At 34.1% G+C, this 72,089-nt stretch overlaps 5 protein-coding genes across 5 annotated transcripts; all 5 read right to left on the bottom strand.

Annotated features, from left to right (window-relative positions):
• Window positions 1-21,276: 21,276 nt before the first annotated feature.
• LOC111391141 (vacuolar-processing enzyme-like) lies at window positions 21,277-26,775 on the bottom strand. Its single transcript, XM_023016290.1, has 9 exons — window positions 26,560-26,775; window positions 25,022-25,186; window positions 24,777-24,933; window positions 24,575-24,660; window positions 24,281-24,480; window positions 23,992-24,040; window positions 23,413-23,622; window positions 22,140-22,346; window positions 21,277-21,777 (listed from the first exon to the last, which is right to left on the bottom strand). Exons 1-9 carry the CDS (start codon window positions 26,773-26,775, stop codon window positions 21,595-21,597), a joined length of 1,473 nt encoding a protein of 490 aa, XP_022872058.1. The 3' UTR covers window positions 21,277-21,594.
• A 3,732-nt stretch (window positions 26,776-30,507) lies between these two features.
• LOC111391129 lies at window positions 30,508-31,761 on the bottom strand. Its single transcript, XM_023016276.1, has 2 exons — window positions 31,543-31,761; window positions 30,508-30,726 (listed from the first exon to the last, which is right to left on the bottom strand). The coding sequence occupies exons 1-2, from the start codon at window positions 31,759-31,761 to the stop codon at window positions 30,508-30,510; spliced, it is 438 nt and encodes a 145-aa protein (XP_022872044.1).
• Window positions 31,762-42,903: 11,142 nt separating this feature from the next.
• On the bottom strand, window positions 42,904-43,816 carry LOC111391128 (zinc finger BED domain-containing protein DAYSLEEPER-like). Its single transcript, XM_023016275.1, has 3 exons — window positions 43,210-43,816; window positions 43,068-43,135; window positions 42,904-42,981 (listed from the first exon to the last, which is right to left on the bottom strand). The coding sequence occupies exons 1-3, from the start codon at window positions 43,814-43,816 to the stop codon at window positions 42,949-42,951; spliced, it is 708 nt and encodes a 235-aa protein (XP_022872043.1). The 3' UTR covers window positions 42,904-42,948.
• Window positions 43,817-44,597: 781 nt separating this feature from the next.
• LOC111391127 (zinc finger BED domain-containing protein DAYSLEEPER-like) lies at window positions 44,598-45,326 on the bottom strand. The gene has a single exon (XM_023016274.1). It carries the CDS (start codon window positions 45,324-45,326, stop codon window positions 44,598-44,600), a length of 729 nt encoding a protein of 242 aa, XP_022872042.1.
• Window positions 45,327-58,143: 12,817 nt separating this feature from the next.
• Window positions 58,144-61,298, bottom strand: LOC111391150 (probable protein phosphatase 2C 72). The gene is made up of 5 exons (XM_023016298.1): window positions 61,072-61,298; window positions 59,565-59,894; window positions 59,224-59,338; window positions 58,798-59,021; window positions 58,144-58,609 (listed from the first exon to the last, which is right to left on the bottom strand). Exons 1-5 carry the CDS (start codon window positions 61,240-61,242, stop codon window positions 58,418-58,420), a joined length of 1,032 nt encoding a protein of 343 aa, XP_022872066.1. The 5' UTR covers window positions 61,243-61,298; the 3' UTR covers window positions 58,144-58,417.
• Window positions 61,299-72,089: the final 10,791 nt, after the last annotated feature.

Here is a 72,089-nt window from a genome sequence, read left to right as displayed (position 1 = left end):
TTTACCTCGCAGTTACTCGACTTGATATCTCATATGCTGTCAACCTTGTTAGCTGCTTTATGCATTCTCCACAATACCATTAATTGAATTTTGCCCTATCTCAAGTGGAAGAGATATATGGATGCGTGAAAATGGTCATTCTCTTATTACTACTTATACAGACACGGATAGGGTTGGTAGTACTGTCGATAGAAGAACTACACAGGATAATGCACTTTTACTGGGGAAAATAGGAGTAAGAAACATAATGAGATAGATCCCTACTCCAACTGTAATTCCTTGGTGGTCAAGGAAATTGTCACTTGAAACAGACTCAAAAGGATGTTGGTAGATGATAGAATCTCCGTCAACATCATTTTTTGAGCACTTACCAAAAGATGCATGATAAGTGTATTTTACACTAATTCAGGTCTGTGTACTTCATAAATTATGAATAAATTGAGTACATATCTATCTAATTTATTATAAGCCCTTGTTTGAGCTCTATTTTCTAAAAATTTATTTTTTCAAAACTCATTTTTAACCACACACTCTCTAATAAAATAATATTACATGCAAACCAAAATCTTATCCTTAATTTTCAACCACACATTCTCCATCAATCTACTATTTCAAAATACATTAGTTTCCCTAAATGGGGCTCAAACTTTCCCAATTTTCGATTACACCATAGTTAAATACCTTAAATCTCTATGAATTCATGTAACGATAGTATTAATTAAAAAATGTATCTCTACATTTTTATACTAGTTCTCGAATTTAACTATGTGATCTAAACCAATAACTCACCTCTGAACTCATTATAGATTGAAAAGATTATTGAATTATTGGCCAAATAATTCAAAGCATTAAGTAATCCTTAAATAACGCAAATGCATAAAAATTAAACAACTAGAATTTTGAAAATTAAATTAAAGGATCACACATAGATTACATTTTTTTGCCATAACTATAAATTTAGCTGCCCATACTAATGAAAGAAAAAATGAAAGTTTAGAGTTTGAAAATTTAAAACCTAGATAAACTTAAAGAATGAATTTTAATTTCTCTATTATAATTCTGGATGATAGACAGTCAGAACTTCCTATAATCAATTTGTAACTGTTCTGACTGCAACGAGTAGATTGTCAATATGCTCAAGCAGTTTTTACTTAGCCCCAAGCTCCATTTTTAATTTAATACATTTTTTAACCACATATTTTTTAGTAAAATAATATTACAAGTAAACTCAATACTTTTCATTCTTTTAAACCATAAATTCTCAATAAAATTAATATTCCAAAATATATTTTCCCTAAAATTTCACTAAAATAGAGCCAAAAGGAAGGGCTTAGTCTGGAAATTAAATAGTAGATCAAGACTTGAACACCATATATAATGTGGTAAACTCCGAAGAAAACAAATCCACGAACCCCCTGCAAGGGTAAATTAATCCAGTAATTAATTAATCAAAAGTATAATAATCTTTGTTTTGTAATCTCACAAATTTAACAAAGAACAATTAAAAGAAATTAAGAACAACTTCATTTCATCTTTTTCTTCTGATTTGTTGATGAAGTGAAATCAAACTCATTGATTTTGACTTTATCACAACTTTCCTACTATACTCGATCGCAGTCACCACTTGAATTTAAGATTACTATTCTTAACTTCATGCCAAGTAACTTGATTAATTGTATGGGATTGAACATTTAGCATAAGTTGATCTATGTTCTCCAAATACTTGAAGAAAACGTTGGCCTTGAATATATTTGGTTAAGCATGACATCTGTATGAACTCTTTCAAGAATGGTAGAGCCGTTCGTTGCTTGTTAACGATGAAACTGTTTGCTGCTAGAAAACGACAAAATTCCTTGCTGTAGGATAACGGGGAAACAGCTAGCCACAGGTTCACTAAACGAAATTAGGTTTCTTAAATCTTTACTTTGAATTAATCAATGAAGCATCACATCCTCTGTGATTTCTTGAATTTGTCAGAGCCACAGCTTGTAACAACAATGACTGAAAAATTATTCAAATTTTTCTTGATTAATTATCTTACTTATAGGTAAAACAATTATCAAAGATGGGAATAAAATCTTATCAAATAATATGCAACAAACCCAGTAACAATATTAGCATAAAAGATCAGTCCAAAAAGACTTTCTAGAGTTTTAGTAGGCTATTATAAGGAAAGATAATTTTAATTTAACTTATCCTTATATTATCCTTCTAAATAAATTTGAAAATATCTAACAATCTTATCATAAAAGATATGCAAAAAAAAAAATAAAAAAAAAATCCTATATTTGTAGAACTCCAACACAAGAAAATATAACTTTAATTTAATAATTCCTTATATATAATTTTTTTTATCTAAACAGATCTAAAAATGTTGGGATGATATAAATTTTATTCTGTACGAGCTGTATATGTATTACAAAGAACCAAATCGTGTTATAGAAAAAGAAAAAAATAAAATTCATAGCTCAAATATTTTGGATGGATATGCTTTTCATTCCATTTAGTTTGGATTGGCTAAGAAAAAAAACTCTAACCTTATTCTCACGATTTGAAAAAAAAAATTATTTTCAAAGTATGCCAATTAAAAATTACAAGTTTATTAAGAAAGCCAATAAATAAAGTTTTTAAAAATATGACATATTTTTTCAACAATCTCCTCTAATGACGAAAATTGGTGAAATCCAAAATTTGAGGACTCAATTGTAACTTTTCAATTGTTGCTTCAAATCACAAAATATTAATTAAACAGTACTAGGAGTCAAAGGATGCCATTTGAATTAAAAAAATGAGTGAAATATGATCTAAATATTTTCATAAATTAATTTTCCACTGTACAAGTATGTTTCCAAGTTTTTAGCTGGAGATTGAGACCCATTTTTAACATTGTAAAATTTCGAATTGGAAAACTCTATCCAAAGTAAAGTTATAGCCTTTGAACTATCTTTTCAACGCATTTTGAATCGCTTTTATCGGATATTAGGAAAAAATGTTATCATAAAAATTCTGAATGATGTGTAGCGTAACCGAAGCTGACTCGAGCGCCTAAGTGTTATCCCTTAGGGCCTAGGCACCATATTGCTGATTTTTTTTCTGAAGGTTAGTGCCCAGTCGCAACGCCTAGGCACAATGCTGTGTATAATTAAGGTTTTTAAGTTTAATTCATCTCTTAAAAGTCAAATTTCAATTCAACTCTTCTAAGGACTTCAAAAAGACATAAATACCAATCTAGATGTTTTCAGGCACAATTCAATCTGACGACAAAAACAAAAACAATTAAGAGATCAAGAAGAACATTAAGAAAAGGGATTATTCATGTTTAAAAAAAGTTTTTACTCTTCTTCTTCTTTATGTTATTAATCATGATTTGTAGAATTCTTTTCTCTAACATAAACTAAAATTCTTCATCTAGGGTTTGATGTAACCAAAGCTTGAGAATATGGTTTGATTTATTTTAGTTATTTTTATGAGATTTTTCAAGTCCGTTTATTTGTGTTATTGGTTTAATGCTTTTCCATTATTTGTGCACTAATTGAATGATTTGGTGCAAGTCAATCTCAGCATTCGAGAGAGGGAATTTTAGGTGTGATCTTAGAATAACACAATCTAGGAAATTATAGATTTCAAGAGAAAGTATAATTGCTTGAAGCATGTTCCACTTAAGAACCTCAAACTTGATAATTTTTAGATTTTAATTCGGAATAAAGATATTGGAATTGAATTATAGGAATAGTTTTTATTCGACACTCGAGAGAGTTATAATCATAGAAAGTTGGTTAGAGATAACTAGGTTTTTGAAATCATATTTGATAGTTAAGTAAAATCTAGGTTTTCTTATCTTGATTATTCTTTTAACTTGCATTCAATTGTTGAGTTTGTCACCAGATTCATCTCATTAACTTATTTAAAACCATTGATTTCAAATTTCATTCATTTAGATAAAATAATAACTACCCAATTATAGTAATTAGAAAAAAAACTAAATTATAATAACTGTGTGTTCAACACTCTAACTCCATTATTATATTACAAAACTTAATATTGTATACTTATAGTATAAATCACATTATAGAAAATGCGTGGCAAGTTTTTGGTGCCATTGTCGGGGATTGTTTTATTTGATTTTTACTAATATTATTTTCAAGTAGTTTTTGTTTTAATTTATATTTTTTCATGTTTAAATAGTTTGCTTGATCGTTGTTTTAGATTTATGCAAAATTGAGGAGAGTTGGACTGTTACTCATTGATCCTGAACCAGAACGAACTTTCAAAATTTTAAGGGATTTCAGAAGAAGCGAAATCGAAGCAATGGTAGAACAAGCAAAACAGGTAGCAAATCAAAACCATCAACGATGGGCTATAAGAGACTATGTCAGGCCAGTTGTCAATGACAACTACTCTAATATTGCATGCCAAATTGTGGCTACAAATAATTTTGAACTGAAATTAGGATTGATACATATGGTGCTACAAAATCAGTTTGGGGATTCTCCAACAGATGATCCAAATGCTCATCTTGGTTCTTTTCTTGAGATTTGTGATACCGTGAAGATGAAAGACGTTACTGAAAATGCCATCAAACTCCGTCTATTCTCCTTAAAGGAGAAAGCCAAAATATGGTTCCAATTATTTCCATATGGATCTATCAAAATGTGGGAGGAATTAGCTCAAAATTTTCTCGTTAAATTCTTTTCTCCTTCCAATGTAGCTCAATTACAAAGCGAATTTGGTTTTAGACAAGCAAACTTCGAACCACTCTATGAAGCTTGGGAGAGATTCAAAGATCTACTTAAAAGATGTCATCAGCATGGTTATCAGAACTGGATGCAAATAGACATCTTTTATAGTAGGTTGAATGGTCGGACATGAACAGTAGTAGATATTGTAGTAGAGGTACTTTGATGTGCAAGACTATAGATGCTGCCTATTAACTACTCGATGAAAGAGCCACCAACAGTTATCAATGGCCAAGTGAGCGTTCAAATGCAAAAAAAGTTGCTAGTCGTTATGAGGTGGATTCCATTACAGTCCTTATAGCTCAAATATCATTACTCACAAATTAAATAGCTACATTGACATCAAAATAAACTTAGAAGAAAGCAAATTCTATCATGGCTGCTTCCACTTCATATCATGAGTTCGAGTCAGAGAATGAGCAAATCTAATATGTGAATGGCAGAAACTTCAATCAAAGAGGAAACTACTCAGCAAACCATTACCATCTAGGACTACGAAACCATGAGAATCTCTCTTATGGTAACAATGAGAACGTGTTGCAGCTAGCACCTGGGTTTAATAATCAAGCTTCTGAAGAAAAGCCATTATTGAAGAATATATTGGGGACTTTTATTTCGGAGACAAAGGTGAGATTGAATAAGAATGAGTCCAAACTTGACAATAGTGAGACTCATATGACCCACATGGGAACCATAATGAAGAATTTAGAAGTACCAATTAGTCAACTCACAACTGCAATAACATCCTAATAGAAGGGAAAAATTTCGAGTAAAACAGAGGTGATCCCAAAGAAGCACTGCAATACCATCAATTTTAGGAGTGAAAAAGAGCTTGAAGAGAGCAAGCCTACATAGGATACGGTTTCTACATCTTCAAATCATTTTGAAGAAAAACTATTTAAAGTGCAGAAAATTGAGGCAGATGTAACAAAGAATAAATATCAGTCTAATTCAATCTCATCCCAAAATAATCCTTCCGTTTTAAAGCCACAATTGCCTTATCCACAGAGATTTTTGAAGAAGAAATTTGATGAGCAGTTTGTTGAATTCTTAGAAATCTTTAAGAAAATCTACATCAATATTGTTTTCACTGAAGCTTTGGCACTATAATGGTAAAAATTAATTTACTAGTCCAAGTGGCCCAAACCATAGAACAGGGTCCATAGACAATTCAACCGCGCCATCATCGACCTAACTCATTATAACACTCGACTCGAATACACAATCCAAGACACACAAGTCAATTCGAAATCTCCAATAATCTATCTTCCAAATAGATCACATTACGACTTATCTAGATCTGGTGAGAATTGTCTGCAAACAGATCTGATATGTTATTGAACAGATCGAATTAGATTTGGTTCAAACCAACCACGAAATCTTGGATAATCCCCTCCAATCCCTCCTAGACGGTTATCACATTCCTATAAATTCAGCAGTCAGTCAAGCATTCAGGTATTCGAATCCGCTAGACTCTAATTCATTTCTTCTTTCTTCCCTTTGGCATTTATCAAACTTTCAACAAGATTTACTGACTTGATCATCGGAGGGGCTTCGATCAGCACTACATCGGCGTCCTCTTAAGATCTTTTTACGGTCAACATTTTTAGAAGTAGAAAATATTTCTTTTGAAATTTTCTAATTTTTTTCAAGTTCCTTAAAAATGGGTTCAAAAAAATAGGGACGATTTTCGGGGAGAACCAAAAGGAAGGAAATGAAATCTTATTCAAAGAGAATGATATCAAATATCTGGAGTTTCTTTTCGTATATTGTATGGATGATCCGATCCGCAAGGACCATGATTGAGAATTGTTTGATTTCATTTGTTCTACTTTTTTGAGTTCCGCAGGATTGCTGGTGGCCTACCTGATCTGATTTCTTGCTTGTAGAATCTACCGTCTACAATTTAGCTCCCACCGTAGAGCCCTACCAATCATTCTTACAAATGGGGCTCTCACCATTACTATTCACCAATCATCCTCGTCATGTCAGGAACTTTTGAAACCCATCGTACAGAGGGCTTCGCTGATCATACTACGGAAGAATTAGCTCGTTAGGAAGCAGAACGAATGATTAGCAACAATGCAACAAGGAGACGGCTCAGGTCATGCTACCGCTTTGCCTACTACTCCAACGTTGGCTCGTCATGTCCATCCAACAACCACCCATCCGATCTAGCCGATTGTTGTACAGCAGAGTACTATCCATCATGCCTCTACACACCCTCAACCTAGCACTCTGTCTGGTGAAGTCACTGCACAGCTAGCCCAACTCATCGAGTTGGTAAAACAGAATTCACAAAAGCTGGAAAGGCTAGAAGCAGAGAATGCTGCCATCAGTGTAGAAAATCGAGACCTTCAACAAAGAGTGGAATCCTTGGTATCTGATTCAACCTTGCCATGCCTATCACGACCGACTCCTTCACTTAACCAAAATGGACTTAAGACCATTGGTTTGAATGTCCAGTTTGCCACACCATTTAACGGAGGATCAGAAGATGCGCAACCACAACCTACTAGGGGACATGACCTAAAATTCGTATGAAAATGAGCAACGATCGAAGCTATAGTTCGAACAAAGAAAATACTATCTAAGGCTAAAGGAAAATGGGCAAACGAGTTGCCTGATGTCCTTTGGTCCTATCGCACCACTGTTCGAACACCCACTGGTGAAACGCCCTTCTCGTTGGCTTACGGCTTGGAAGCGGTCATACCAGTAAAAATAGGCACTCCAACATTTCGGTATGAATGGACAACTGATGAGCAGAATCAAGTCGAATTGTGCCATGAGTTAGATATGGTAGATGAATGAAGAGAAAGAGCTTTGGTTCGTACGGCTGCATATCATTGAAAAATCGCCCAACATTTCAACAGGCAGGTAAGAAATAGAACCTTCAAAGAAGGAAAGTGGGTGCTACGAAGAATATTTCAAAACACCAAGGAAGCTGGTGCGGGAAAACTTGCAGCAAATTGGGAAGGACCATACCTGATTACTAAGATCGTCAGGTAAGGAGCCTATAAGCTACGCACCTAAGACGGTAGAGTTATCACCAACAACTGGAACATTATTTCTAAGTCTTCTAAGCTCTTCTTTTTTATTTATTTTTATTTTCATTTGAAATTCTTACTGACTTTAGCATCGGAGAGTCGATGGCAGTAATGCCATCGGCGGTCCTAACCTTCTCTACTTGAGGGAGAATCGACGAGAAAATGTCATGCTGGGACACCATCTACCCTGCCAAATATTATTTCTAGGTATTTTCAACTCTTTCTTTTTACTTGATATTTTTATCTCCATTCAAAATTCATACTGACTTAAGTATCGGAGAGCCGATGACATTTCTCTTTGCTCTGAGGAGATTCACCAAAGGGAGAAATGTATCAGATGGCAGACTTTTCTCATCACCAATGATTTGGGAATCCTTGAATTTGGGGAAGAAAATCCCATGCAGGTATCAAAAGCTATTTTGAAGTCAAGAGAGATAAACATATAAATTCCATCAAGTCATTTGAATGAAAAAGATCATGCGGTTGCCTTCTTGTCGTCCAGACGAAGAAGAACACACGATTATTGGACAAGGGTAACATTACCCTAACCATGAGGCCGATCCAAACGATGATTCAACTGACTCCAGAGAAGCTAATAACATTACCTACTAAATCAGACAGCCTGGTCTGATCGAGTCCCTTGTAAAAGTACTTTAATGAGTCTACTTTATCTTTTATGATGAGAAAGCAAGTCCAATTTCTGTTCCAATATTATGGTCACGCTTCTACTACAAATAAAATTCTACGTTCGATTAGGCACATAACACCAATAAGTCTACATATTATATTGTTTGGAAAGATATGAGTTCACATATTATATAGTTTGGAAAGATATGAGTTCAAACATGACTTATACAAATACTAATACATAAGCCTGAAAGAAAATGTTGGCTGAAAAACATACTTGGAAAATGTGCTTCCAAAGGCACCTAGACCTGCCCATCATTGGTATTCCCTATTCCATCGCCGAATGAAGCCCGAACTTCGGGCTGCTCCTCTAATTTATTCAACATACCAAGCAACTGGCACAACTCTGCATAATCGACAATGTCTTTATCTACATCCTAGCTAATGTGCCTACCTTTTTTGTAATCATTCATAAGAAAGGCCCAGGTGGCTATCTCGACTTCCAACTGGCAGTTCTCCAAACGGTCTTCTAGAGAAGTGATCTGATCCCCTGATGACTTCTTTGAGTTTGCAAGTTCCTCCTCCAATGCAAGCTTCTCGCCAACCACCTCGGCTAGCTCATCTAGCGCCTTCCTGGTAGCTAGTCATCATCTTGCTTCTCTACCCTCAAGCTTTCATTTCCAAAATGCAATGAAGTATTCGCATCCTGCAATGAGCGCACCTTCCTAGCCAGCCTTACGCCTTCGTTCTTCTGAAAAATAGCCCCTTGCAGTACCTAGAATCAATGGAATAAATTCGTGTCAACCAATTGGGTTATCCATAAAGAAATATATAAAATTATTATACCTGGAAAGCCTGAGTCATTGTGTTTTCAACTGCCTTAACTGGACCAAGTTGTTCATGTCGCACTCGATCTTCGGGGAATAAAAGTCCCTCGTTAAGTACCACCACCTCAGGATTAGAAAATACAGATGAGTCTGATGAAAAGTTAAGCACGATCGAGTCCTCGTCTGTCGACAATTGCCCCAGTCGATCGCATTTTATGATCGACGGGGAGGGAGCATTAGGCAGCTCCGTCTGGCTGGAAAGACCATGAGACGAAACTGGGGTGTCAGCTTGTACCGTATGAGGAGGAACCTTTTTAGACTTCTCATACGCCTTTCTCCTTTCCAAAGCATCAAGCGAAGATCCTACCTCTCTTGACATAATTCTATCTGCAATCTCACGTTCGGTTGAGTTAAGTGGACCAGTCATAGGAAGGTTACTGTCAAGAATTTCCATACCTCTCTTTGCCATTATAGTAGGGATCTTATATCTTGGAAAATCGGAAGGAATACCTCTTGGTTCGGTCGAAATGTGCTCCCACAAGTTGCTTGAAGAAAGGACTTCTGGAGACAAAAGGAGTTGGCAATCCCTCCGATCCTTGGGTAATGCTAAGATCTTGGAAATACGCTCCTTTACGGACAATCCTTTGACTGGCCGGGTATTGATACGAAGACTTGCAAGAAAATGAAATAAGTACCTCAAATCAGTAAAATGTATTGGAAGTAAACGATTTGCAAAACTTACCGCGAGACCATGCCGAAGGGAAATGGTAACTCTCCGATCGAACTAAGTAGCCTGATGCGAGGAAATAAGACCCTTTCCAACCCTTTTCCCCAGAAGAAAGGCCAACTATCAATCGATCAACATTTTTCCTTGCATTTAAGGAAAAGCAGACCTTCTCACCATTATGTTCCCTGATAAAGTAGTCATGCAGTAGCTTTGGCATGCCGAACGAGATATCATGCTGCTCGGTTAAGACCTGAAGTGCTAAAAGCAATCTCCAAGAGTTAGGCATAAGTTGGCTGGGTGCAATCTCGAAACACTCTAATACCATCTAACCGCATGGGGAATCAAAAATCGAAAGCCATCTTTAAATGGCAACTCATAGAAAAGCACCCAACCTGGGACATTCCATGAAACATTTTTGTACAATCGTGGTAGATGAAGTTTAACTGATGTAGGAATGTCATAGGCATCTCGGATTCTTATCAAGTCATTTTCCTTCAGCTTGTTCGGTATGTTCTTATTGACATGGTATCACTATCACTTGGATAGCTCTACCCATATGAATCATGTCTAGGCTGGTCATCGTCACGACTTGGATCGAACGAACCACTACTGATACCAACGTTCTCTAGATCAATCTCATAAGATGAAAGAATCCCCGAATTGCCTACAAACCCCGCCAATTTTGGCCTGTCTGGACAATCATATACTTCTGATGTCGAATCAGGATCAATTAGGACAGACATAAAGCATTGGGTCGAACTTTTCTTTGGTGTCAAGGTAACAACTATTAACCCACATAATCATCCAGCCACGAGTTTTCACCATGCTTCTCAGATTTATTTATATTACTAGTCGGCCATTCTTCGGCCAAAATTTAGTACAGAGCATCAAAAAAATCACTCCAATCCATTGTTCATCAAAAATAACTATTCACTAGCATATTCACTTTGCAACGAATCAAACTTCAGAAACATCAAATCAAAACATACTCAACCACCAAAGAACTTGGAAAAATGATTGAAGAACACCCACAAAACATTCAAAAACAAAACAAGAACTTGAAGAATAGAAAAGAAAAACTCACCAGAATCTCGGAAGTTTCTTGAAGAGAACTCAGGTCACTTGAAAAATGATGATAAAAGGCCTTAAATTGTAGAAGTTGACACTCTAAACAAGATGGATAAATATATTTTCTTTCCAAATGTGCACGTCGATCTTTGGACTAGTAAACCAAGCCACAAATATGGCATGGTCTAGATAGATCAAATACATTTTCCTTTCGTGTGGACATATTCACCACTTGGAATGGCAAACCAAGCAATGTGTATGACATGATCCAGACGAATCAATGAACTTTTTTTTTTAAATAGATACACCGAGCAATCTAACTAGAAAATCAAGGAGTGCCTAACGCACGGCCCAGACGAACTGGATAAATTCTTTTTTAATTATTTCTACAAAACCACTCGACAAATGTCGAGTGGTAACGTGATTTGTGCCCATGGGAACAAGTTGTTGCATGCATGAACAAGTTACAACAAGTGGCATGCATGCCACCAACACAAAGGTGGCATGCATGTCACTACGTTAAGTGATCCTTACCATTCCGTACAATTTTCGAGTCGTGTGGACATTATAATATTTTATACATAATATTATTATATAATGAATATAAATTATTATGTTCATCACATGGGCCATGCAATAAACTTTCAGAAAAATTATCGCTTGGGTTCCGAGCCATATAAGAGCTATTGAGTTGTGCCGAACAAAAAAAATAACCGACTTGCAAGCTAAAAATCGCAAGACTGGACAAGTGACTAGAAATCTCCATGACATTTTTAATGTCTGGATGATTCTCACACACTACCATGTAATCAAATGGTCCACCCCCATGATCCGATTTCGCTCTCAACCAACGATCCGATCATCCCTGAACCCGAATTACTCTTCCATTTGAGTAGAACTCGTATAAAAGAGTGGGGGACAAATTGTAGTCGTAATAATTTACTAGTTCAAGTGGCCCAAATCATAGAATAGGGTCCACAGACGATTCAACCGCGGTATCATCGACCTAACTCATTATAACACTCAACCCGAATACACAGTCAAGACCCACATGTCAATTCGAAATCTCCAATAATCTATCTTTCAGATAGATCACTTTACGACTTATCTAGATCTGGTAAGAGTTATCTGCAAACGGATATGATATCTCAACTGAATAGATCGGATCAGATTTGGCTCCAACTATCCACAAAATCTTGCTCCAATAATCTATCTTCCAGATAGATCACTTTACGACTTATCCAGATTTTGTAAGAGTTATTTGCAAACGGATCTGATATCTCAATTGAATAGGTCGGATTAGATTGGCTCCAACTATCCACAAAATCTTGGAGAATCCCCGCCATCCCTCCTAGATGGTTATCCCACTCCTATAAATTTAGCAGTCGATCGAGCATTCTGTATCTGAATCCACTAGACTCTAATTTATTTTTTCTTTCGTCCCTCTGACATTTATCAAACTTTCAACGAGATTTATTGGCTTGACTGTCGGAGGGTCTTCGGTCAGCACCACACTGGTGTCCTCTTAAGATCTTTTTACAGTCATTTTCCTTTGTTCTATTTTTCTTGAGTTTCGCAAGATTGCTAGTGACCTACTTGATCTGATTTCTTAATTGTAGAATCTACCATCTACGAGCACAAATGCCAAATTATGTTAATTTTTAAAGGAAGTGATGTTAAAGAAAAGAAAGCTGGTAGAATTTGAGACAGTCAAGTTAACAGAAGAATGTAGTGCCATTCTCCAGAAGAAGCTACCTCATGAATTAAAAGATCCACTTCGTTATTCCATGCACAATTGGCACTTCTAATTTTGATAAGGCAATATGCGACTTAGGAGCTAGTATCAATTTGACGCCACTATCTGTATTCAAAAAATTGGCCCTGGGAGAAGAAAAACCAACCATAATCATGTTGCAACTAGTTGATAAATCCATCACATACCATAGAGGAATCTTTGAAGATGTGTTTGTTAAAATTGACAAGTTCATCTTCCTGCTGGACTTTGTTGTTTTAGATATGAAAAAAGATCAAAAATTACCTTAATTCTTGGTAGGCTCTTCTTGGCAACTGGGAGAGCTCTGAATGATGTCCAAGGGGGAAAACTAACTCTACAGATTAATGAATAACAAGTCATGTGCAACATTTATCAAACAAAGAAATTCTCAGAAAAAGTGAACACTTGACACATTGTCCAATCAATTGACGTAGTGCAGGGTAAAAATTTAAAAAGAGAATTGTGCTATGACCCTTAGAGAAGTACATGGTAATCGATTACTCAAAGATTGATACAGCTATCACTGAAAGATGCATAGGGACCAAGAAAGTAGTAGATTTCATCTTAACTCAAGAAGTCAATCCACCTGACAGAAAGGAGAACCATATTAAAAACCTTTGAAACCTCCCAACATGATAAAATTAAAAGAGGTTTTGATGACTATAACGAAGTTGATGCGGCATCCTAATCTTAATGGTCATACTATATCGAAGAAGAGGTCAAAGCCAAGGAACAAGTTTGGAAACATGAGAGAAGCAAAACCTGAAGACCTAACTTAGGCACTTCGGCTATGCCAAGCTAATGACGTTAAAGAATCGTTTCTTGGTAGGTGACCCAAGCTTTTTATCTCTCTATCTTTTATTTTTTGATATTAGTGACAAATTTTAGTTATTAATGAGTTTATTTATTTTTTTATGCTGGAAATCTCAAGTTTGGGAGAGGAAATAGATGAAGAATACATCAAATCCAACATCAGAGCACCATAACATCATTGGCAATGTAGACAATTTAAGGAAGTTCTCCTCATTTTTTTGTAATTTCACATTGGGGACAATATCTAGTTTAAATTTGAGGGGGTGAAATATAAATTGTCTAATTGCTTTAACTTTTTTTATTGTGTTATTTGTGTGCTATTTAAGAAAATGTCATTTTTGCATACTTGTGTGAGTCACATAACCATGTCGGCATTGATATATATAATTGAGAACACGTGTTGGTTTATGAATTATGGATAAGTTATGCGTCTTAGTTAATTTTTTTTTGCTTATTCATGTGGAATGTGAAATACCTATGCACACGAATTGATTGTAGTATTGTAAATGAATAAGTTGATCTATGTTTATAGGTTGAAATAGAGAACTTAGATGCTAAATCCAAACAACCATTAAACATTGTTGTATCCTTGAACCAAATTTAGAATAGTTTGGACAGTTGAACTGTTGTAAGAAAACTTGGAGAAAAATGTGAATTCCATGTATGCTAATTTTCTATGGACTGTCTAAGACTAATACGATGAAAATTGGGTAAAATCCTTAAGTTAGTGTTCGATTTTTGAGAATGAATGTTTAATATGGGGCATTGCATAAAAGGGAAAAGGTTGTCTTGTTGTGAAGCTACCCTAAAGATCCCAATAAGGACAACTATAATAATCTCATTGTGAAACGTCTTTCGTATTACTCGAGTTATTAAGCTTGCAAGAATTTAAAATCTAATGCCCAAAAGTCATCTGACTTGGGAGTCATCAGCCTAAATCTCGCTATAAGGTAATTTAACATGCTTAATGTAGAGGTGTTTGCATATAAGATTAATTAAAGAATATATATCTAAAAAAGTATGTGCATGAAACAGAATATGCACCACATGCTTCATTAAGCCTCAAACACTTGTTTTAAAGGATTGTGCCTTATATAAGTGGTTAATAACTTGGTTAATTCTTGAAGGTTGAAATCTTCGTTTATGATATGTTGAACTGCAACTAGTAAAATCTAATCAAACTAGAGAGGGTGAGGAGTAATAATTTGTAAACCAACCTTAGATTACACCCTTCGGAAGAAAATAAAAGAAAATAAGTTTGGAGGTGTGCGAATTTCACGAGCGAAGAAAGGAAATAAGTGACTTTTAAGGTTGAAAATTAAATATACTTGTGAATGTACAATGTTGCACTTAATTCTCAACACATATATACAATTCGCATTGAATATGTGAGAATGTAGCTTTTGCACTATAACTTTGTAGTAGTTCATGATTTTGATATAATATTTTCAATCTTGAGCCATAAAGGCAAGCTATCTAACTAAATTTATTTTAGGTGAGTGAGTTCATTTGTTAGTTTTGTTTATGTATTTTCATTAGTTCTTTTTCCTTTCTTGTGTGTTTGCTCGAGGACTAGCAAAGTATTAAGTTTATGGGTGTTTGATGAGTGTGTTTCACTTATCATATTAATGTTACTTAATTTTGATATTTTGTTTGATTCTTAGAGCTTTAGAACGTTTTGATTTGGGTTTTCATGTTGTCTTATACGTTAGGTAAATTGATATGAATGATGAAAATTTTGGATAAAAGAGTGAATTTGGCACTAATTAAGGAAATGATGTTAGTTTGGTGAAATTTGATTATTGGAGGCTAAATTGAAATAAGTAGCGAATAACAACAAAAATGATGAAATTCAAAATCTGAGGACTCAATTACTACTTTTCAATAGTTGATTCAGACCACAAAATGATAATTAAAGAGTGCTAGGAGTCAATAAGATGCAATTTGAAGTAAAAAAAAAAAAATGAGTGAAATATGATCAAAAAAATTGAAAAAAAAAAAAAAAAAAAAAAAATTAAGATGCAATTTGAAGTAAAAAAAAAAAAGAGTGAAATATGATCAAAATATTTTTACAAAATCAATTTTCCACCGCACAAGTATATTTCAAGTTTTTTGTCGGAGACTGAGACCCATTTTGACATGGTAAACATTTGAATTGGAAAACTCTATCCAAAATAGCCCCTAGAGTTATCTTTTTAACGCATTTTGAATTGCCTCAATCGGATATCAGGAAAAAAGTTATGATAAAAATAATGTAAACTCTGCAGTGCAATCGAAGTTGACGTGATGACAAGGCACCACATTGCTGATTTTTTTTTCCTGAAAGTCAGCGTCTAGGCGCTGTGGCGCATACAATTAGGATTTTCAAGTTTAATTCATCTTTTAAATGCTCAATTTCAATCAAACTCTTCCAAGGACTTTGAAAAGGCATAAATACCAATATAGAGGACACTTTTCAAGCACAATTCAACCGAGCAAGGAGAAAATCAATCAAGAGATTAAGAAGAACATCAAAAAGGGAGAATAATTCAAGTTTCAAAAGAGTTTTCATTTAATGCTTTCAATTAATTGGCTACTAATTGAATGATTCGATGCTAGTCAATTTCGGTATCCGAGAGAGGAAAATTTAGGCGTGATCTTAGCATAACATAATCTAGAAAATTATAGATTTCGAGAAAAAGCATAATTCCTTTTACATGCTCCAATTAAGAACCACAAACTTGATAATTTTTAGATTTTAATTCAGAATATCGATATTGGAATTGAATTCTAGAAATAGTTTTTACCCAGCACTCAATAAAAGTGAGTAGAATTAAATTAGGATTCTTGCTTATAAACATGAAAACATGATTGAGATAATTAGGTTTTTGAAAATCATATTTGATAGTTAGGTGAAATCATAATTTTAGGCTTTCTCTTCTTGAGTATTCTTCTAACTTGCATTCAATTGTTAAGTTTGTCAAAACATTCATTCATTAACTTATTTAAAACCATTGGCTCCGAATTACACTCATCTAGATTAAATAAGAACTACACAATTATAGTACTCAGTAAAAAATTAAATTATAGTTCCTGTGAGTTCGACACTCTAACTCCATTATTATATTACAAAACTTGATACAGTACACCTGTGATATAAATTACATTATAGAAAATGCGTGACACCATAGACAGTTGGAGTCAAAATGATAGAACCAACCAATTAGTGAACTTCTTGTCCCGTCAGAAATAATTCCGAAATGCCCTGGATCAAAATTAGGGATAGCCAGTACTCTATATGAACTGCCAAAAGGAGAGAGAGGACTGTTCTAACTATCTGGCAGAGGAGTTTCAGACCTTTCTCCATTCGGGCTGCACTAATAGAAGGTTGGTTTGGACTAAAGTTGGCTCGATTTTGCTTGTTTCGTAATCTTGGGTCTTTTACTCTTTTGGTGTTTCGATCCTTGCCATTGAAAGCATACAAAAATAACTTGAAAACACAATCCTAGATCAAGAGCAATAGGTAAGAGTAGTTGTAGAATGTGCAATGACTTAAAATCCTAGACCCCGTTTGGAAGGGATTTTGAGAATTGATTTTTTGACCGTTAGAAGAAAAATGGGGTTCACTTGTGAGAGAAGAAGTCAAAAATTACAACTAAAATGGTGAAATAACGGTCAAAAAATCAATTTTTGGGGGTAAAAAATCCCTCCCAAACAGACAGCTAGTCGTGTGTGTTCAAATAGGGAAAGAAATAACTGTCATACTTTCCATAATTATCCCTATTTTGTTTTCATTAAACTCATGATTTATCATAAAATATGGTTGAATCGACCTTCATATTTGATCAAGATGTAGTTTTCACTTTTAAAAATCTCTTTTGCGTAATTTTTTCCTTTATGAATTTCACTTCTAGGTTTAGACTATTTATCAAAAAAATAAAAAATAAAAAATCAGCAAAAAAGCCCACACAGGTCAATAACATAAAATTAATAAAAGTCAAAAATAGAATTGATAGACTCTTTATATTGTTTTGGACAAATTTCACATCCTATGAAAACTTAATCAGTCTAAAATCATCACAGTAAACAATAATCTTTCAGTAGAGTCTGCTCATATTTAAATTGAACTAATTGGTGAGGTTATGATGTGAGTGTGCTCTAGAACATTCTGAACTAGTCAATCATAATCTTTAATATAACTCAAGTTAAAACTTGTTAGTGAACAAACATATGGATGTATTCTAAACCAACCATCATCTGAAATTGTCTCTATAAATAGAAAAATTCATAGTATGCCAGGCATGGGCATGAAAGTTCAATTTTCCAATTTCTTTTGAATGTTCATTGTGTTGACTCTCTTTTATTTTCTTTTAAAGTATAGTCTTTTGAATTCATGTAGCTAACTTTTCCACAGCCATATGGGTAGTACTTTTCTCATGACTTAGGTTCATTATCGAGAATGGCTTTCACACACCCATGGTTGTAGCCGTCTCCTCCAATGAACCTGCCTATTAATACAACAATTTATTAGAGTGCAGAGAGACATAGATACTAACCATGGGTCCACACTTATGCACATGACACCATAAAGATGACAATCCAATCAGGAGATTGGCACAATTAGACTATTCATAATGTCCTAAAGGTGTACTCATCTAATTACAATTTACCATAAGATATAATAAGCACATCACATTGATTAAATAATTCAATTTCATCCCAACAATTATAAACCAATTAGAAATTCACATCATGCAACATTGCAAAAAAAGAAAAGAAAAAGAAAAAGAAAAAAAGAAATCCATTCTTTTATATTTCATTTTTCTTTTGTTTTTCTTTTATAAATGCAAAACACTTGCTGGCAAAGTGAACAAACAAATCAAAGCAAAATAAAAGAAAAGGTAATAGTGTACATCAAAAAGGGTTTAATACATCAAGCATATGCTCATGGCTTTTCTCAAGGTTTCAAATCTCATTGTATCTAAAGGTTTGGTGAGTAAATTAGACAGCTGTCCTTCAATATGTATGCGTTCTAGGATCATTACATTCTTCTTAACTAAGTCCTTGATCAAGTAATGACTAATGTCAATAAAAAAGCATTGAGTTCATAATCAATATGAAATCTTGATAATAGAATGAATTTGATCTTGTACCACATATCATTTCTTCAATCTTAAAAATCTTTAAGCCTTAGTTTTTTGCCCTTTGATCTTAATGATTTTGTGTTTTTTCTCTTTAAAATTGTGTGTCCCATAAAAAGAAAGAATAATAATGCCTCTGTTTGTTTTGAATTAAAATACGATTAAAATCTCGAGTCAAAATCATTTTATGGGACCTACAATTTTTCAACTACATATTTCATTAACTTTGATCAAAGTCTACTAAAAATCGAATTTTAATATCCACCAAAGAGAGGCTATATATATATATATATATATATATATATATATATATATATATATATATTTAATGGGACCTACAACTTTTCAACTACATATTTCATTAACTTTGATCAAAATCTACTAAAAATCAAATTTTAATATCCACCAAAGAGAGGCTATATATATATATAAGTCCAGAATAACTATTAAAATGAGTCCTAAACCATCTACCATATGAAATTTTAGTCTAAATAGAAATCCAACAAAAGCTGAAATTTTTTATATTTAAGTGCACTTTGGTCCTCCACATTAAGTTTTTGCTCAATCCCAAGCGCTCTTTATTTGCTTGGTAACTCCTCTCTTCAAGGTTTGATCATTTTGTCCCCAATTTCTCAATTTTGTACAGCTTTGATCCAATTTCATCCAAACTTGTTCAATCCGGATTTTACCTACAATTAGCAAAACTGAACCTAAATTAAGTAGATATTTGCTCAAAATAATGATAAATAAATACAAATTGAAGCCTGAAATAGCCCATAAAATGCAATTATAAAGGCTTTTGAGGACATAACTCTTAGAAACTGACGCTTCATGTCTCTTTGCAATTTTACTTGTAGTCGTCATTTCACTTTGGGAATACACGACATTACTATGATTGGCATGCGTCCTACATCACATGGTATCTCGTACCGCCCCGCCCTCCTCACCCCAGAGATGGAACTATTTTACATTCACCTCAACAGTAAGGCCTCACCTCAATAGAAACTCTTCTCTAAGTCTCAATAGGAAGGCTTTGCCTTAAAAGTCGAACTTCGCCTCTGAATTGAAGTGTAAATGCATTATATAAATATTTATACTTGAACTTGGGAGATTATTATGTCATCTTAGCTTCAACATCAGTAATTTTTCACCTCATCCGTATATTAGCTTCTTAAAGAAAGCCAATCTCTATAATTAAAGTCCAATACCTTATATAGGAATAATTATACCTTAGAGTTGGAAGACTATTGTTAAGCCTATGCTTGGCTGTATACTAAGAGATTGGCTCCTTTTGAACAGCCTCCCCACCTGATGCTTTTAGGACCACAACCTAACATTTGTTCGCATTCTCCTTCAAGGTGACATAACTTTTGGCAGACTTGTTATATCATCCACCCTAAGACATTCAAGAGCGACAACCTTTAACCATATCAAATGGGTCTCTTGGTAGTTGAGGTCCAAAATCTTATGCTTTATGAAAGTCGCAATCTTTGACTCTGAGCAGTGTGCAAAATGATTGATATGACATTTTCGGAAAGGCGACGCAATCCATCCCAGCTGATTCACCTACAACATGGTGTGGAAGGTTGTGGGCCTATAACGACTAGTTTGTAACATCATTGAGCTTAACATGTGAACTGCTGGAATGAAGCTATGTGTCATTTGAAGGTAATCCTACACTTGGATATTGAATTTTTCACTTGTAATCTAAACTTGACTCCCATAATCTCCCGTCTTTCGTGTTTCTCCCACACCTAATAAATTGTTCGCTTATTTGACTTTTGAACCGAAATACATATAATTGCTACACTTCCATCTTGTAGTGGCAGTTCGTTTGTTGACGTCTAATTCCAAATAGATTCAAAGGTCAATAGATATCAGGTTGAGCCACATAAATTAAAAGTTTTAACTGTTAAAGCAGGTTACATGCATATCATTTAAATCTTTTATTCAACATAATCAACACGAAAAACACCTGTTGATAACAGAACTACAGTGAGGAAGATGATTTCACTGAAATTCATAAACACCAAAATTTATGTATATATCATTATAAACTGTTTAAAACCAAATGGAACATAACATGAGCTTTATATAGTCCACAAGTGCCTTATATAATAAAATGAAGCATCAAAGCCCTTATCCCCGATATACTAGAAATTTTGAGCACATTTTGCTACACCAGAGTTACTTTCAATATGCCCCCTCGCAAGTAAGCTCATTCATTTTTTTTACCCATCAAATGCTGACACATACAATCTCATTGAACGGATGGTAGTGAGATTTTCACTTCGGAGCTTTGATGCCTTTTTGAACCACTAGAAATTTGTTCGGTAATGCTTTTAATTCTTTAAAATGCTTATATAAGTTACTAGCCCTACAAAATGTGTGAATTAAATGGCTAGGAAGTTGTTGGTCCTTTACAAAAAGTAAGGTAAACCAATGCACTTGATCTAAAATCTTCAAGATTGCAAGGAAAGATGATTTAGCTGAAACTTACATATACCAGAATTTTCTATGTAGTACTGAAAAACCGATTGAAACCAAATGGAGAATAAATATAAACTTTCAGATAATTTTTAGTTACCAAATACCAGTCCATAGGCATCTACCATTTAAAAATTGAAGTTGTATATACATAATACAGTGAAGTACCAAGGTTATATCCTCAATGTACAAGAAAATTTGAGTACATTTATCTACACTTGAAAGTTACTTTAGAGAGACTGTTTTTCAAGAATTACTTTTTGGGAGGATTTTTATTTTAAAAACTTTACCAAAAGTAGTCTTTTTAAAAAGTAGTTTAAGTTAGCCAACCATGCTCTGAATTTTCTGTATCCTGAATTTTTGGGCATTCAAGCACTAAATCCCCTGTGGAGAGAGCTCCAAGAACTGGAAGGGAAACTGGCACAGGCCTGAGCCGATGCCTCTGCCATTTGTTCTTGCTTTATGCCAGCATTGCAGATGTTAGCGATCGAACGCATGTGTTTCATTCCATATTGGGATAGTGATCCACAGTGAGTCTCAAATGATCTAACCTGCAAAGCAAATAATAGTAAGGCTGTTTTTTCAGAAAAGAGTGTCCGGTAATACACTGGTGGCATTTTTGGTGTGGTAGGTTAAACTGTATTGGACACTAATAAACAAGAAAGGAATTTGAAAAGTTGTTGATTACACTGTTAAATAGGATCGAATATAGCATATCAGAAACCTTGTAGACTCGATTACACTGTCAAATGTAAGGCCAACCAAATAGGGTCATCACATGGGAAGTTATTTTTTATTCTCAGGACTTGAAAATAATAGTACTAGGGTGATGAATTATATTATCTCATGCTTTATTTTTTGGCTTGTAGATCCACAAGCAGTAATATTGTGGGAATGCAGTAACAAATCTTACCAAGGATTTAAGACAGTCCCAGTCGTCAACAAGAGGCTGGCCTGTAGGCCGAATGTTCTTTAGCACTTCAGGCCCTTTTTCGATCCCAAAGAGAAGTTTTCCGACAAGTTTGATACTACTGTCAATGTGTGTTCTGTGTGCCATTGCATTAGCAAGCTGCTTTTGAGCCTCAAATTTCCTAACAGAGCCTTCAGGAGCCTTAAGGAACTGCAATATATCATGCAAATTATTATACGTATCTAAATATTTTTGGTATCAAGAAGGCTCCTTAACTTTCATGTAATTTCATCCACATCTTGTCCTTGGTTTCAGTTTTACCTGCTCAACTCCTAACCCAAATTGAAAAATACAGTAAAAGGGGGTGGGGGTGGTTCAATGTCAACTGAAATTCATGTTATATTTGCACATGGAAAAGTTAGGTGAAAAGTAAAACAGAAATTGCTTCTCCTGAGTTTAGTAAGAGGGAAGTCTTGAACTTGGAAGCGACAGAAAAGAAATGGAAAATAAAATTTTCTATTTTCATTTCAGTTAATATATAACAAATTTTTACAATATCATTTCCAACCCCAAAAAAAAAAATAAAAATAAAAATAAAAATGTCCAACCACTTGATATAAAAAATTAAGTTGATAGAAAGGGCCACATATGTATCATTTCAATCTTGTCTCAAAAGAAAAAAAAATAGAATTAAAATTCTAGATTATGGGGTGCTTCATGTATTTTTAGTATATTCAAGGTTCTGGCAATGCCCTCTTCTATCCATACAAATAGGCTAAGCTATCACTTCAACAGACAGCAAGTTTTTCTGATTATTATCCCTTCTTACCTTTAACATGCAAAAATAGCAGTCTAGATTTTTTTTCCATATGCAAAATATAATGATCGCAATAAATGGTAATTTTTCGTTCCAGATTCCTACAAAAAATGAAATCATTTATATAAATGGCTTGACAGAGTATGGTATCGTTATCTAGGGAGCTTTTTGATTCTTTTCTGGGAAGTCTTGGTGTACTTTGTTACAGAATATCAGCATGCATAAGCCCGTGCATTTTGAAGGTATAATGATACTGCCTGCAGCTTCACTAATGTCCAAATAATGGACTCAAATTTAACATTGAATCTGCCTTTCAAATTTGACCTGCAGGCTGCAGCTTAATGACCTCTTATTATAGTTTAATATTACCTCTAAATGGTACCAATGTATGAAAAAAACACACATTATAATTAAATCGTGTAGTTGATTCAGTCTAGTAGAAAAAGGAGTTACACATACCTTATTCCAAAAATGTAAAAGATCAGCATCACGCTGGTTAACAGCTTTCGAAGATAACTGCAGTGCATTGTTATCCACAAAACTGTGATTATCATTTGCAGGATTTGTACCCATGTACAGGAAAAGATTCTCCACACTTAGCTTCAAGTCACCATATTGCATGACATGGGAGCCATAATAAGAGTTTTGATTAGCAGTTCTCCTTCTGACCTGTGAATGCCAACATAATAAACTCATAAGAAATGCACACATAATAACAAACAAACAAGCAGACAAAACGGAGGGCAGCTACACTTGGATATTTCGGGCAAGAATTTTACCCATTTATCTCTATTCTTATATTTTTGAGGAGCAACGTCCACTATAAATTGACAACTGGGAGCATTAAATGTGCAATTTTATTAGGGAAATACATATTGAATTTCAACCTTCCCACCACAGAAAACTGATGCTCTGATTTTGCAATATATTTTAGTTAAATAAACATGGTTGAATCCAACATTTCGACTACACCCTAAATTTCTTTAGTTTCAGACAGACTGTTCAGTTGCAAATGCACAGTTGGATACAGGATCTTACCAGTTGATATTGTTGCCTCAAAGTTTCTTTCTGCAAATTGTGTATTTCACTAGTCATGAACAAATGGGTGTTAGTAATTAGTAAAATATAAAGCCGAACACAATCATTTAAATAATCAATATATATTCCCACTAAATTGCATATTAGCAAATATACCCTTTTATTTCCCTTCCATCGCTGTTACTAAAAAGCTAGGCAATAAGTTTGCCTGCTAATTATAAAGTGATCAACAGGCAAGCCACTAAAATAGAATTAGTGATATGAAAAAAAGTAAAAAATTGATGTATACCTGTCCTCCATCCAGGCAACACTATACAAGTCACCTAAGCAGGTTTCATATTCAGGGGGAGGACCAGGATTGTCACCTGGACAGTAGGTTCCCCAGCTGCTCTCTTCCGCATTTGATGCAGTGGTCGCATATATATTCAAGCCTTCAGGAAGAAGACCCTCAAAAATACTTCCAGATTCACAAGCTTCAAGGTAAAAAACCTAATAAATTTCAAAAGAATAGCCCTTCAAAATTTTAGATCATGCTTTAATAATATAAGTTGAAACTGAAAATGAAATCCGATAATTGATTTACCAAGCTTTTATATGTCCCAGAAGCATGCTTCTTCTTCAAAACATCAACTAGATCATTTGCATAAAGGTAAGGATTTGTAGGCATCCCTGAGCATATGTGTAATATTGTAAAAAAATAAGCCAGCTGGCATAACTAGCCTACCAAGAAGGAAGAAAATGTAAAAACTATGCAAATCAATGGAAGCTACTGGTAAGTTACTAACCAAGAACCCCAGGACCACCATGATCAGCATAGTATATGAATATATGATCATTCGGACCACTATCTACAACTTTTCTGCTACCACCTGTGAGTGCAGTTCTATTTCCAAGGATCACAGCGAAAAAGTTGTTGACAGTAATATCATCTCCAACATAATCCTGGCTTACAAAAATTCCTCACATGAGAAAAATGAAATACAGTTTCAAAAATAAAAAATTCACCAAAAGACTTGAGAATAACACAAACCTTAGGAACTCCTTTATAAACATCCTCCCCATGAGGGCTATTAATGATGACTCCAGGACTAGGGTTCTCTTCATTGTAAGCAATGTCGTCATACATGAAAACAACGATATTTTCATCTCTGAGACCACCTCTCTTGAGGATTTGATATGCATGGCATAAATCCGCCTATTACAAAAGTAAATGCCTTATATCATGTTGATTGTCAAACAAAAATTACAAAGATGATTGTATATAGTTATCATACAGAACCCCTTTCACCTCTACCGGTTGCATTTAAGACTAAGTACAAAGTTATAGGAAACCATGAATTATATGAGTAAACAACACAGAGTAGTTTTGTTTGTCAGACTAGATCGTGGACATAAATGAAACTGAACTTAAAAACTCAGTTCACCTTTTCCCAGACCTTGCATAGGGTCTTGTTCCAATCCAGAACCTGATTAGAAGTTATCTTCTAGCTCAAAACAACTATGGGGTCGTTAGTAGGGATTCTCTTTTAAATTTATAAAAACTCATCAAAATTTCCTTAATTGTAGGTATACTCTTCTTTCTGCACATCGCACTTGAAGTGAGAGATATAAGTACATATTTCAAATCATTAGAATCTTCATGCCAAGAGTTTTGAATTTTAAAAGCCCCTGATCAATTTAGTTGATGCCTGTGCTGGTATGTAAAGTGGCCAGTTACAATCTTCATTGGAGAAAGAGAAGAAAGAAAAGAAATCGAATTATAGGTCCCTTGTAAATACTTTGTTTCTATCAATGTGGAACAAGTTAAACTAGAATCGATTCTCCTCCACATAAAACAAAACAAAACAAAGCAAGACCAAAAAAATGAAGATGATGCATCGAACATAAATCTTCGAAAAAGACGTAAAAGAGTTAGAAATGCAATAGCAATAATGGCTTTAATGTTATTTTCTTTCATCAGCTGCCAAAAAGAAATGACAATTCAGACAAAATAAATAATAAATTTGTGTGGGCCAGTGGACCAACAATTATGTACATTAAAAAATAACTATACCTAACATAAGATCCTTTTCAGTTTCTTATCAAGATAAATTACCAACTTATTTTTTAGGTTACTACTATATATGCATAAACAGCGTAAGTAAGCACCGCCCTTTTTCACTTGTAAGAGAATTCCGGATATAATGTAAAAAATTGGTTTTCTTGTTTTTTGAGATGATTTTTAACACCCAAATTCGTCTTCTTGTAATTTGAGAAGATTCTTAACACCTCTTAGAACTAAAAATGGAAGGAAATCTAAGCTGTGAAAACCATCCCCCCATTATGAAGATTAATTTAGCTAGGAACATTTCAAAAAATGTCACGATTTTCATCAAGTTGAGTAAAGACAAATTTAGATAGGCAGACGATAAATTGTACTCTCTTTTCAAAAATACAACAAAAAACCAAAAAGAGAATCGATGATTTAAACATAAAATTGAATTTCTGCCAAAAAGAATAATAATAACAAAAGCAGTTAATTTCAGTCATAAACAATTCAATAAATTTGTGTTTGGGGGCGCTAATCACCTGGTGACGGTAATTCCAATAGCCGGTGGAACCAGCAAGGAGGACGGCCCATTTGATCCCCACGGTATCCTCATTGGCATCACCGCCACTGTCCTCAAAGCGGCCAAAGAATTGGCGAGCTTCCGAAGGCAGCTTGATCAAATTCCGGCCGTCGGCGACAGACAGGATCGAGAGCGCTAGGAGGAAAGATGCACCGGCGGCAAACCGAAAAATCATCGTCACCGGTGAGAAGGATATTTTAATTTTTGGATAAAATTGAGTCTGACCTGTGATTACATGAGTTAATTTTATAAAGGTTGAACCCCCATCTCGAGCCCCGCCCCGCCTCTATAGCTTTGTGAATGAGGTAAATCGCGGAATGTGTTTCAACGGGTCAGGAAACAAAGGTTGTCTGTACATTGCGACTATAAAGAGTCCAATTTCATATTTCAGAAATTGAACCTCCATACTGCGATTGTCAACAAGGTGTAAAATAACATCACTCCTGTCTTTTGCACCACTGGACTATGTCCCGAGAAGCATATATGAGTTAATTTTATGAAAGGAAATTCGGTATTGGTTGCTACTTGATCATTGAAGGCTAATATTTGCTTACTGAACTTTATTATAGGTTAGTATTTGCTTATAAAAATTTAAAAAGTCACACATTACTCATCTAAATTTAAATAAATGTACCTATTAATCATCTATATCATTTCCATCAATATTATTTATAGCAAAATTCAATCATCAACGACTAACTTTGTTCAATTTTAGGTAAGCAACGAGTAAATTTTTAAATTTCAACGAGCAAATAGTAACATGTAGCAAAATTGAGTAAGCAATGAGTAATCTTTTAAAAATCGATGAGCAAATAGTAACCATAGAAAAGTTCGATGGCCTTTGATTAAATTAACTCGTGATTATATATAGTGTAGGGTAAAGTCCTTGGCGTGAAAGATCATCTGCAACGCAGACATGGGTAATATATTTAAAATTGGTGTACCTAAGGAGTTTGAAATTTGAAGGCTTAAGTTATGGGGTCAATATGTACAACTATATAGACTAAATTAATCTGTATGGGTAAGCTCAATGATAACATTTGGTGACCGAGTTTCAAAAAAGCTTAGCTGGTAGTCAAAAAAGAAGGAGCTGAGTTGGGGAAAGAAATGAGGGAAAATTATACTACAACCCGATTCACTTAGCCTAGCCTTTATTTGAAGCTCCCAAATTGAAAATGAGGGAAAATTACACTACAATGTTGACTTTCTCTTGCCTCACATTATCATCTCATTTGACCACAAAAATATTCTTGCAACCTCTGACCGTGCACATCTTCCAAATCCACAAAAAACACGGTGAGTGGGCCCACCACAATATGCCAAACGAAGGAATGTAATGTCCACTACACAAATTGAAAGGAAAATTGCTAGAAATAAGCAGTGTTACGTGAAATAATGTCAATGTGAAAAAGCTCATATTTTCCCATTTTTCATTCATAACAGCATTACAATGAACGAAGATAGAAATAAGTGAAAAATAAATTTACCGAATTATTATATGTTGACGGTGTTGCTACTGGAACACTCTTTTACTAACTTTGAGCAAAATAATCATGAAAACGATCCCACTCATTTTGTTGCATTTCGGGTGCATTCACTTCAGTAGTGGCTTGTTCTTGTTCATTCAAAAATTCTACCTCCGTCGCATCCGAATTCGTCTCCACTCTTGTGAATGCTTCGTCGAGAACTCCTGCCCATTGAAGGAAGTTGTGTATACCCATAGTAGCTACGACAACAGCAGTCTGCACTTTGAAATTGTAACTTGGCATACGATCTAGTATTTTCCATCGACTTTTTCACAAACCAAATGCATGCTTGATAACGTTTCTGCAGGACGAATGCCTGAAGTTAAAGAGCTCATGGGCGTTGCAAAATTTTCGTTTGCGACAAGTCTAACCATCGTAGAACTGCTAAAAATGGTACAATATGTCTGAACCTTTATACGGAGCCATGTACCCAGGGTTATGAGCAAATCCAAAGTCGACAAGGTAATATTTTCCCATGGATGGCTGTGGAAGATCAATATCAGGACTATGTATAGCCCGTGCCAATATGAATGAATCATGCGTGATCACTGCCCACCTTGCATGCACAAATGTGAAACATAAATTGAAATCACATGCTACTAGAATATTCTGTGTAGGAATGCCCTTGCATTCGATGAAATTTACTCGTTCATCCTGTGGCAAGACAGCTTTGAGGTACGTTCCATCGATCGCACCTATACAATTCTTGAATAACGGATGCTAGTTCATATTTGGTACATGATGCTCCGCACCGTGATTATAGTTCGGATCAAGTCTTATGAGACGTTTGGCGAATTCACAGGTGGCTCCAAGCACAATCTTGAAGTAGTGTCTTTTCTGCTTTTTTATTAAGTTTATCAATTTTTCTTAATAAATGATTGACTATAAAAGGAAAAATATGGGTCCGTATATTTCCAGACAAATCGGTTACAGTTAAACCCGCTGCTTCTAGGGATTCGGCTTAGTCACCATCTCTGGCCATGAATCAAAGATTCATCCTGGCGGAGGAAAAGAGGGCATGGATTCTCTACAATAACACTGTAGACCAGGATGTAGCCAATAGTTTTCAAGGAATGATTGAATAGTGTTCGAACCAATCTGTAGCCTTTTCTGTGCGCTAATATGCACAAGAACATCCAACTTGTTCATATACATCTACTTGCTGGCCGCTACACAGTCTGTATTCGTCATGAAGTATATGTGTGAACTTACGTAGCATGGCAGGATACATCCCGAATTCTACATAACATTCTTTAGGACTACAATTCATGGCGTCCAATGTGAACATGTGTCCGTTCCTCGTGAATGAGAATATTCTAATTTGATGTCTTTGTACACAATAGTAGTTTTCGGTATCTACTTCTGACATTCGACAGTATTGAAACACTCTACAATGTCTTCCTGGAGCTGTTTTACAAATTCCTCTTCCCCAATTCGGCTTCATCTTCGGAGTACAACAAAAGCACACAGTTGAAATCTAAATGTATCATTCCACTTGTTGACTACAACGATTGCCTTAAGTATTTTGAAATAGAGGCTAAAGATAACTTGGGGACCAATTGCTTTCTCTGAAAGTTCAAATTTTAGAATGAAAGGGATTGGGTGCTGAACACAAATTTATAGAGGTTGTTGAATGGAATACTGTCAACAGTAAAAAGTATGGCCTTGTTGCAGGACATGAACAACATGCCAATAAAAAAAGATCTTGTAATCAATCGAGGTCAGTATAATGGTTGAAAAAATAAGGATTTATGAAAAAGTTTAAAGTCCAATTACCATAACAACTGGCATGTAATGACAACAGTGACATAAAATGGATGACATGAAATGTAAAGTACAAGTATGGATGAATCATATTAGTAGTTCTAGTACAGTCCAACAGTTTCCACATACACATGCCCCGTAAGAAAATGAAATACATCTTAAATACCATTGTAAGTGTTCACATAAACAGGTCACAATGGGAAAATTTAGAAATGTCACACATTTTACTAGGGTTAGGCCTTCCTGTAGTTCTACTAGCTCCACTCGACCCAGAAAAATTTCTCATTTGCATCTTCTTATATGCCAAGTGTCTCCCTGTCACGCCTCAGGGATAGGAAAGTTAGCATCCTCAAGTACAGATATATATTTTTTGGACAGTCTGCTAGTCGACAACAATTCCTTCATGAGCGTATTCGCATCTGGGACATTGAGGCCAATCAGACTGTTGATTTTAGCAGCAACAGGTTGACTGGCAGAGGTTGCGCGGTCAACAAAGAACAATAAATCCATGGTGGATATTTTTGCTCGTTTATCCTTTTTGTTCTTGCGACCAGAACTTCGTTTGTACCCACTTCGCGGCCTTGAAACGTCCTTGCTGGATGTAACCTTATCAATTTCTAGCATTCATCGCTTGATCCGCTGCTCTCATCGTCGACCGGATGAATGTCGTGCAGGTTTTCATGCCCACTATCTTCCAACATGGCGAAGGCTGTCCTGCACAGCTTCAAGGGTGTGACTGCATACTTATCACTATCATAGGCGTCCTCGAAAAGTACCTTGTAGTTGTACACCTCTCTGTAGTCTTTGTCTCTCAATTCTTTGTAATCTTTGTTTTCCTATCACACATGCAAAACAAAAAATTGAATGTCAGGCCATTATTCACACAAACACAAATTCTGGAGAGACTAGAGCATTTTTATAATCAAATTGGTTCATGACACAATTATATACTCCAATGGAAAAAAAAACTAGTTACATGATTAATCAATTCAGTAAGTAACAGGAAAACTCATTTTTTTTTTGTCAAAATGCCTGTGGCGGATAATCAAGCTGAGTTACCAATTCATATGCCACCTAAAAGTTGCCCATGAATCTATCGTCTCATAAACATTCATATGCCACCCACTAGTTCCTTTACCCATTCATAGCACCGTGCCCCTTCACTCTTCTCCATGGCCCCCCTCCCCACAATAAAAATCGATAAAGTTTAAATCGTCCAAGTGACATAATCCATTACCAATATACGTGGCTATGTAATGAGAGATAAACTATAAATACACATATACATGCACATTATACGTGGTTGTGCTAGTGAATAATGAAAAAACATCCCACTCACCAGCTACTAGTACAAGAAAAATTTGTAGCAATGCAACTTGTTTACAAACTGAATTGGTGATAAAATAGCTCAAATTCAAGGTCTTGTAGTTTTTCAGTTCGAACACGTTTTGCCAAACATAAAACAAAATTCTAGCAGGTTGTTCTTATGTCTTGATAATGGATAAAAGGAATTTGTTGCTTCTCGAATAACCATATTTAATTGCAAACGATGACTATATAAAGTTGTGTACCTTAATCTTACGCACTCACCACTTGTCGAAGGCAGCAATTGTTCATGTTGAGGAGATAAACTCAACTCCAGTGGAGTTCACCGGCTTCTGCAGCCGTTTATACTTCTGTCGAGGATCATCCCAATGATTCTTAAGCTGCTGCTTCATCCAACAGTAACTGGAGTTGGAGTTGAACAAATGGATGAGTTGGTCACACTCGTGTTTTGTGAAGCACTTTCCATTACTATGATCGTTGGCTATTACCGTCTTGCATGCGGCAATAAAAATTCGGTTCTCTTGTGGATTCCATATCGCGTTCATTCACACCGGTGCTTGGACTTTGCTTGTCGAGGTGGACGAATGAATGTTGACACCCATCTACAAAGAAAAATGTCTTTTGAAATCAGATTGTTAAATTGGAGATAGAAAAAAATATGCTCTGTCGCTGCAAATTGAATAATGGAATCGGCATTACTTACTGTGGGGACATATGGATCTATGTTGGGAGTGAGATGTAGATCCGACAAACAAGTCTCTGGATGTCACCTCAGAATGCTTTTCATCATCGATGTTCCTTATTACTCCTAGACGAAAATGGGTCTTCGACGATGTAGTGCTGGAAATGCAACTTGTTCGTCTAAATGTCTGGCGACCGATTCTGTAAAGAGAACAAAACGACCAGTTGTGGGGAGAAAAGAAGCAAGGCATTTAATTTTCTATGAAAGGAAAAGCTTAGTGGTTGAGCCGTGTAATGAAAAGGGTAAAGTTGGGAGAAGATGTGTAAAAGCATGGTTTTGGACTACACATTTGGAGCCCATTAAACGTAGCGAAGAAGAGTGAAATCTGAAAAACCTGTCCCATTCGAAGAAGAGTAAAGCTCCAACCCAACCCATAAACACAAAGGTATATGATACAGTTGATGAGTTTATTAATTAAAGTTTAATAATCTCCAAAATTTAACATTTTGTAGTGTTTCGCATATTCGTGATGTGATATTGGTGTATATTATTTGTTGTCGATTTAGTTCTAGCTCACTTTTAGAGGATTAGTTTGAAATATAAGCTCTAGGAGTATTAGTTTAACTGAAAATGGTAGAATTCAAATTCATTTATGTGATACTTCTCATCATATTTGCAACTGGTAGACTTCATTATATTCAAAATTAGAATTAATTCATTTACAGAGTACCTTTAGCTAAATATCATATTTACATACTTATAGATAGATAATATTACTGAATTCCCAATTATTGTTAGAGAATTATAAAATTTGAAATCATACTACTGTTTTTATGTTGTGCTGAACTTGACCAACGTGTTTATTGTAGTAGAAAAAATTATGGATGATGTACAAAACGATTATAATGATATTTTGGTAAAATCTCATAATGAGAATGTTATGTAAACCATGAACATAGTGGGAGGCGAAACGTTAGCGGGAGATGGTATAATTGTCTCTGAAGTGGGTGTGGTGTTCAAAGATGAGAAAGAGATGTTCTAGTTCTACAAAAAAATATGTTTAAGATGTAGGGTCTTCAATTAAGAAAATAAATTGAGAAAAGGAAGATGATGAATTTTTGAGATAGGTCACATTGATACGTAGCTGTGAAGGTTGAAAAAGTGTTAGTACTACCTATTCATTGAAGCCTCAACTAACAATTTGGATGGGTTGTAAAGTCAGGATCTCTGCATGTTCAGATATCCATGGAACTTGGAGAATTATCATTGTTCACCTTGACTATAATCATGAAACAAGATCACCAAACTCAAGTTAATATTGATGTACTCGAGAATTGAATGTACCTATCAGAAGGAAGCTAGAAGTGAGTGATTGGCCAAGGATTTCGTTACACAAAAGTTACAACTCTGTAGTTGTAGAAGTAGATAGATATGAGAACATAATTTGCATTGAGAAGGATTGTATAAAATAAGTGAGGGGACTAAGACTTGGAGAAGGAGATGACGTGTAATACAGTTATACTTTTAAAAAATGCAAGCTCAATGCTCGGGTTTTTATTTTAGTATGGATTTGGATGATGAGTCAATGATTTTTGGGTTGATAATCAGTTATGACAATCATATAAGGAGTTTGGCGATGTTACATTTAATACCACTTATCTGACTAATAACTACGACATGCGTTTTGCCTCATTTTTAGTGTGAATCATCACATACAATCAACATTACCCGATTGTGGTTTGCTATTGAACGAAGATAAATGTACTTTTGTTTGGTTGTTCAAGATATGACTTCAAGTGTATGTAGAGTTAAGCTCCACAAAGGATAATTATAGATCAATATAGGGCCATACGAATGCAATTCAAACAGTTTTTCTAAATATGAAGTATTGATGGTGTTTGTGGCATATTTTAAAGAAATTGCTAGAGAAATTTGGCTACCACGTGGACAAGGGTTCAATATTTGGGGCTATACATGAATTGATGTATAAATTACAGTTCGTTGAAGAATTTGAAGACGGTTGGAGAATAATGATTGATACGTATGGCATAAATGATAGTGATTGGTTGTCGAGATTGTATGAGAACAGAGCTCGTTGGGCTCCTTGCTTTTTCAAAACTATTTTTTGGGTTGGGGTGTACAAAAAAATTTGAGAGTATGAACGTATTTTTTGATGGGTATGAGCATTCCAAAACAACTTTGAAGTAGTTTGTTGGACAGTATGAAAGTGCAATGAGGAATAAGGTTGAAAATGAGTTCTAGGTTAATTTCAAATCGTTCTCATAAATGATACCTTTTGCAAAATAGTTTGAAATGGAACAACAGTTTCAATCAATTTACACCACTTTAAAATTCAATGAGGCTCAGGCGAAGTTTACAGGAAAGGTTTATTTGTAGCTATAACTTGTTTGAGTTCTGAGGAATAATACACTAGGGTCCCAGTAAACTATGATGGTTTAGTTACCACTTCATGGTTGAGATACAACATTATGTGTCAAGCTTTTGCAGAGGTGGCATTGTTGTAGATGATAAAATGGTGCTCACATGCGATAATGGATTGGATAAAAAATGAAGACAATCTACTTATGAGCGCAAAATCGAATCATAGAAATAATGTCCATTCATATCAGACTTCTTAGGCACTTAATAATTGTACCTATTCACAAAATACACCAAGCAGGAGCGCATTGGATCCAAAGTCGGTACGCAAAAAGAGAGTACTAAATAAACTTTGGAGGAAAAGTCCTTTGGAGTCAACTTCGAAGAAATGAAAGGCATTTTAAAGATTGCATATACTCCTTATCGGATTTGAAGTACATTTAATCTGATTGATTTTTATGCATATACAAATCAATTCAATGTCAATAGAAGGAAGGCATCGAAATTGAGGCAAGGTAATGTACCAGATGGCATAATCAACATTCAGTCGACTCAACAACAACAATATTCCACATAGTCACCATTCTCTCTTTCACAATATACCATAAATACACCATTATCCAAAGGGTAGTAGTTTCTGTTATATAGCTCATTAATATTTCCTCATCCTAACTTTTTATGGTTTCTCATGGCAATGATGTAAGGTGACATGGAGTTTTTGGCAGGTCAATAGTCCGTTACTTATATGGCTCAATAGTAAGTAACCTGATTTTTGCAATCACCATAAGATTTTGGAGAAGAGACAAATATTGCTTGGGATGAAATTAGTTTCATACGACAATAGTTACACACTATGGGTCTATTTTAATTTCTTTTATTAAGAATTCTATGAGTAAATAAAAAGAAAAATTTTGGCTTAGGAACATACATAAATGTTGTATCAAAGCATAAATTCAGATCAACATGTAATCAGGATTATTAAATTGGCCAAATTGATGTAGCAGGTAGTTGATCAATATATATACAAAATGTTGAAAGTTCCATGTAAAATGTATCATTAACATCCATTGAAAAGTAAGGGTTCGAAACACAAAATGATGAAAGTTCCATGTACAACAAAAGGGTGAAAGTTCTATATACAAACATGGTTTTGAGTTAAAGCAATCATACATATACAAAAGTTTGCCAAATAACTAAGGTACTTTCAACAGAAGTTTCGATTAATATATACTAATCAAGTTGGTCACTTCCCTTTTGCATTTACTACTGTGGTTACTTTTTCCATTCGAATCGCCACGTCCACCGAAATCTTGAGCTCTTCTTGGTCACTTAGCCGAACTCGACTGGCCTGTGCGTTTCCTAAGGTAGTTGTTGAAAAAGTGGGTCTTAGCTCTATAACCATGACAGATTTTGGAGTTCCTTCCGACCATTCTACACTACAAACAAAAAGATATTGAAGCATAACTAACACTATTGAATAGCCTTTATATTGAACAAAACGAGAGTGACACATAACTAACATGTATTGAGCAAAAAAAGAGTAAAGCAACCAAGGCACAACTAACACACAGTAGGGCCATGTTTCTTGAACAACCCCTAGTTGTCCGGGGGTTATGTGGTATCTCATAAATTGCTTTTAGAGAACACATATTCAACAACCTTCATAGCACGTACTCTACGAAAAGAATTTGTGAAACAACATTAAAATCATTTAAAATGTTCCATTACATCATTAAAACCTACACCAAGCAAACATGATTTAATTAACATGCATGCTGCTGAAAAAAAATGCTATGCACGCTGTTGGTAGAAATATACAATCTTCATATTGTGAAATAGAAAAATTACACCACCATTGGTGACCTCCCATTTAACTGAGCACAACAAACAAATGATACAAGATGTAAAGAGGAGCTCAGCGTTGATTATACTGAACGCCATAAGTGAAAGACACTCCGATACTCGAGAAATAAGGTCCTTTTACAGACGAGCATCGTGCTCCGCTGGGTAGCATAGTCGAGAAAAATATTTGGTAAATACTTGCGAGTTTCGATGGCTGTCGTAGATGGTAAGTTGTATGGCGATGTTCAATTGAAGAGCAAAGGGTTTCGGTTTTAGGGGTTTTCAATTTAGGGGAAATATGAAAACTAAATTGGGTTGTTTTCAAAATCTCTTTTTTGCCTTTTCCCTTTTTTTTTTTTACACTTAGCACGTTAGCCTAGTCATACCCTGTTATTGACTCCCTAGTCGAGTAGTAGGAATGATCTCGCTACTATAGCCACAATGATATAAATTGTATATGAAATTTTTTTCTGCCATGGAAACAAGCTCTGGACAAAGGAGCCATTTGGCATGGCGTGGCAAGGTAGGGTGAGACACTCATTTGCCCAGTTTATTATTTGGTAATTATATTACCACTGTAAAATTTATTTACTACACTATAGTATATTCAAAACACAATTGAAATATATTTTTAACAAATACACTACAACAAATTTATATTTTTACTCCCAATTCAATAAAAATTAAAAGAAAAAAAAAAGATAGTGGGTATTCATCCTCCTAATGTTACTACTCATTTTTATTATCCTTTCAACCTATTCGAGAAATTTTCATTATGAAGGAAAGAGTTCCTGAAATTATTTTTTTCTTATTTGTTTTTCCAAAGGAGTTGAAGATAAAGAAGGGAGCTTTCATTTAAAAGGCTCAGTCAAAGCAAAAATTAACTTATAAAGCCTAGCGACAATCTTTTTAGTTAGATAGCCTAAAAACTAAAAAAAAAAAGAAAAGGAAAATACAATCTCGAAATTACTAAAATATCCATGTATTTAAAAAGACATAATGCCCTACCTCTCAATTTCCATTCAGCCCTAATTCAAGTTTGGCGTCATTTCTTCTATAGTCGGGTCGACATCTCTATGCAATAATTTTTCTTTTCTTATCATCATCTTCTCTCCTTTATTAAATATTAAAATCTACCATTATCATTCCATTGAACACTCATTTGTTTGAAGTGAGTGGTCAAAGCTTACAATATTTTTGTTGAGCATTTGAAGAAGAGAAGTTAATAAATATTTGAGCTACTTTTTTTTTTTTCTGAATCATTTCCTCATGTTATTGTAATTTGTGTTAATGGTTCATTTATCAATAATGACTTTGAATTCATTTTATCATTGAATTAGAGCTTTAATGTGCATTGCTTTTCATGTTTGGCTATTTTATTTGTTATTTTATTGTGAAGCATACATTTCATTTTTCTTGTCCAAAATGACTTATAAATCACTTTCGGCAACCCAAAACGACTTAGATTTCGTTATCAATAATATATGGAGTTTAATATTTGATGAGATTTTAAAAATTTTATGTTGAATTGCAGTTATGAACATTGTAGATATGTTATGGATTCAGTTTGTTATCTAGTTAACTATGAGTAGTCAGTTGAAGGTACTTGGGAATGAAAATATGCAAGAAATGGCAAAGGAAAAACAACGCTTATTCTTGTTTTGGAAGCAATTTCTTGCGGGTACTTGTATGATAAAATTAGAGAGATGTTGAAAGTCGATACAATGTTATACAAAATGGAGATGTCAACTCGTGTCCTTATAATGTCTAAGGCTCTAATTGTAAGAAAATTAATCATGTTCGCTCAACTTATAAAGGCCAAACAGCCAGTAGTGAAATTTAAAATTGTGATGTTGTCATAACTTATAGCTTTATTATTTTGTACCTATTGGACGCATGAAATGATTTATTAAATTTTGTAGTCATTCTGCTATTATTGGTTTGTGTTATTGGAACAACATTAAAATCATTTTATGTTGATGCGTTTTTTTTTCACATTATAGACAAACGATATTGTTATAGTTGACGCATATATCATTTTAGTATGAAAAATGTATTCACATAATGATATTAAAATTGTTTTCTAAGACACAAAATTATATTGATGTAAATCCAATACAAAACTTGCACTGATTTACATAACGATAATGAAATTGTTCCTGAGATACAAAACGAAATTGATGTTTTTCCAGTATAAAAAACACACTACTTTACTGTTTTCATAACGACATTGAAATTGTTATACACCAATAAAATGACATGAAAGTTGTCATACAAAAACTTGCACAGTGCACACGAGATAAGGAGCTGTCGCATGCACATCCAAGGGACCATTTGCTCTCTCGGATGGTAAATAACTTAGAGGCATACACGCCTATCAAATTTTACTTTATTTTTTTATTATTATTTTTTGGGTTAATGTTTTGATTTCGAAACATTTGTCTTTCGTTCAATGATAACCTTTTCTCATGTAATTTTCAAAAAACGACAATATATCATAAGTATAAAACTCATAAAATAACATAACGAATTCATATAATTTCAGTATAAATTTAATAAGATTGAAATAATTCCCGTTTAAATCATGATTGAAATGACAGAGGTATCGTTTGCTTTAATATGTAATGATATTGATATCATTGTAAATTAAACTTACAAAATAACATAATGACATTCATATTGTTTCAGTATGATTTTAATGACATTCATATCGTTTCAGTTTAAATCATAAAACATTTTAGCTAGATTATCGTTTTATATGAAAAGAAAAGAAACGATATCTATATCCTTGTAGCTATGATTTGTAATGAAATGATTTCAAATTCGTCAAATTTGTACTAAAACATATGGATGTTATTATGTTATTTCATGTAAATATCATTTCAATACAATTTTAACGACATTGATATTGATTCATTTAAATTATTACAAAAATTACATAGATATCGTTTTAGTTTATATAAAACGGTAATTATATCATTTCTACTAAAAACGACAATTTGATCATCCCTAACCATTAGACATGCATCCGATATATGTAGGACGATCAAAATAGGTTATTTAATGGGTTTGATCACACTCAAAAGAAACTACGAGAACATTTTTGTTCCCATGATTATATATTACTTTTGAAGTATTCCAGCAAAAAGAAAGTATCTTCATTCATTCTTTCTAAGTCATTAGAGTGGTATTAACCCACTTGATGATCTTTTTCGATCATCCTACATATATTAAAGGTATGTCGGGTGACTATGGACGGTCGAATAATTGTTTTTAACCAGAATGATATTATTATCGTTTTATATAAAAAGAAACAAAATCTATGTAGTTGTGGTTATGATTTGAACTGGAATGATTTTAAACTTATCAAATTAGTACTAAAATGACAAGGTTGTCATAATGTTATTTCTTGAATTTGATACATAACGATATCATTATCATTTTAGTATAATTTTGATGACATTGATACTATTTCAATTTTAATCTGAACTAAAATAACATATATATCATTTTAGTTTATATAAAACGATAATTATATCGTTTTTGCTAAAAATAACGATTCGACCATCCACAACTACCCAGCATGCCTTCAACATACGTAGGATGATCAAAGGAGGTTATCAAGTAGGTTGATATCTTTTGAGCGAGATACTTTTTTCTGTCAAAATAGTTCAAAGGTACTAGATAATTATGAAAACACCAACATTATTGTAGTTTCTTTTGAGTGAGATCTATCGTGCTTGACAATATCTTTTGATCATCCTAAGTATATCAGAGGCATGACAAGCGATCGTGGACGGTCGAATCGTTGTTTTTAGTTAAAATGAATAATCATCATTTTATATGAAAATAAATGATTTCAAAGTCGTTGTGGTTATGATTTGAACTAAAACAGTCTCAATCTCGTTAAATTTGTATTGAAATGACATGAACGTCATTATATTATTCAGTAGATTTGACAAATATCGATATCAATATCATTATATAATAAACGAAATGTTATCATGTCATAGTTATGAACTAGAATGATATCGATGTTGTAAATATTGTATTGAAACAACATAGATATCGTTTTATTATTTGGTGGGTTTGATACATATAGACATTGATATCATTATTTATTGAAAGAAATGAGTTCAATATCATAGTAATTATAACGATATCGATGTCGTAAATATCGTATTGAAACAACATGGATGTTTTTACATAATTTTGTGGGTTTGATGCATGACGATATCAATGTCGTTACATATTAAAAGAAACAACTTCAATGTCGTTCTAATAGTAATGAGAGGAATTAAGTCCAATTCCATGCACAAACTCCTATTTTTCCTGACATCAAATATGGAAATAGTTAAACACATTGAGCCCCGAGTAACTTTTGAATCACATACTTATTTGGAAAAAAGTTAAAGACAGTGAACTTCAAGTCACTCTCAACTCACATACATATTTGGGCAATAAGTGTATTATCTTATTTTCAACATCTTCTTTTACTTCCCATCTCATCCTATCAAATAAGCATTACATTGCAGAGCAAGTATGATATGAATTTCGAGCCTCATTTTAAGTACATATCACTCTCTAAAATGTTTTACTCTAATGTATAAGGTGAGTTCATATGGTGAAGTCGCCATTTTCACCACAATTGGCATCAATATTTAGAATGGTATCTAGCATTGCATCCTTGTGAAGGAAATGCAAAGCTTTATACATCAATTGCTAGAAAAGGGGAAAAAATTCTATTGGCCCTTCTTTTATAAGAGAGAGAGAGAGAGAGAGAGAGAGAGAGAGAGAGAGAGAGAGAGAGAGAGAGAGCCTACAAATAACATCATCAAAAAAGCCATAAATAGAGCCCAATTTTTAAAAAAGCCTCAAATGGCTTTAACAAATTATACTTGAGGGGTGGCCAACTCTGAAGGCAAGGAGAAAGCTATAAACAACATCATCAAAAATTCAAAAGAGATATTGACTAAAAATTGCTGTTGAAGAAGGAAAATTACCATCATAAAATACTAATTTCGAAAAGTAAATTCTGAGGAGCTAAACATTGAGAAGTGTCTGAGATTAAATAATTCACACACAATGAAATCGAGTCAAAAGTAAATAGAGCCCAATATAATTTAAACATGTTTCTAAATAAACATCTAATATCACCTCCAAAATTTGGTGGCGAAGAAAATGACTTATCTTTGTAGAAATTATTAATAATGGTACAAAGAGGTAATTAACACGTCTCCCTTTTTCGAACATAGGCATAGGTTACAAACCCTTCTCCGACCTATTTACTGTTTTGATCCACCATTACTACCTAATAAGTCAATTCACTCGCAACTGTGCTAGAATAGTCCTCATTATGCAATTTTATTATTATTTTACAAAAATTCAAGTAAGTTGGCCAAGAAATTCTCTACTGGGACACATTTATTATTTAACATTGTTTAATTGTTCACTTCTGATTTTAATTTATACCTTCAAACTAAGCAAAAGAAATCCTAATTTACATATAAATGTATCCAAGTATTTCAGTTATGAACATAAAAAGCAACATAAAATCTGGGATAAGCAAGTTCAACGCTATAAAGAATGATTACCTCATCCACTTTCTCAACCGATTTAATAAAACTTGAAATCAATTTCTTGACTTTTTGAAGCTCTTCTTCTAGATAATTTTTCAGCCACAGAACCAATTTCACGATAATTGTCAACCTTTCTTTCCTCTTCTTCATCCTCTTTTTGTTGCCACTTGTGCAGTTCCTTCATCTTTTCCCTCGCTCAGCTTTCCATTTTTAACCTAACATAAGGGAAGAGGATAGGTTCGTTGTTGAAAGCCGAGACTAATAGGAAAGGAAGAGGATAGGTTTGATTTGAGAATGGAGATGTAACCAAAGCCACCTTTTTAATTTTCAATTTGGATAAATGGTTTTGATGTGAATAAATCTCCAATTCCTTCTTCAGTTTGGCTTTTTCTTGATTGTTTTCCGCCAAACATGTATTTATATATTCATAAAATTTTTCTCGAGTTTGGTTTTTATGTTTATTGTGCTTATATTTGTGTGTACAGTGGCGAGACGATTGTGGAGGCAATGGTGGATGGAGTGTTGGGAGGGTATGAGCATGTGAATGAGCCTGATATAAAGGACTGTGAGAAATTCTTGAATTTACTTTTGGCTGAAAGATTTCTTGATGCTGGTAGAGGTGTCAATCTTCTTGTTTTTGAAACTCTCTGCCATCTCTAATTCTATTTCCTTTTAGTAATACATATATATAAATAATGAAAGAATAAGAAAAGAAAGAAAAAATTAGGTTTATGTTTATGATGGAACAAATTTTATTAAAAAATATTTTAAAAATCTAATTATGTAATTTTATTTTAGGATAATTAAGTAAATAAGAAAAATAATAAAAATTGTGGTGCACTTAATAAAATTCATAGTGGTAATATAATTACACGTTATATAATATAGGGATGGCAACGGTTCGGTTCGGGTCGGTTCGTCCAAAACCATCACCGAACCATCAATTTTTTGGTCATACCATAACCGTACCATAACCACGAAAGTCGGTTCAGTTCGGTTTTGGTTCGTATCTCGGTTCGGGTCGTTAATAACCACGAAAATAAATTATTTTTAATTGGTCCATCCGTCGAATTAAAATGAAAACAAAAACATGATACTAAGTTAATGTAGCGAACAACAATACATCCCAAATGAAAATGCAAAAAAATCCCAATTCTCAAACGTAAAATCCAAATTTAACAAACAATATTCAATAACTCAAAAAGCTTCAACCTCAATTCATATTCAATCTTCATTCTTCTCCACAACTCTTACTGGCATCCGTCAAAACTCAAAGTTGATTCCTATATAGTATATAAGAAATATAAGTAGAGTAATAAATCAATAATCCATAATGTTTTTAACTAAATATTTAAACAAAAAAATGTACCTCTTCGTCAACATCCTCGTCATCAAACTTTGCACAAGCTCCGGAATATGATGAAGGGCCAGAATTTTCTACACACAAAAGAGGAAAAAATTAGCAATAAAAGAAAGTGCATAAATAACAAACATAAAACAATACATCCTACCATGAATATCAGACCAAAGCCAATCTCGAGCACACATTAAAGCTTCTAAAGTCTTCGGGTGAAGCCTATTTCTATGTGGGCTCACAAATCTACCACTTGTACTAAATACTGACTCGGATGCAACAGTAGATACTGGAATGGCTAATAAATCTCTTGCAACCTTCTGTAAAGTCGGATATTTTATTGAATTTGCTTTCCACCATGTCAATAGATCAAAACCGTCCACCCTAGGCAATACTGGCTCATCTAGAAAAACATCGAACTCTGTTTTTACATGATCAGCAGTAATAGAAAGACTAACAAATGTATCAAAACCAGCCATGCGAGAATGTTTTCCACTAGTAGTAGACGACTCTGATTGTGAAGATGATGGAAACAAAGATGTATTTTCTGTCGAACGATGTGGTCTCTTGTACTCTTTGAGCAACTTATGACCAAATGCTCTAACCTTTTCAACCTCGTCCTGAGCTTCATCTCCAAAAATCAAAGAAAAATAGTATTCAACTAGTTTCATCTTGTATCTAGGATCCAATATAGTTGCAACAGCTAGAATTTCATGCATGCTACTCCAATATTTATCAAACTTTTCCTTCATGCTTGACGCCATCCATTTGACTTCATCGCAAGATGATGTGCTCCAATCACGGATTGCCAACTTTATGTCACAAATATTGGGAAAGTACAAATTGGCAGTAGGATATTTTGTTCCTGAAAATAATTCAGTCGCTTCATAAAATATCTCCAACTTAACACAAATCTCTGTAGCCAATTCCCAATCACTCTCACTCGGTACACTTCTGTAATGAGGCTCTCTTTACCTTAGTCGAGGAAAAAGTTCTTTGTAAAGCAAAGCAGTATGAATCATTAGATACGTAGAGTTCCATCGAGTCTTGCAATCTAATGATAACTTTTTTCCACAAGGGATTTTCATTTGTCGTGCAACTGCCTCAAAATTTTCAACTCTTTTTGGTGTTGCTGACCAATATGAAACACTATCGCGAATTCTCTCAACACTCAGGCTAATGACATCCAAACCATCCTTTACTATCAGGTTCAATATGTGTGCACAACACCACAAGTGGAAAAATTCACCATTCAACAATAAAGAACCAAGAGAAAGCTTATCTAACATAATGTTAATCACAGCGTCATTCGTGGTGCAATTATCAACAGTCAGTGTAAACAATTTCTTATCAATATTCCAATCAAATAGACAATCCATTAACATAGTAGACAGTGACTCAGCAGTGTGGGGACAAGGGACATATATAAATCTATATGGATATGAAAAAAAGTTCGTAAGATAACTTAAAATTTCAGAAAATACGATAGTAGCTTAAAGTCTATTTTATAAAACTATTGTAACTCAAAATTCGGCTCTGAAGCCTCTAAGAATCATCTATGTAATGTGCAGTGATAGCCATAAATCCCTTCTTTTGATTGGATGTCCACATATCAGTGGTGACTGCTATTCTACTATTGGTCCTCTCTAACAAGCCCATTACTTTTGTTCTCTCATAATCATAAATTTTCAAGATATCAGCATTGATGGTATTACGAGAAACAACTTTAAATAATGGTTGAATTGTATTACAAAACTTTCTAAACCCAGTATGCTCAACCATTGAAAGAGGATATTCGTGCAGGATGATCATATTTGCAAGTTCTGTCCTACCTTTCTCTTGATCAAAATTAAATGCTCCCATTGCAATCCTACCACTAGGTTCTTTAAATTGATTCAAAAACATCTGTTTGACATCCTTCTGACCTCGAAGAGGACATCTATTTAAATGAGCATGTAAATGACTTGTCCCATTTTTCGACTCACCCCCTAACTGTTTGTTGCATTGTCTGCAAATTGCTTTGGACACATTATTAATTCTCTGTAGCTTAAAATGCTGCCACACTGAAGAGGTCAATTTTCTTTTTCTATTTTCCTCAGTCATCTCCTCATCATCACCTAAATCTATATGAATAGGATTTGCATTTACCTCACTTGGACTTTGTGAAGTAACTGGTGTACTTGTTGATGTATCTCCAACTTGAATTGAAGCAGAAGCGCTTCCAATTGAAGCGGGGGGAGTAGGAACGGAAGATTCTGACCCCTGGTAAGACATCTAATTTCAAAAAAAAAAAATCAACAAACTCAAAAACTTAGGCATTCATTAATTTCATTAGGTGAAAAATTTACAAAAGTGGAATGCTAAAAGATAGAGAAATAACTTATATATCAATATAAATCAGAAGGCTCAATAATTATATTAAAACTATATGTGAGGAGGCTATTTTATTTTAGTTCAAAAACAACTTTTTGTCCTCTAGACTTTCAACTTATATTTAAAGCAGTAAATAGAATTCGGATAAAAAAAATAAACAATAAATAATGACTAACACAAGATAATGACAAAAATTAAAAGTTCTAATACATATTTATAGACTAACATAATTGAAATATATACATAGATAACTAGTCTAAATTAATTTGGAACCAGCCATATCAATCATATATTCCAAGCACTACAAAATTTAATCTGGACTAGTTTAACAAAAATCAAAATTGAAGATTCCCTTCCCATGAAAAGCTAGAAATGTGGACTCTGGTTCACTTCGGATTATCAATAATTCAATATCTACATATATTAGAGATTCTCTTTTGCAAAATGTGCTATTCTATACAATTATATATTTGGCTTTTCATAAAGTTCATTGAACAATTTTATAGTTGAAAATTTGTGGTGTGTTTACATGGATTGATTACTAAAACTTGGATCCGTTTTATCAACAGTCAAAAATTCTCTTCCTTTTTGTTCTTCTACTCATTAGCCTATCTATTCAATCTTGAAAATAATTTTGTTTCTTGTAGTTTAAGCCCCGTTTGAACTTTACGACTCAATGGAAGGGACAACAAATTGGGGTCTTGTTGGTTGCAAAACATTGGATACATTAAAGCAAGCAACAGGCTAACCCATAACCAACCAACAAATGCTACTCCAATGATATCTATCCTTCAAATAGAACTTCAGCAAGCTCGATCTCAAATGAATGAACTTCAGTAAGTACAAATTGAGAAACGAAAATTGGTTTTTCATATTCTAGTGCAACGGAGAATGTTGCTGGTATGATAACAGTAGTCACAGGAGAATTGATACTTTATAGCCAATGTTTCTTTGATGGTGCTACCTATAAAGCTGCTGAAAGACATCCAACCGAATTGCATCCCAGTCAACATTATCAATAATTCTTTCATGTCCTCAATTTATATTAACTACTTAGAAAACAAAGCCTAACTTCTTTCAATCATTTCATCAAACACTTTCTTTGCAAAACCCATTTTCCCCAATGTCCCATAATACTAATGCAGTGAATTAAATCCATACTTCAACATGGGCGTGCACTTCAGTTCCTTCAAATACAGAAAAACTCAAATACAGCGAAAGCAGAAGAAGATGATTCAGTATTTCATTTACCTCAAATAGTGGTAGGACTGTCGGAGGCAGGAGCAGTGAAGCTCGTGGCTGTGTGCGTTTTTGTAGTAGGGTGAACCGGTGATGTCGTGAAGATACCTATCTGGACTCTGGAGGCGATGAGCCGTCAGGCGTGGAGCTGTGGTTGCCGGCTGCGTGAGTGTGGTCTGTGGCTGATTTCACTAATTTGTGAAGGACTAGGGTTTACACAATTACACTCTCATATACCCGAAGGTCCCGAATCCGATTCTATAATTTCTATTATTCTATATTTCTATAATTTCTATTACTATAATAGTCTAATACTATGGGTTATGGTAATTGGGTTGTGGGCAGTTGGGCTGGACGACTGGTATAGTAAATGTATTGGGCAGAATTTTATTTTGGGCTGGATAAAAATAGTGGAAAGTCCAATAACCAATTGCTCAATTATTATTATTATTATTTTTTTACGGGTAATCGGTTCGATTTTGGGGCAAGGGTGTAAATACCATACCCGCACCGCTCCATAGCGGTTCACCAATATCAAATACCATATCCGCCCCATTACACCATCGGTTCGGTTTTTCGCCCCATTCGGTTCGGTTAACCACAGTTTTCGGTTTTGACAGTTCGAATTGCCATCCCTAATATAATATAAGTTTTAAATTTTATTAAATATGTAATTAAAATTAAATTTAAAAAACAAATATTAAGAAATGGGTGCCAAATACAGGGCTAATCTTGAAACTGCATGATTTGATTGAGCAAAACGAAAATTTATGATCCGATTATTTGTGGGAAAAATTCATATATCAGGTATTAAAAATGCATTAGTTCAATTTTCAAAGATTAAGTTTAAAATTTCAAAAGTCAACTATTAATTCAATATTTTTAATTTTAGACAATAATAATAATATTAAATTAAATTAATTTACCCACCCCACTAAACCCTCGTCACCACCCGAACCCATTCCCACCCATCCATGGCCATTTCCTTTTACAGTCGTCAGCATCTATCCATTGTCGACATCCACCCTCGTAGTTATCGACATCCAAATAGCTTTACCGAAGGAAAGATAGAATTTATAAAAATAGCCAGCAACTACTTTAGAGGTGAACTAATCGCCGCTCAATGATGACTGAGTATCGTCGCTCAAATAGTAGATATAGAGGGAGAAACATAGCGACCGTTGGAGAACATTGACAAAGCATTGTTGACGACTGAGTAGTGTTGGTGCAATTTTAATCTATTTTTTTAAATTAAAAATTAGAAAAAGCCTCTGTGTAATTTACAGAGTATTCACTGGAGCAAATAATTTCATTTCTCACCATCAAAATCTGGTTACAATGGCGTGCGAGCATATCTCTTGAATTTGTGATTTGTGACCTATGCACATTGACATATGACCTGTTTTATGTGACATGTGACTCTATGGACATTGATTTATGACCAATTTTATTTTGATCTGTAACATGTGGACATTGATTTATGACTTGTAGGCGTTGATCTGTGACCTACTCATAATAACTCGTGACCTGTGGACATTGATTTGTGGCCCCCACACGATGGCCATTGATTTATGACCTATACAATATGACTTGCGACCTGTGGAGTGTGATTTTTGACTTACAAACATGATGTGTGACCAGTTCTATTTGATCCGTGACATGTGAAAATTATACGTGACCAATGCACAATAACCAATGACATAGTACATGTGACCTATCACCACTATCGGCACCACCAACAAATATCAACACAGCATTTGACATACACTCTATGAACATGTGACCACTACCAACACCACAAGCACCACCACTTCAACTAACACTACAAAATCACTACAAACCACCTCACAAACAACCACAAAAAGGCCTTCTAAACTACCACAAAAATTATCAAAAATCACCACATAAGCTATTGCAAACCACCACCAAAAATACCAAAAACTCTCCACACAAACTACAGCAAACCACCACAAAATTGTTGCAGCTGTGATTTGAGCCCTAATCAAAAAATTGGGAGAGTAAGATCTTAGAAATTGATTTCTGCTTCTTGCTTTCAAAGAGAACAGAGAGGAGAAATGGAACAAAGAGAGAGTGTAGAGCCAAAATGGTGGAGAGAGTAAGTAGAGAGTGTAGGGAATTTACCTAACATGCGCAGCGAAAAATTAAAACAGTTTTCGATTCTTGCCAGGATTCATCTTTGTGTTTAGATAGAAATTGTGATAAAGATATACCTTTTACAAGATCTGCAAACTCTTTTGCTATATCTTTGTTTCAGCAACTTGAATCTGTCTCCCACAACTGTCCAATTGTACAGCCTCCAATGGTGATCCACACAGAGAACAAGATTACAGTGTTAGGATTTTTCTTGTACTAGCAAGAATAATGAAAAATCTCTACAGTTTTTGAAAACCCTAATCATACCCGAACGGGCTTGGCCTGACCTGGTCCGATATTTAACTAACTCATTTAATTAAATCCAGTCTGTGAACTAATTAATACAATTAATTAATTCGGACCTATAAATATGCAACACAATTAATTAATTTATCCAACCCTTGTTAAATTAATTAATTGAGAAATTACAATCTTCTAATTCTCTTTTTGTGTGTGACCCATCAGGTTCCTATCACGATGCCTAACGACGTGAAATATTATTTTGATCTAATCAAAATTGATAAATTAAAACACACATTTAATTTATCACCAATTTACACTCGTCGTCCCAGATTAACATCTAGCAATGTGTCAGGACAATACATATGACGGGAAATGTCACGTGGTATGACGAAACCAAACTCGTTCATTTACCGTGAAACTATAATTCCTTCGTCAATATGATCCGATCAATTAATAAATATGGAATTGTGTTAATCCCGATTATCGATCATATCTTTCACTTCACTATTAAGTCAACATAAGTCGAAAACTTCTTTTCGACTTATGAGTAAACATTGGCCAAGGATTTCGTCATCGACTTAATTGAATGAAACACATATCATAATCTTCTACTATTCTAAGAGTGACGAATCCTTTACTGGTTAATCACAACCTTCATACGATTCTAAACGTACCCGAACGATGTCGTATTAGTTGCCCTTATCAGAGCAACATCCAACACTGCCAAAGTATGACTGTTCTCATATAAGGTACCATGACGACCTCAAGTCAAATGACCAATTCCACTACCGAAAGTTAGAGATTAACCACTGACACTTAGATAGTTATCCATGTGAAATCTCTCGATGGGTCTCCAATATTTTGTTTTATAACAAAACATCCACGTGTTCATGTAAGTGTCACCACTATTTAGCTTGTGAGATCAGTTACTTACTTCACAAGCAAGAAATACCACACGTGATTATCTATCCATAATAACAATATTCGTAACTCGTTATTACTTACGACCACAGACGATTTAAGATTTAATCATGTGTAATTTGTATCTCACAATCACAACTCCTTGTGATCAACAAATTACGAAGATTTGAATCTACGGACTCTATTATTTAATTTAATTGTCTATTAATTAAATAATAGATCTGCCATTAAATTGTATTAATTATTTATTAAAAGTATTTATATCCAAAGTTGATTGGACCTAGGGCATAACACTTACAAACTCCCACTTGCACTAGATCCAGTCACTTGTGTATCCAATAACATAAAAGTCTACATGATGATCATATTTATGCTACGACAACTCTTTATTAGTGGATCTGCAATATTGTCAAATGTGAGAATTTGTTCTCCTCTTTGGTCATTTCTATGTATTATCTCTCTGATAAGATTATACCGCCTTAATACATGTTTGGATCATTGATGAGACTTTAGTTCCTTCGCTTTCACGATGGCTCTATTGTCATCATAATGGCATGTGATCAACAATATTAGGAACTATCCCAAGTTCATTAATGAACATCTTGATTCACATTGCAACTATTTGCTGCTTCTAAAACAATCATGTATTAGCTTTCTACTATTGAACCAACGATTGTTTCATGTTTGGAACCTTTCCAATACACCGTTTAAGAGTAAACCAATTTTTCCATATAAAATATTCTCAAGATTTTATCTATATAGATTGGGATGAGTTAAGCAATCTTTTAGATCTATCTCTATAGATCAAATTGCTTCTCCATATCATTCATGAATAAATCATTTAACAACTATTATTTCAACGATTGAAATACTAGGATGTTGTTTCATATAATATTAGGAATGCGACAATGCTCCCACTATCTTCTTGTAAACACGCAATTTGTCTTCATATTTGATAAAATTAACATTTTGATTTTCTTATCAAATCGAAGATTTCAACTCCAAGAGGCTTACTTTAACCCATAGTCACGGTATGCAACTAATGCAATCAAAATTCGAATGAATTTTAGCATGACTACAGGCGAAAGGTTTTGTCAAGGTCAACACTTAACCTTTTAGCCTTGTTTTGTATGTACGAATATTTCTATTCGTCTCGACCTTTTCCTTATAAACCATTTATAACCTATGGGTTTTATCCGATCAGGAGACTCGACCAAGGTCCAAACCTTGTTCACATACGTCGAGTTCATCTCGAGTTTCATGACCTCTTGCTGTCTCTTTTAAGTCAACACTTGACTTTATTTTTGTGCAATTAGTAGGTTCATCATCCTGGATCAGTAATACCTGATTAGTAATCACGGATTCGCACCTTCTTGAAGGTCGAATGATCCTACTAGACTTACATAGAGCTGACATGTCCTTAGGAGTCTCTACTCCCTGATTAAGAGTATGTCCCATATCAGATATAGGATAAAACTCGAATTCATCTACTTGGTTAACTATATCTGTGGACTCTTAAACTCTTTCAAGTTCTATTTTGCTCCCACTGTCCTCTCCTAGAGTAAACATTTTTTCTAAGAAGACAATATATCGTGAGACGAAGACTTTTTTCACGATAATAGAATTTATATTCAAATATCTGCTTTGAATATCCCACAAATATATATATTTATCGGATTTAGTGTCAAACTTATCCGATTCAAGACGCTTCAAATAAGCGTCATGGCCCCAAACTTTCATATAAGATAAATTGGGACTATTGCCTTTCTATAACTCATATGGAGTTCTGTTAACCAATTTAAATATAACATGATTTAGTGTGTTGCACACTGCAATTCGTGCATGACCTTAAAACGATTTTGGGAGATTTGCATGATTTGTCATTAATCGCACTATATCTAATAGTTAACGATTCATCTTTTCAGATACACCACTGCTGCAGTATATATGGAGGAGTCCATTGCAAGAGAATCACATTCTCTCTTAGATAATCTAGAATTTTATCTTTAAGATATTCCATATCGATCGGATCTTGATGCAGAATATCTCTACCTATTTGTTTCTCTACTTCCAGTTTGAATCCCTTGAACCTTTCAAGAGTTTCATGTTTGAATTTCATCAAGTATACATGATAATTGATGACATAAGAGAAACCTCATCTGACATTAATTGGCATAGGTCCATATACATCACTATATATTATGCAAATATTTATGCAGACATTTCTCCCTTTCAAATAAGAGAAGATTTGGTCATTGTGCCTAATAGGCATGATATGCACTTGTCAAATGATTCAAAATCAATTGACTTCACATACACATCTCTATGTAATATTGCATTTCATCTATATGACAAAGTCTGTCATGCCAGATTTAGGTAATAATTAGATTATCGCATTTATGCTTTATAATTTCTATATTCATTATAGAATCCTTAGTATTAAAGAATATAAACGTCGTTTTGTAATTTACCATAACCATTAGAATCTTTATCAAGACAAACAAGAACAACAATTGTCCTTAACATTAAAATAGTTCATGTCCGAACATGAAATTCATTTTAATGTTCCAACTATGGTGGGTACAAAGCGATATTTCTCTAATTCCAATACTAAACCAAAAGGCAATGGCAAGAAGTATATTCCTACAGATAATGCAGCAGCCTTTGCTCATCTTCAACGTGTAGGTCAACTTCTCCCTTTTGCAGTGGTCTACTTCTATCTAGTTTCTTCATATTTATATAAATATGAGATCCACATCTGGTATCCAATACCTAAGAAACTCGTGAAGTAGATGTAAACATTGCAATACTTCTTCCAATGACCTTTCATTCTATAATGAAAACAAGGGCCATTAAATTTGGTATTGTCCTTCGCTTAAACTTTCCTAACCATATTGGATGCTTTCCCAAAGCCCCTTTAGATTTCATCTTAACACCCTTAGAGGAATCAACGGTTTGCCCATTACTAACTTGGATATCGAGCGTAACAGTCTGAAGCAGATTAAATAACTTAATGAGTATGCATTTGAGCTTATTCATATTATAATTCATAATTAGTATGAATTGCTCTAGGACAGAGATTGCCAAACTAAGTCTAAGTCAATACTTAGTTCATAGTTCATGATTGAACCATATTGAGACTACTTCTCAATGCCAATCATTTTCAATACACAAGCACTGATCGAAGATTCATCTGTCATTTTGCATTGGTATAGTTGTTTGGAAGTCTCATATCCTTCCATACATGATTATTATCATACAACTCTTTAATATGAAAATTCGTGCGTTAGCATCTATACTCTTAAGTTGTTTTTGTAACTCAGGTGACATAGTTGCAAGCATCACATATGTGCAGTACTATCGTCATCACTGTGTTTATTACAGTAGCCACCTCTTCCTTAATCGAGTCACCAGCATGTGTCTTCAGAAGGGGCTACTCAAGAACGTAACCAATTTTCTCATGCCCTGAGAACAATTCTCAAATTGCATGCTAATCAAGAAGATTCAATTTGGTTGTTGGCATCCAGTATACCACTCAAATACATATGGTTACTCACGATTCAATAAGTATAAATGACGAAAAGAGAAAGAATAATATACAAAATGCATCAATTAATTTAACATGGACTTTTATTAAATTAATTATGCTCCCACTGCTTAACTCAAATTTTTGACCCTCTCACATAAATTTATGGAGTCCATACTTGACTCCCAATGGGTTGGGATCCCATCTGTTATATCAAAACCTTGAGTGTACTCAACAAACCTTAATAAAATATTTGGGTAGATACTATTATCAATTGCATCTCCATACAACTCCCAGATCATTGAGTTGACAACTCTTTGTCATTACACATCTTTTGTGTTAGCTTAACATGCTTCTAAAATTTATCTCATTGAGTGTACTCAACAAAAGATAAACTTTAGTTAAGTCGAACCCATCATTCAGAAATATCCAATATTTCATAGTGTCAAACATATCCCTAATATAACAGCCTTGAGTGTACTCAACAAGTTGAGACGATTTGGGACTCTGATTTTTCACTATAATGATGGAAGGCGAAAGTAAAATATGACTTAATATTTTATTGAGGGGTTTTTTGCATTCAAAGGCTTCATCAACAACGATACAATCATATATATTTTATTATACATTTACCATGCAAATAAACATATATATAATATAATAATAATAGTATGGACGATTATGGACGTTTACTATCTAGTCTTCCCGAGCCATAAGGAAAACTAGTTGGTCAATTCCTAGGGGTTATGGCATTGATCAGTATCAATGCACCATCTTCATGGTTTCCTCCTCTTCTTGTTTCTTCAATTAGCCCAGCTACAACTTATATCTTATACTAGTTGGCATGCAGGTCTAAATGAAATTGGACTCGCAGGCCCATAGTAACACTAACAATAACAGACTCGCAGGTTCAAAATAATAACAATAAATGCTCGCAGGCCCAAAAACAATTAAGAGCTCGTATGCTCATAAAACGATAAGAATAAAATTAACTACTCAGCACATCCACATGGTCGAGCCCATAATCGTCCACTAATAATACATTCATCACATAAATGTATGGTTATATAATATCTAATATTATATACAAACAAGTTTCAAGTTTCTAACAATTAACGTCGTCTAAACTCTTTTAGACAAGTGGATCGGAGCAATTAAATAATTCATTAATCATATTAATCAATTAATTTAATTAGCGGGCATATTTAATTAAAATCAAATTTTAATTAAATATCGAATTAGAGTCCCACTCTATTTCCACAATTATAGGGAAGGGCTATTTAATTAAAATCAAAATTTAATTAAATATCAAATTAGAGTTCAACTCTAATTTCAAAATTATAGGGCAAGACTATTTAATTAAAATCAAATTTTAATTAAATATCAAATTAGAGTCCAATTCTAATTTCAAAACTCAAGGTGGTTGAATTTAATTAAAATCAAATTTTAATTAAATAACAAAATTAGAGTCCAACTCTAATTCTAAGATTATAGGGCGAACTAATTTAATTAAAATCAAATTTTAATTAAACAATATATTAGAGTCCAACTCTAACTATAAGAAAAACTCTAGGGCAGGACAATTTTAATTAAAATCAAATTTTAATTAAATGTGAAATTAGAATCCAATTCTAATTACAAGAACATATTCGGGTGAATAATTAATTAAAATCAAATTTTAATTAAATATTAAAATAAAGTCCAACTTTAATTTAAATTGAATTAATATTTTAATTTAGGATATAACTCCCAAATAAAATAAAATTCACTTTGGGTCAAATTTTAATATTTTAGTTAAAATCAAATTTTAACAAAAATATTAAAAGTCGTAAATTTTAAATAAAATTTTAATTTGGGTCAAAATAAAATTTATAGGTCAACCCCATTAAAATCAAATTTAAAAGCATTCCAAAATATAAATTCAAAACAATTTTGGAATTGTATTTTGACCCAAACTTGAATTTATAATCAGGACCTCCCAAATAAAGAAATTGTAGAGAAGCCCTTTCATTTAATAATTGCAATCAGACCCCGAAATGGAATTGCAGGAAAGGGGTCCTCAATATCAAATATTGCAAGGACTACCCTTACTTAAATAATTTACAAACTGACCCCAAAAGGGATATTGCAAACGGAGGCCTGCAATTTCACAAATTGCGTCAGAGGCCCCACCTCCAATTCACCCAAAACGCGATTGAAACCCTAATTTTTTTTATTTGCCCTTTTATCTTTTCAATTTCAGAGGACGGCGCCTTAATTCTTGTGGTTGCGTGTCGCCGCTGCACCAGCAGCAACGCGCACGCTGCTGCACTCCCAACAGCAGCGCTGTAGCATGCTGGCTGCGGCCAGCACGCGATGCCGCCTCCAGTAGCGGCATCTTTGCTGCTGTCTGTACCGCTGTCAGATCGAACCCTTCTCTTTTTTATTTTTCTTTTTTATAAATTTAAGAAAATCAAATTTTCTTCAATTGCTAGAAACATGAAGAAGGAATAACAATCAACTTTTGATTGCACAAAAATATTAAACAATTTCTAACAAACACAAAGTAGGCTCTGATACTACTATAGGAAATCTACTTAACATGCGCAGCGAAAAATTAAAACAGTTTTCGATTCCCACCAGGATTCATCTTTGTGTTTAGATAGAAATTGTGATAAAGATATACATTTTACAAGATCTGCAAACTCCTTTGCTATATCTTTGTTCCAGCAACTTGAATCTATCTCTCACAGTTGCCCAATTATTCAGCCTCCAACGATAATCCACACAGAGAGCAAGATTGCAATATTAGGGTTTTTCTTGTGCTAGCAAGAATAATGAAAAATCTCTACAGTTTTTGAAAATCCTAATCATATTTATATAAGTCCGAACGGTTTTGGCCTGACCCGGTCCAATATTTAACTAACCCATTTAATTAAATCTAGTCCATGAACTAATTAATCCAATTAATTAATTCGGACCTATAAATATGCAACCCAATTAATTAATTTATCCAACTCTTGTTAAATTAATTAATTGAGAAATTACAATCTTCTAATTTTCCTTTTGTGTGTGACCCATCAGGTTTCCTATCACGATGTCTAACGACGTGAAATATTATTTTAATCTAATCAAAATTGATAAATTAAAACACCCTTTTAATTTATCAACAATTTACATTCGCCGTCTCAGATTGACATCTAGTAATGTGTCAAGGCAATACATATGACAGGAAATATCACGTGGCATGACAAAACTGAACTCGTTCATTTACCGTGAAACTATAATCCCTTCGTCAATATGATCCGATCAATTACAAGATATGGAAGTGTGTCAATCACGATTATCGATCATATCTTTCACTCTACTATTAAGTCAATATTAGTCGAAAACTTTTTTTCGACTTATGAGTACACATTGACCAAGGATTTCGTCATCGACTTAATTGAATGAAACGCAGATCATAATATCCTATTATCTAAGAGCGACGAATCTTTTACTGGTCAATCACAACCTTCAGACGATTCTTGACGTACCCGAACGATGTCGTATTAGCGGACCTTGGCAGAGCGACATCCAACACCGCCAAAGTATGACTATTCTCATATAAGGTACCATGACGACTTGAGTCAAATGACCAATTCTACTATCGAACGTCAGAGATTAACCACTGACACTCGGATAGTTATTCATGTGGAATCTCTCGGTGGGTCTCCAATATTTTGTTTTATAACAAAATATCCACGTGTTCATTTAAATGTCACCACACTTTAACTTCTGAGATCAGCTACTTACTTCACAAAGCAAAAAATGTCACACGTGATGATCTATCCATAATAATGAGATATCCGCATCTCGTTATTACTTACGATCACGGACGATTTAAGATTCAATCATATATAATTTGTATCTCACAATCACGACTTCTTGTGATTAACAAATTATGAAGATTTGAATTTACGGACTCTATTATTTAATTTAATTGTCTATTAATTAACTAATAGATCCACTATTAAATTACATTAATTATCTATTAAAAGTATTTATGTCCAAAGTTAATTGGACCTAGAGCATAACACTTACATAGAGAAGGAAGAGAGAGATGATATGTAAAGGGGCGGGGGAGAGAGTTGGGATTAAATATGGATAGCGATGGGTTAGTTGGTGGTGTGTAATTTAATTTTATAATATATTATTATTAGTAGTAGTTGGATTATTATTAAAATATAGAATTACCACCTTCAACCTGTTTTTTAAATTGTAATCTTTAGAAAACCGTATCTATGTAATTTCCACTTATTTTTGCTGTAGCAATTCGTCCATATACTCCATATGGATAAAGTTGTTTGAACGGGACCACTTCTACCCTCTTCATCCATGGGGCCCTCCGGCCCTCGTAGCAGGGTCCTACTCTAGCTAGATTGACAAATTTTGCATACTGCACAACGTCAAACGAATTTGGCACTTTTGGATCTTCTAGTTTACTGTTTTTGATGTTACACTTCTTTTAATGTACGTGTTCGATATTGACGGCATATTCGGTAAAGAGATTAGATTAGAGTCTTGCAACTATCGAGTAATGAAACTTTTCATAGACAAGATGAACGTACCCAGAAAATTTCACCAAGAAAAGAATGAGAAGAAAGAAACACGTAATGAGCTTTTTAGTCATAAATCATTCTTTATGCTGCTTTGATTTGATTTTCACAAGGTACAATACCCATTGAACAAAAACAGAACTACTAGAAATATTAGAACACCAACAACCACTGCCATTCACAGCTTTCTATATGAAAAAAACTTGTGTACTTCAATCCTCTGGTTTTCCCACTCCTCAATCCTAGATGAGCCACCTTGGTTGCATTTTTTGCACATATCGTAGAGTAACATGATCAAATTGAGGTATTTTTTTTTTGCAGCTCTGAAATATTCAGCTGCATGACATGTTGATTCTCTTTTGCAAGAACAGGCAGATAACTGTACAGTCATCTATTTTCGAGTTTGGAAACTTGCGTTTCCAAGCAGCAGTCGAGGCATCCACCACTGCTTTTGCTGCAGCCTCTTCGTCATTGGCTGAGGCCACTATGGATATGACTTGATCATTGTTAAGCACATCCCACACCTTTAAATCAAACATAGGAAGCAAAACTTAGTTACCAAAATCCCACGTCAAATAAAGATGAACATGGATAAACTTATGACGGTTTAAGTTAGTTCTCTTAATAAGATCAACTTTTTAAGATGGAATCTCAAGTCTTAATATAAACAACATTAGTACTATGAAGCTTTTGATGAGTGTAGTTGCCTTACCCCATCAGTAGCCAGAACAAGAAACTGATCATTTGGAGATATATGGTGATAGGAGATATCGGGGATGGAGATTATGCCGTGGTACTTGAGTAAAAAGTCACCAAAAGCTCGAGACATGGCCAGGCCAGGAGAGTCCTCATTGGGTAGCCAAACTCTTTGAATGTGTGGTTCTTCTTTTAGTGCTAGCACCCTTCCCTTGCACTTCCTAATTCTCTCAGCCTCCTCTGCATTACAATTCATCCGATGAACATCTTGTTGTGTGATATAACGGTTCTTAAACAATGAATTTTTTGCTGAAGTTAGAGATTTGTCTGTACTGGCCTATGTTCCTTGAATTATTTGGCTCAAGCATGTGTGAGTGACATTCGGACACACATTCTAAATAGACATGGTGCATCCAACGTTGGATTTTGTTAAGGGTCTTACCAGGCACGTCAGGTTTGAAATCAGTAGTTAATTGAACTGCCTTGATTCCTTCAGGAGAATTTGTTCCCAAAACTGCTCTGGAATCACCGAGATTTGCAATAACAAGATCTTCCCCCTGTCCAAAGATTTGACAAATCAACGGTTAACACTGTTTGATTCCCCCAAATTTGCCTCGGGGCACTAGAGGGCTCAGGCACTCGAGAGAGAGAAAGACTCATTCCCCAGATGAGCTTAACGAGATTCGTTTCCTAGGTGCCTAACTAAGAGAAAGACTTCCCCTCTGGATAAGCTACCCCGGGAATAAGGAAACACAAATCTTGACATGGCCTTTTTTAGCGTACCTGTTTCATGACGACAACAGCAGTAGTTCCACTGCAAGAGAAGTCAAATTTGTCGAGAAGCTTAAGTTCCTTGTCCATCACTTTATAAGCACTCAAACCAGCCTCTTTCCATTTCATGAAATTCTTGCTTGGTGTTGATTCACCATTCACCTTTTCACCTTGTTTAGAAGAAGATGTGTTTAATGCTGACGCACTGATCTTTGCTATGGCATTTCTCTGGTTAAGAAGCAATGATGGCAATCGGTTTCTCACTAACTTACTCACAATATGACCATTTTTGCCATGTCCATCAAAAACTCCACAAAAAGCTCCATTTTCAATTCCATATCCCTGCCAAAATTAAAAAGTTTCATATTCAGAAGCCTAATTTTAAGGCACCCTATTTTGCCTGAAATTGACCTCATTGAACTATCTTATTCACCTATAAAATCTAATAACTTCTTTGGTAAGATGTATTGTGACAATTGCATAAGAAACATGTCCTAACATCATACGTTACTTCAAGCCAAAATAGGTCTCGTTTTTGTAATATTATCCTGTATTTGAAATAAATCGAATTTTTGCATAGTTTTGCGAAGGGTTTGTGGAATAAGATTAGTATTTCGAAAGGAGAAAAAAAAAAGGACTAGATTGAACATTGAAAAGTAAGAGTGCGTTTGGTTTATCATTTCGAAGCCATTTTCAATTTTCTAAAGCATTCAAAATGTATTTGATATGTTATTTTCAAAAATGCGTTTTCAATGACAAGACAAATTTTACAACGTAAAACTCGAAATGACTTTTTGAGAAAAAACCCAAAACAAGGAAAATGAACTTAAAAATTTCTCAAATTAAAATAATTGATAAAATCACAACTATCCAAATACAAATATCTCTCTCTCTCTCTCTCTCAATTTATTATCTAGAGATAGTAATGGAGACAGTTATTCTATCTATTTTGATATTGAAAATCAGATTTTTGAAATTGACAATGATCATTCTTTTCAATGTGATTGTTAGATATATACTTACAATGATTCATTCTTTTTTTTTTTTTTTACCAACTTAAATTTTTTTTTCACACATTAGCATAAAATTGATATGTTTTACTAAATAATCAAATTAATTGAAAAAAAAGTGTTGTAAAATTATTTCTAAAATTTTTAAACCAAAAGCGTTTTTAAATTTTTTTTTTATTTTTAAACCAAAAGTGTTTTTTAATTTTTTTTTTTTTTTTTTTTGAGAAATAATTTTCAGAATGGCAAGCAAAACGCGTTTTCTGGAATCTTAATATAATCCCTCAAAATAGATAATAAAAAATGAATTAAAAATTAAAAACAGAAAATAAAAATGCAAACCAATTGCAACCTAAACTTTCTTCTTGTCCCCAAGAAAAGCTATCAATGATGCCACTCATGATTTCCGAGCTCAATAAACAAAATTTTAACTTCACTTTTTTCCCATTAAGCCCATATAGTGCAGTTCAGTCAAGTCTATCAAACATGTATCGAAGAATTTATCAACGTACCTGAATGAGAATTGCAGAATCTTGGTTCAACCCTTTGCTTCCTGGATGAGAATAAGTAGAACCAATTACTTGTACTCCATTAGTATTACCGATTTCTGTGTAGCATACAGCATTTTCTTGGCCATATGCTTCATCATGTATTTCAGATGCAACAGATGCACAGATTCCCATAGCAGCCTTTGGAAATTTTCTTCTGGTGCATATGCTGTTAGAATCCAAAAATAAAAGTAGTCTCCTTAAATAAGGGTTGTGGACCATAGGAATATGATTGACTAAATATATAATTCTTTTAAAAAAAATGAAAAAGAAAAAGTAGTTGCTCCTAACAAATTGAAAACTATAATTTGGTTCAATAATTCATTGTTTTTAATGTTAGTTATTAATTATAATTAATTGAAAACTACCCCAAGATTCATTTCAAAGGGCATCTTAGGTGTACTTTTGTAACACCTAAGAGATAGCATAGTAATTAATTATAATTATAAGTTGTGTCTTGTGTAAGCAATGAAATTTAAAAGCCATTTAACTGTTTCTTGGTTTCAGAATTTTCTACTTGTCATTTTTAGTGTTATTCTTTTTTCCTTTGAGTTGATCATCTTCCATCACGCCTAAGAACAAACAAACAACTAATTCCTAGGAAAAATTCAATATATCTAAAGGAATTCTCAGACAACAATCATCTTGAGATGTAGTAACGTGCTTTATGAAACTGCTTTATTCCATTAATTTCTCATAATTGTTGCAACGACCTTCGAGTTGTTTTTTTTCTGAATTTTTTTAGTAGGTTGCGCCTCCAAAAATCAAGGTAGGCGACACCACGTTTGCATCTTCGATGCACTTTTGTTAGGTTAGATGCTTGAGTTAATCGTGAACAGTCTTTATATTTTGCAATTATTTAGTCTTGATGGTGAGTTGGACTCAGAGCCGGACCTGAGATAGGCTCAACAGGCTGCTGCCTCAGGCCCAGCTCTTCAAGGGGGCCCAAAAAAAAATTTTTTTTTCCATTTTTTTTTTTTTGGTAAAACCCACTAATTAACGTAAAAGAATCCTCCCATAATTGAGATGTTTTGTAAATGTCTTTTATGTTAAGTTTTAAGTTAGCAATTGGTTGTCTAGTACATCGTTGGATTTTGATTTATGTTGATTTTGGGGGCCCAATTTATGAAGTTCGCCTCGGGCCCCCACGATCACAGGACCGACCCTGGTTGGACTCAATAAATTCTAATTTCATGACCAAACCCGAGAACACTAGTTGTAATTTTCATACTGCTCAATATATAACACGTAATAGTGCTACATGACATGGATATAATAATTTTAAATTTCATTAGTTTGTTTTTTCATATTCCATGCTTGTTAATAATAGAAACTTCAAAGATTAAAGCAATATTGTTTAAATTTCCTGTGATCTCGAGGCCATTACTGCCACTCTGTGATGCCACTTTACAGAAATTTGGATTCAAAACATAGCAATGCCAACTGGGTTTTAGCCCTTTAGTAGTTTGGAGCATTTCGAAAAAGCTTAATGGTCAGTCAACTGCTCAACTTTTGTAAACAAAATTGTTGGTAGTTGCAAATTTAATCTCAATTTTTAAAAATTCATTTTTTCTCGAATTTATTTTCAATCATACATTTATGAGATCTATAACTTTTATAAACTTTTCAATCACATATTTTATCAACTATTATCAAAATTTAGGGTCGTCACTCAACAGATAAAAGTTACTATAGGATAACAAGCTGATCTTCCCCAAGAGCTCACATGAACGGGATGGTTTGGCACCTCGATGTCGGCTCTTTGCCACCTTGATTATTTTCATCTTTTCAACAAGTTTAATAATGAGCATAACAGCCCTACTGTTCCGATAAAGAGAAGAACCTATGATTTAATTTTCAACTGCACCAAACATGGACTAAATCATATTAATTTTTCATAAAAATAAAAAAAAATCATCACTCTAACGACGAAGATAGCACGCCAGCCAGTTATCTTGACCTTGGGAGGCCAACAGTCCAGTGAACCGAACAGGGCTCTCATTGATTTTGTGCAATTTTGGTCGTTAGAGTTTATAAACTAACTCTCGCATCCATTTTCTGAAAGGTCTATTTTCAATCTAAGAATAGTAGAATTTTCATGATTAAATAATGGTGAAAATTTGAATATAAAATGTTTGTCTATCGATAACGCTGTCGTTTTTATGTAATGGTATCTTATTTTCTGCGTTGAATGAACTTTTGTAATCTCTATACAAATTTTAAGTTGCCTACCCAAAATCTTGTGGTGCTCCAAAGCTGTTAAGTCATTGACTTTCTATATTAAAACTGGTGATTATCTCATCTGTTTGATTTGACTTTTCATGATAATATCAATTTTTTTTTTTAAAGAAGAAGAAAATAATATTTGAATGAAGGTCCCATTAATCACACCATTATGTCACAATTGAAAATAAATAAATAATAGGGTTTCCACCAGATTGGAGGGAGGCCATAGGGTTTGGAAGAAAACAGATGTGAATAGAGAAGACTTATTCAGCTTTTAAAGAGTTTATATTTATTCTAATTTTGATCTCTACTGCTACCCCCTTATATTTTATTAGGGTAGGAATAGATTTAAAAATAAGTTAGTTATAATTAGTTAATATGTACATGAAGATGACTTTTCAATTCTTCCAAAATCATAGTTTGTGGCAAACTGAATTTTGAGACCAAGTTGATGAGTAAGAATCAAGAAGATTTTTCTTATGCTAGTATGTATGTGTTCTTTGTACATAATTTCTTAGTGGTATTTTATATTCTATTTGATTCTTAAAATAAATATTCTTGCAGATATTAGGTGTGGGCAAAATCGGTTTTGCTTAAATTTCAAACGATTTTGGTCCCTAGAACCAAGAAGCTATCGATTTTTTTTTAAATTTTTTTTAGTTTTTTTTTTTTTTTTTTTTGGTTTTAATATCTAGAATCAAGAATTGAATTTGCCTTGAAACTCGGGAGAGGTATTCAAAGATGACTTCAACATCTTCGAGACTGAGAAAAAAGTAAATACAATTTCAAATTTGATGACTATCATAAAAAATAAAGTTTGGATCATTGAGAAATGATCAATTTCTTAATATTACGTCATTCAATCTCAAGCTTGGATCCCTTTCTTCGAGGTCAATCAATTTTATTTAGGACTGGACATGGTCCGGTTCGGCCGAAATTTTTGAGTACTTAGTAAGTAGAACCGTTGGGTCCAAATTTAATTAAGGAATCGTTTGGATTCGGTTCCATTCGGTCCGGTTCGGTCCGATTCGGTTCCATATTATAATTAAAATTTTTAATATATATGTTCAATATTAACTCTTTCAAAATAACGTAGTTCAATCTTATGTGTTTCACGTCTCTTTTTGTCGAATTTTTCATAAATTTGATTATTAAAATCACATAAAGAGAAAGATAGCGAGCTCAAAATAATTAAGAGAGATGTTATAGAGCTTTAATTCCATTTTCTCCGATAGAAACGACACTACAGTATAATAATAGATTTGGATAAAATTGAGGTCAATTTGATTAAGTTGATTTTGAACTGAAAATTAGAAATAGAAAAATCATATTTTGTGGTTTGAACTAAATTAATTAGTTAACAAATTTATTTAGAAAAAATAAAAATAATTTTACTTATTTAAAATAAATTAATTAAAAAAATTACGGAGATTCGGTTCTTATTCGATTTTTCGAGTCTTGGCCTAGAACCGAGAACTGAATCATACCCGTCGGTTCTTGATTCAAATACCCGTTCGGGTATTTAACTAAAGAAGAACCGTCGGGATCGGTTCGGTTCGGAAGTTTTGTTCAGCCCTAATTATATTACATTATACATGTTGAAAAAAATCAAAGGTACTTGTAACAGAGAAAATGAATTTCACTACAAAATCACATGTTATCATGTCAGTCACACTGTCTACAGTATTTTTCAAATTCTCAATGCTTTCATAGAGGTTGCATAAACAACCCATCATTCTTCGTTTGCCTTGTAAAAAAAATAGTGTGATGCTATATTATATGGGAAGCGAATTACGATGGCCAGTTAAGTAAAGGTGATAGGCTGACTATTTGCTATGCTAACCTAACTATTGCTATGCTAGTTCGTCTACTGATATGCTAGTCCATCGACCACAAGGCTAGTTCATGTACCGCTATGCAAGTCTGTCTACCACGAGCTAGTTCGTCTACTAATATGCTAGACCGTCTATCACTATACAAGTTCATCTATCGCTATACAAGTTCGTCTACCACTATATTAGCTTGACTAGCACTATTATAGATTGCCCATTATAACTCCCAATTGACTGAACATCCTTTCCATTGTGAAAATCACCTTACAATTATCCCAGGTCACTTTTAACAGCTTCGTTGGTAGGGTTTGACTACTAAGTACATAGGTAAAAATCGTTGAGTAAGTGGACGATTTTCACTGGGCACATTGACGAAAACTACCTGGCAATCACATGGTTCTAAATGCCTATAAATCCTCAAAGGCGTGTCAATAAAAGGGATCTTTTTTTTTTCACAACACATTTTCTGGCTTCCTCTCTTTTTTCTTAAGTGATTATATCCAAAAATCCATCACTAATTCTCAAGGCAGAGGTACAACTGGAGAATCATCTTCTTGTAGGTGTTTTGTTGTTCATTGGAGTAATAGAAGCCACCTTACTCCGGTAAGGAAGTCCAAAGGTTGTTTATTTATTCTTTCATTGGCACTATCTATGGAAAATCTTTTGAACACATAAGCTATGTCAAAAAGGTGAACTAGGAGTCATAGACTTTTGGTCGAAAATACGACGGAGTTGGAGCTTATAGGCTAGGGTCAAAACTTGTTGCCATAGCCTCAATATGTAATACTTAATTAGTTTAGCATCGTAGAGATCCAGTTGGTTTCCATGATGGTTCTTTTGCAAATCCCGACACAAAGAGCAATCGATCTATCCTATAATCCACAGAATTTCCACCAAAAAATACACGTGGAAATTGTCTTAAGTGGCACAAATGCTTGCCACCCAGTTTTTCAGGAAATGGATGCACACTAAAGGTCACATGAAATCGCACATCCCTAAGTTCCACGTCCTATGGTAGACTTGGAATGCAATATGAAAGAAATGATGGCCCAGAAGATTGACAATGCATTGTCAAGAAAAAAAGATAGACGCGGATAGATGGTCTTGGAGGAAAACCCCTTCACTCTAAAGATCATGGCAATCCCTCTATCAAAAGACTTCAAACATCTAATTATAGAGGTGTATGATGAAGTTATGGATCCGTTGGATCACCTACAGACTTTCGTTTATTTGAAGAGATTTTATGCGGCCCAGATGTGGTGATGTGTTGATCCTTTCCATCGATGCTAAGGAGAGATGCTAGAGATTGTGTAGCTACTCTAGGGGCCCTATCTATCAGAAATTTTGATGAGCTTTGTGGCATATTTCTTTAGTAGTATAGAAAAAGGAAGATTGCCATTGGATTGATGCAAGTTGTCCACAAGAAAAAGGAGCCCCTACAAGATTACTAGGCTAGATTTAGTTGGGTTACACTTGGTATAAAGGACATCCAAATGTCTATTACAATAATTGCAATGATGAATGGGATGCGAAATTGAGCAATTTAGAGTCACTCAAAAAAATCCCTTAGAATTATCGCACGACTTTTTGAAAGAGGAGAACGAGTATGTAGATGTAGAGGAAGCAAAAAGGTCACCAAAAACCTTAGAAAATGACAAAATCCAAAAACTTACATGTGAAAATTGCATGGTGAAAGAAAATCTGCCGACAGAAACAAGCTGAAAAATGAATGCATAAGAACTGTTATGCGCAGGATCGATCAGGTAAAGGCGAGAGGAAGTAAAGGCCTTTACTTCTTTAAATACCACACGTGCTAAGTTGTTGATGGAGATCGAGACATAAAACAGCTTGATTGGCCAAAACCAATGGTCATGTTGGTAACTAAAAGAGATAAAAGCAAGTATTGTCATTTTCATAATGAACGTGGATACGATATTGAAAATTGCATACACTTGAAGGATGAGATTGAGCACCTTCGAAGTTGAGGTTCCCAACTAAGTACTTGAAAAATGACCAAGGCAAGGAATAGTTGATGATCGTTCCCCACATAAGGCTGTAATGATAAATGTGATGATCGATGGGATAGGTGCAGACGAAGACTCAAATATAACTAGAAAACTCTATGCAAGCTTTGTTGGAATTTGCTCTACTTAGAATAAGGCAGGATTCGATTAGAGAATCACTGCTACTGAGGAAGACTTGATCAGTGTAACGAACCCCCATAATGATACGTTGATATCGTCAGCGACATAGTAATTTTGATGTCAAGAGGGTGCTAATTGATGACAACGATGGAACGAATGTTCTCACTTGGAAGGTTTTTTAGGCTTGAAGATATCTCCGGAAAAATTGAAAACTGTGACTACTCTTCTACAAGTTTTGGAGGGGTGACTATGATGCCAAAGGGAATCGTAGAGATTCCAGCGATGCTTGTCACACCCCAAATTAACATAGGTTACCATACATAACTTTACATTAACCTATATTCTCTGTCACACCCCAAATTAACCCAGGTAACCATACATAACTATACATTAACTTGTGTGGGAATGAAATTGATGACTCAACCTAGACATAGAATGTCACAAATGCATTTAAAAAAAAATCACTTTATAAAATGAAACGAGCATCTTCACAATTATGTCCATGTTTGTTAACTCCGAATCACCTGTGACGATCATATAGTATATCGAAATCAAAGATCATACAACCATAATCCAACACTTATTTTCTAAAGTTATAAACATATTTACAGGCCATTTCAAAAGTTATACAATACAGGATCCCCAAAATATAACATAATAGACTGTAAGCTCAAAACAACAGTCCACAAAATAATCCTATGGGTCATCATCCATGTACATCAAACTCTAGAATTTCATAAGAGCTCCACAGCTAGCCATGATCTCTAGTAATTCCATGCTCACCTACAATGCAAGAATTACATAAGCTAATGTTTAGTAAGCAAAAATCATGCATGTCATGAGTATGAGTAACAACGATATATAACACAATGTCAATCATTTTAAACATTATGCAAAAGATACATCATACTCCAATATTCATCAAAGTCAACTCAAAATTATTTCATTTGAAAGTTTTCATTTCATTGGGCTCTTGACCCACTTACTATGCACCGGATAGAGCTCTACATAATATCAATATCAATAATCAAATGACAAATGACAAATATGATATCGACATCGACGAGTGGACCATCCTCTCGTGACCACTAGAGACACGTCCCCTAACTACCTCTATGATCTCCCAAAAAGTATCCCACCCGATAGCGCCAGTAATCATAATATTACAAGGGTATAGTCGAGTGGTCTACCCTTCCGTAATCACCAAAGGCCCATCCCCTATCTACCTTTGCAATCACACAGGAAGTATCACTCGCGATGTCAAAACATATCACATAAGCATGCCTCACATGCCTCGGTGCCATAGTAGTGGTTAATACCAGGTTCTTACATCATAGTTAAATCACTTTCCTTTTTCACTCAACATCAAAAAATCACCTGTATTACCATCTAATATTAAAAACAATCCTCAATTGAATAGCCTTAACACACACAATCCCAAAATACATCCATTCACGTTAAAATAATTTAAATAAATTCATCATTTCAAGTTATTAACGGCATTACAATCTCGTCCGATAAATCTCGCTATTTCTCAAGTCCAATTATGAACATTAACATCATCCAATTGTTGTCAACAACCTTAAACTCCTTAGAATCTATTTTCTAGGCCCAAGAGATAATTAATTGACATGTAATGGTTGAAATCACATTAAACACACAAATGGACAGAAACTGTTTTTAGATTTCCATTACCGTGCAATTATTTCTTCAATCCTTTCTCACCCCCTTATCTATATCTGATGACTCTCAAATTTGTACCAAACTTCTATAACATGTATGTGAAGGTTATTATGCTATAAATTCATGACAAGTGAATTGTTTTCAACCTCAAAAAATCTTCCATTTTTCACCACACCAAATCAGGCAGTTTTGTTTTCCTTGTGATGGTTTTTAGCTTTCCATTGTATTATTATTCCACCTATAGAATTCTAGGCCATTAATGTATTTCTATACTTCATCCTTGTATATAAAAATATTCATATTGATAGATATAATTTACACTCTAACTATCATCCGAAATCAAGATTGAAACCATTCAATTCTAGTAAATCTACGTCTCAGTCCAGATTGCTTTCTTTCAAATTCTTGTAATTAATTATCCCTACTTTGGCATCATAAAATCATTAACAACACTCCAAGCTAATTATAAGCAAGTTCAGATGTTCAATAGATTATAAACCCCTTAAGAAATAATGGATATAGAACTTAAAACCATGAAGTAACTCAGCAGTCCAAAAATTTCAGTTTCCTGTTTTTATTTCTCTTTGACTCTTTGACTCTCTTTTTCATTTAGAATCACTTGGTGATGAGATATGGGAGTTAAAATATTATCTAGGAGATATATAAGTGGTCTTTAAGTGGTTAAGGTCGTGCCTATTGCTTAAGGATTAAGAATATTGTGGGATGTTGCCACATTAAGCCATCAAGGTGAGTAATAAGCAGGTGGTATATATATATATATATATATATATATATATGTTGGGATCTTATGTCTAAAGGAATTGGGTATTAAAATGACAAATATCCCAAGTATGAGGTGGTCATTTGTAGTAAAAAATCTGATTTTATATCTATCCTTGTAGGTACAAATCAAGTGTCCTTGACTTATTTTAGCGTGTTTATAATCCATTTTACTTACCCTAAGATCGCAACATAGTTTTTTTTTTTTTTTTTTTTGGTTTTAATATCTAGAATCAAGAATTGAATTTGCCTTGAAACTCGGGAGAGGTATTCAAAGATGACTTCAACATCTTCGAGACTGAGAAAAAAGTAAATACAATTTCAAATTTGATGACTATCATAAAAAATAAAGTTTGGATCATTGAGAAATGATCAATTTCTTAATATTACGTCATTCAATCTCAAGCTTGGATCCCTTTCTTCGAGGTCAATCAATTTTATTTAGGACTGGACATGGTCCGGTTCGGCCGAAATTTTTGAGTACTTAGTAAGTAGAACCGTTGGGTCCAAATTTAATTAAGGAATCGTTTGGATTCGGTTCCATTCGGTCCGGTTCGGTCCGATTCGGTTCCATATTATAATTAAAATTTTTAATATATATGTTCAATATTAACTCTTTCAAAATAACGTAGTTCAATCTTATGTGTTTCACGTCTCTTTTTGTCGAATTTTTCATAAATTTGATTATTAAAATCACATAAAGAGAAAGATAGCGAGCTCAAAATAATTAAGAGAGATGTTATAGAGCTTTAATTCCATTTTCTCCGATAGAAACGACACTACAGTATAATAATAGATTTGGATAAAATTGAGGTCAATTTGATTAAGTTGATTTTGAACTGAAAATTAGAAATAGAAAAATCATATTTTGTGGTTTGAACTAAATTAATTAGTTAACAAATTTATTTAGAAAAAATAAAAATAATTTTACTTATTTAAAATAAATTAATTAAAAAAATTACGGAGATTCGGTTCTTATTCGATTTTTCGAGTCTTGGCCTAGAACCGAGAACTGAATCATACCCGTCGGTTCTTGATTCAAATACCCGTTCGGGTATTTAACTAAAGAAGAACCGTCGGGATCGGTTCGGTTCGGAAGTTTTGTTCAGCCCTAATTATATTACATTATACATGTTGAAAAAAATCAAAGGTACTTGTAACAGAGAAAATGAATTTCACTACAAAATCACATGTTATCATGTCAGTCACACTGTCTACAGTATTTTTCAAATTCTCAATGCTTTCATAGAGGTTGCATAAACAACCCATCATTCTTCGTTTGCCTTGTAAAAAAAATAGTGTGATGCTATATTATATGGGAAGCGAATTACGATGGCCAGTTAAGTAAAGGTGATAGGCTGACTATTTGCTATGCTAACCTAACTATTGCTATGCTAGTTCGTCTACTGATATGCTAGTCCATCGACCACAAGGCTAGTTCATGTACCGCTATGCAAGTCTGTCTACCACGAGCTAGTTCGTCTACTAATATGCTAGACCGTCTATCACTATACAAGTTCATCTATCGCTATACAAGTTCGTCTACCACTATATTAGCTTGACTAGCACTATTATAGATTGCCCATTATAACTCCCAATTGACTGAACATCCTTTCCATTGTGAAAATCACCTTACAATTATCCCAGGTCACTTTTAACAGCTTCGTTGGTAGGGTTTGACTACTAAGTACATAGGTAAAAATCGTTGAGTAAGTGGACGATTTTCACTGGGCACATTGACGAAAACTACCTGGCAATCACATGGTTCTAAATGCCTATAAATCCTCAAAGGCGTGTCAATAAAAGGGATCTTTTTTTTTTTTTCACAACACATTTTCTGGCTTCCTCTCTTTTTTCTTAAGTGATTATATCCAAAAATCCATCACTAATTCTCAAGGCAGAGGTACAACTGGAGAATCATCTTCTTGTAGGTGTTTTGTTGTTCATTGGAGTAATAGAAGCCACCTTACTCCGGTAAGGAAGTCCAAAGGTTGTTTATTTATTCTTTCATTGGCACTATCTATGGAAAATCTTTTGAACACATAAGCTATGTCAAAAAGGTGAACTAGGAGTCATAGACTTTTGGTCGAAAATACGACGGAGTTGGAGCTTATAGGCTAGGGTCAAAACTTGTTGCCATAGCCTCAATATGTAATACTTAATTAGTTTAGCATCGTAGAGATCCAGTTGGTTTCCATGATGGTTCTTTTGCAAATCCCGACACAAAGAGCAATCGATCTATCCTATAATCCACAGAATTTCCACCAAAAAATACACGTGGAAATTGTCTTAAGTGGCACAAATGCTTGCCACCCAG

Source organism: Olea europaea, unplaced genomic scaffold, assembly GCF_002742605.1.
Source record: "Olea europaea var. sylvestris unplaced genomic scaffold, O_europaea_v1 scaffold759, whole genome shotgun sequence".
Classification (NCBI taxonomy): Eukaryota; Viridiplantae; Streptophyta; class Magnoliopsida; order Lamiales; family Oleaceae; genus Olea; species Olea europaea.
The sequence above is the reverse complement of the archived record's forward strand: the minus strand, read 5'-3'. Positions and strand labels throughout refer to the sequence as shown.

Bases quoted from the DNA above. Each gene is read 5' to 3' on its own strand.
- LOC111391141 (XM_023016290.1), bottom strand. From the start codon at position 26,775: ATGATTTTTCGGTTTGCCGCCGGTGCATCTTTCCTCCTAGCGCTCTCG. The intron at 24,041-24,280 runs GTATACATCAAT...GTTCATGACTAG, and splicing joins GTTGCCTGGATGGAGGACAG to TGAAATACACAATTTGCAGA. The intron at 22,347-23,412 runs GTATGTGTAACT...GATATATTGCAG, and splicing joins TTTTACATTTTTGGAATAAG to TTCCTTAAGGCTCCTGAAGG.
- LOC111391129 (XM_023016276.1), bottom strand. From the start codon at position 31,761: ATGAACGCGATATGGAATCCACAAGAGAACCGAATTTTTATTGCCGCA. The intron at 30,727-31,542 runs GTGAACTCCACT...CATGTGTGATAG, and splicing joins ATAAACGGCTGCAGAAGCCG to GAAAACAAAGATTACAAAGA.
- LOC111391128 (XM_023016275.1), bottom strand. From the start codon at position 43,816: ATGGCGTCAAGCATGAAGGAAAAGTTTGATAAATATTGGAGTAGCATG. The intron at 43,136-43,209 runs GTAGGATGTATT...TTTTGTGTGTAG, and splicing joins GCTTTGGTCTGATATTCATG to AAAATTCTGGCCCTTCATCA. The intron at 42,982-43,067 runs GTACATTTTTTT...TATACTATATAG, and splicing joins ACGAGGATGTTGACGAAGAG to GAATCAACTTTGAGTTTTGA.
- LOC111391127 (XM_023016274.1), bottom strand. From the start codon at position 45,326: ATGTCTTACCAGGGGTCAGAATCTTCCGTTCCTACTCCCCCCGCTTCA.
- LOC111391150 (XM_023016298.1), bottom strand. From the start codon at position 61,242: ATGGGAATCTGTGCATCTGTTGCATCTGAAATACATGATGAAGCATAT. The intron at 59,895-61,071 runs GTACGTTGATAA...TAATTTTGGCAG, and splicing joins ATTCTGCAATTCTCATTCAG to GGATATGGAATTGAAAATGG. The intron at 59,339-59,564 runs GTACGCTAAAAA...ATCTTTGGACAG, and splicing joins CTGTTGTCGTCATGAAACAG to GGGGAAGATCTTGTTATTGC.